The 72,089-nt window shown below is 44.5% G+C and overlaps 1 protein-coding gene and 1 long non-coding RNA gene across 16 annotated transcripts; both read right to left on the bottom strand.

The window, feature by feature from the left end:
• Positions 1–21,230: 21,230 nt before the first annotated feature.
• On the bottom strand, positions 21,231–29,393 carry LOC109771381 (uncharacterized). 15 transcript variants are annotated; one of them, XR_012182436.1, is made up of 15 exons: positions 28,985–29,393; positions 28,787–28,849; positions 27,932–28,105; positions 27,668–27,715; positions 27,248–27,389; positions 27,111–27,182; positions 26,262–26,333; positions 25,955–26,052; positions 25,560–25,816; positions 24,884–25,037; positions 24,763–24,790; positions 24,483–24,644; positions 23,377–23,442; positions 23,067–23,227; positions 21,231–21,712 (listed from the first exon to the last, which is right to left on the bottom strand). It is a non-coding gene; the product is annotated as an uncharacterized lncRNA (long non-coding RNA). The 15 variants fall into 15 exon arrangements; XR_012182437.1 differs by lacking the exon at positions 27,111–27,182 and adding an exon at positions 26,711–26,832; XR_012182442.1 differs by lacking the exon at positions 27,111–27,182 and adding an exon at positions 26,711–26,832 and having other exon boundaries at positions 21,569–21,712; positions 25,966–26,052.
• A 15,707-nt stretch (positions 29,394–45,100) lies between these two features.
• On the bottom strand, positions 45,101–48,141 carry LOC109771380 (serine/threonine-protein kinase SAPK3). Its single transcript, XM_020330074.4, has 9 exons — positions 47,753–48,141; positions 47,491–47,565; positions 46,961–47,062; positions 46,796–46,849; positions 46,625–46,717; positions 46,445–46,537; positions 45,944–46,048; positions 45,722–45,820; positions 45,101–45,571 (listed from the first exon to the last, which is right to left on the bottom strand). Exons 1-9 carry the CDS (start codon positions 47,873–47,875, stop codon positions 45,287–45,289), a joined length of 1,029 nt encoding a protein of 342 aa, XP_020185663.1. The 5' UTR covers positions 47,876–48,141; the 3' UTR covers positions 45,101–45,286.
• Positions 48,142–72,089: the final 23,948 nt, after the last annotated feature.

Below are 72,089 nucleotides of genomic sequence, written 5' to 3'. Positions count from 1 at the left end.
ACTGACGTCTCTCTGCAAAAACATAAAATAGGCAAACATGAGTACAAATGTACCCAGCAAGACTTACATCAGAACTAACTACATATGCATCGGTATCAACAAAGGGGGTAGTGGAGTTTAACTGCACCAAGCCAGCTTTGACTCAGTGGCTAACCTGAACTACGACTGCAAGCAACTCTTTTGAGGTGGCGCACACGAGTCCACATATTCACAAATCAATACACCACAATGGATCCACTCCCGTCTACCTACGAGAACGCCATCCTAGCACTCACGCTTATCTTGCGCATTTTAGAGTATCCACTTCAAGTTATCTATGAACTGTTATAGGCAACCCAGAAGTCCTTTACCGCGGACACGGCTATTCGAATAGATCATTTATAACCCTGCAGGGGTGTACTTTTTCACACATGTTTCCACCACTTGGCGTCTGCACACGACATGTGCTCGACAGACTTCAAGCGAAAGTCGACGTGGGTGTAGACCACGACCTAACTAACCACAGAAGTCTCTAGTCCAGGTTTATCGCTTATTCGGGTTCCATCCGCAAGGAAATCCGGACGGGTTGTCCTCAACGGCCCCAAACGATGTGTGCAGGGTTCCCAAGACACCAAACGGGCGCCCGGTACACCGTGCCACGTACCTACCGCATCACAACCCACCCCGCGGGTCAGCGTTGCGCACGGCCTCCAGTATGCTACAAACACCAGAAACTACTTGCAACTCCTGGACAGAGGACAAGGGGGGTTAATAAGTCAAGCGGGGTCATATTTCAGGGCCCAACGTGTGGTACTAGTTGTTCATGGATCACAAACACAGAACTCAGTTCCTGAGGACGGTTTCAATGAGACAAACCACCATGTACTCCTACATGGCCTCTCACCGCTACCTTTACCAAATCGTGTTCACACACTTAGCTCTCAACAGTAGGACATGTTCACACACCTCCGATTCATCTCTGATGAATCAGACCTGACTCAACTCTAAGCAGTAGCAGGCATGACAAACAAGCATGAATGAGTAGGCACATCAGGGCTCAAACAACTCCTACTCATGCTAGTGGGTTTCATCTATTTACTGTGGCAATGACAGGTCATGCAGAGGAAAGGGGTTCAACTACCGCAGCATGTAACAGTTGAATCGTTGTTGTCCTAATGCAGTAAAAGGGAGCATAAGCGAGAGAGTGGGATTGTATCTAAATGAACAAGGGGGTTTTTCTTGCCTGGCGGAGTGGTAGTAGGATACTGCCCTTTAGTCGGATATTCATGGGTATCCTCGGAGGCAGAACCTACCACGGAAAACACATCGGAACACAATCATCACATGGCAATATGCAACAATATGATGCATGTTATGACATGGCAATATGGGTGAGTTTTGGCTAATGCATTCTAAAACAGGTTGGTTTGAGTCCATTTGAATCAAAGATTCAAATGAAAGCCCATGATATGAAGTCATATTAATGCATTAGCTTATTTCACTTAAACATCAAGGTTATAGTGTTCTGACATGCATGAAACCATTATAGATGGAAAGATTGGATTTTTCTGATCAATTTTCATATATAAATCTTCGCATTTGGAGTTACAGATTAATTTCTATGAATTTTTGAAGTTTGTAGCATTTTCTGGAATTTCCTATATAAGAATAATCCAGTAAATTTGTTATTGAGTCAGCGTTGTGTCAGGGTGACGTCATCAGTCAACGGAGATGGTCTAGGTCAACTCTGACCTATGGGTCCCGTCTGTCAGTGGTTAATTAAACTAACTAAGTTTAGTTAGCGTTAAACTAACACTAACCTAGTTTAGTTAGTGGCCTGGGGCCCACACATCAGTGAGAGAGAGGGGTCAAACCCCTGGGTAGATGGGGTCAAACCCTGCCGGTCAAAGCGGTCAACCCGTCGGCGTTTAGCCGCTGGCAAGGCCAGATGCGGCGGCGGGCTTCGGATTTGGTCCTCCGTCGACCAAATCGACGGCGGAGATGCGCTACGTGCAGCTAGGCATGCGCCGCATCCAATGGTGCTAGTGGCTGGACGCGGGGAGGCCGGAAAGGATGCTGGCGACGACCTTGGCGGCTGCCGGAGCTCGGGTGAGCTCGGGGCCGTCGCTGTGACGGCCTTGGTGGCTCGTGCGGGGCACCTACGTGCACTACGCAGCGCGGGGAGGAAGTTGGGCACGACGGTCGGACCATTAGAGAGAGAACGGAGAGGGTGAGAAGGGTCAGTGGCTCACTGCGAGTGCAGGGGAGCGAACGGCGAGCTCGGGGAGGGGCTGTTGACGACGGGAGGTCGCCGGCGATCTCGGTTGTCCGCGGTTGAAAACGACAACGGCGAAGTCGAAGCAGGGCGTCCGCGGTCGCGTGGCTTGATGATGACGAACCAGGGGATGGGACGGAGCACTAGGACACATCAGCGAGGCGAGGGGAGCACGGTGGCTGCGGCTACGGTGAACGGCAGCGTCGGCTGTGCTCGGTGAGGTGGGGATCAGCGAGGGAGAGAGTAGGGGGAGAGTGAGAGAGGTCGGGTGGGTCGGGACGACACCGGAGTGTTCACCCACGCGTCCAGAGGCTCGGCGGCAAGCAGGAGGAGGCGTGGTGCCTCGCGCGCGCGTGCGCTGTCCCGCCTCTGCCTACTGGCACAGGTTAGGGATGATTGGCACCAGGCCAGTGGGCTGGGCTGGCCAGGTAAGTGGCCCAGGTAACTCTCTTCCTTTCTTTTCTAATTCTATTTTTCTAATTTCTTTCTGTTTTTTATTTAATTAAAATACCAAATCATTTCATAAAATCCTGGAATTAGTCATGGGTCCTATCTGAATTATTCCAGTGACTCTGAACAATTTCCACCATTTTTGAAGCATCTAAAGTATATATAGCATTTAAATAGCTCCAATTCAAATATGTATTGTGTTAATTCAAATACCAAAATGTCCTGGAAAAATATGCATCATCTCTGGATATGGTTTTCACCTTTTCCCATAAATCATGAACATTTTTGCAGACCAAATTGGGTTCTTTGAAAACATTTTTAATTTGATCCTAGTTGCATTTCATTCGGTGCTAGGGTTTGAACATCCCCATTTCAGGTTAACTGAAATTTAAACATGATGCAACACCAGATGCTAGCACTAAGCATTACCAGAACTAGGGATGTGACAGCCACGACCTGGGCGGCCCCCACCACACGAGGAGGCACCACCGCGGCCACGAGAGGCCGTGGCGGGGGTCGCGGTGTGCTTTCGGGGGCGGCCGCGCCCACGCTTGGGCAGCGGAGAGTCGGGCCCCTCTTTGTGAGCCTTCCCCTTCTCCATGGCCGAGAACCTCTTCGCAGGCGCCATGGGTGTCGCTACTGGCAAAGGAGCAGGGGAGAAGAAACGAGCAGAGCAGGAAGAGATGGGCGACGGGGGCTCCGCCCCCTCCTCATTTATAGCACAAGAAGGCCAACCGGTGACCCCCACAATCACAGGTAATGATGGTTTTTCCTTGCATGAAGCAGACACTCGTCAAGTCGGGCAGTTGCCGAGGCAGCATGGGGAAGCGGAGACGCCCACGTCCAATCAATCGCCACGCGTCGGCCAAGGCCGCAGGCTGTTGGGGGCCCGCGGCGCTCCGCACTTGCCCCTTGGCTTCGCCTCGAAGCCATGTCCGAGCGCGCCTTGGGCCCGGGGGCTACTGTCGGCGTTCTGGGAACGGGGGTCCCCAGACTTGCATGCCTGGGGCCCACGGCGTGGCTCCACTAGCGGCCCCGTACGGCCCATCTTCACCAACAAACACTCAAGACCCTCGCGAGGGGCCAAGCCTCACGAGGCGGACGACGCAAGACCTCCTCGAGGGCAGCCTCACCAGGCTGGCTCGCGAGGGGCGGAGAGATCAAGGCAAGAGGAGCCTCGCGAGGTTCCTATGATGTAAGCCATGACGACCAAGGCCAGGCAGGCGCCAGGCGGGCGCCTGCGCGCACAGTGTCCTCGTTTCCTCTTTGGTGCTAAAGAGGCAAGCGCAGGTGAGGAGTCCCGAGGCATCAGGCAAAGGTTTCCCTATCGGTGCAACAAGACTAAGACCAGCAGGATGGCAGGACGGAGGTCACCATGGAGCCCAAGACGGTGTCACCACCAGAGCCTTTAGCAGGCGAAGACTACTTTTGTCAGGATAACTTGTACTAGCTGTCCCCCTTCAAACCTGGCCGTTGTGGGATCCCTTCCCGCTCAATATTTGGGAAGAGGACCAAGGCCTCTATAAATAGGGCTAGCCACCACAGTAGGAGGCAACTCATCGGGGACAGAGCTAGACCAACTGGAGAAACACCGCACCAGCTCACCAAGCACAAGAACACCTCTCCTCGCGAGGCTGTTCTTCCCTTGTAACTGTTCATCCTCAGCCCAAGAGGCAATCCACCACACCAGACTGGAGTAGGGTATTACACCACAATGATGGCCCGAACCAGTATAAATCTTGTGTCCCTTTGTTCTTTGGGTTCGTCGAGCTAGGCCGTTAGATCGTGGTGCGCGTAAACTAGGGGGAGGAGAGATCTTCGTGCGCACCCCACTGTTCGAACCTCAAGGGTTTTGCCGGAACCCGGAATCCGACAGGGGTTTCATTTTATTTTCATTTAACCTTTTATATTTATGTTTTATATAGATTAGGGCATTAAACCACTTTGCACAAATGTTGGTTCACCACGAATATTAACAAATGAAAATTTGCCACATGATGAACATTTTATTTTAGACATTTGAAAACTTTTGAGTTTGGCTTGATTTTGAATTTTGAATTTGAATTTGAACCATGATTTGAATCAAGTGAGGATTAGCAACAGTAATTTGATGACATGGCACCATAAGCGGGGGATTACTGTAGCTTAATTATCCGGGAATCACAGTGCACGAGGGGGCCACAAGGGTGGGGGCGCGCCCTACCCCCTGGGCGCGCTCTCCGTCCTTGTGGACGCCTCATGGCTTCTCCGACTTCATCCCCAAGTCTCCTGGTTTCCTTCTGGTGTAAGAAAGGTCATCGCGAAAGTTTTATTCCATTTGGACTCCGTTTGGTATTCCTTTTCTGCGAAACTCTAAAACAAGGAAAAAACAGGAACTCGCACCGGGCTCTAGGTTTATAGGTTAGTCCAAAAAATAATATAAAATAGCATATCAATGCATATAAAAAAATCCAAAACATATAATATAATAGCATGGAACAATCAAAAATTATAGATACGTTGGAGACGTATCAGTATGTTACGTGCCCGAGATTCGATCGTCGGTATCCACATACCTAGTTCAATCTCGTTACCGGCAAGTCTCTTTACTCGTTCCATAATACATCATCATGTGTAACCAACTCATTAGTCACTTTGCTTGCAAGGCTTCTTATGATGTGCATTACCGAGAGGGCCCTGATACGTCCATTTTCCATCATGCTTTTATGTTGATATTTATTGCATTATGGGGTGTTATTACACATTATATCACAATACTTATGCTTATTCTCTCTTATTTTACAAGGTTTACACGAAGAGGGAAAATACCGGCAGCTGGAATTTTGGACTGGAAAGGAGCAAATATTAGAGAGCTATTCTACACAACTCTAAAAGTCCTGAAACTTCACGGAGCATGTTTTTGGAATATATAAAAAAATATTAGGCGAAGAAAGTACCAGAGGGGGGCCACCAGCCAGCCACAAGGGTGGAGGGCGCGCCCCTCGACCTTGTGGGCCCCATTGCAGTCCTCCGGTGCCCATCTTCTGCTATATGGTGTCTTTTACCCTGGAAAAAATCAGAAGGAAGCTTTCGGGACAAACCGCCGCCGTCTCGAGGCGGAACCTAGGCAGAACCAATCAAGGGCTCTGGCGGAACTGTTCTGCCGGGGAAACATCCCCCTCGGAGGGGGAAATCGAAGCCATCGTCATCACCATCGATCCTCTCATCGAGGGAGGGTCAATCTCCATCAACATCTTCACTAGCACCATCTCCTCTCAAACCCTAGTTCATCTCTTGTATTCGATCTTGGTTCCAAAACCTCAGATTGGTACCTGTGGGTTGCTAGTAGAGTTGATTACTCCTTGTAGTTGATGCTAGTTGGTTTATCCGGTGGAAGATTATATTTTCGGATCCTTAATGATAATTAATACTCATCTGATTATGATTATGAATATGCTTTGTGAGTAGTTACATTTGTTCCCGAGGACATGGGAGAAGTCTTGTTATAAGTAATCATGTGAATTTGGTATTCGTTCGATATTTTGATGAGATGTATGTTGTCTTTCCTCTAGTGGTGTTATGTGAACGTCGACTACATGACACTTCACCATTATTTCGGCCTAGGGGAAGGCATTGGGAAGTAATAAGTAGATGATGGGTTTCTAGAGTGACAGAAGCTTAAACCCTAGTTTATGCGTTGCTTCGTAAGGGGCTGATTTGGATCCATATGTTTCATGCTATGGTTAGGTTTACCTTAATTCTTCTTTCATAGTTGCGGATGCTTGCGAGAGGGGTTAATCATAAGTGGGAGGCTTGTCCAAGTAAGGGCAGCACCCAAGCACCGGTCCACCCACATATCAAATTATCAAAGTAACGAACGCGAACCATATGAGCATGATGAAAATTAACTTGACGACAATTCCCATGTGTCCTCGGGAGCGCTTTGCTTTATATAAGAGTTCGTCCAGGCTTGTCATTTGCTACAAAAAGGATTGGGCCACCTTGCTGCACCTTAGTTACTTTATTACTTGTTACCTGTTACGATTTATCTCATCACAAAACTATCTGTTACCGATAATTTCAGTGCTTGCAGAGAATACCTTGCTGAAAACCACTTGTCATTTCCTTATGCTCCTCGTTGGGTTCGACACTCTTACTTATCGAAAAGACTACGATAGATCCCCTATACTTGTGGGTCATCAAGACTATTTTCTGGCGCCGTTGCCGAGGAGTGAAGCGATGTAACGCCCATGATGCGGCTATATCTCTCACGTGTCGAGGCACGACTTGGAGGCATAACCGCATTGTAGGTTTTGTCGCAAGAAGGGTCATCTTCACACAATCCCATGTAATGAACAAGAATGGGATAAAGAGAGTTGGCTTACAATCGCCACTTCACACTATTCATAAATAAATTCATACATCATTCAAGATACACACATAGACCGACTACGGTTAAATCCAAATGAAAAGAAGATAACCCCAAATGCTAGATCCCCGATCGTCCCAACTGGGCTCCACTACTGATCATCAGGAAACGAAACATAGTAACTACCAAGTTCCTCGTCGAACTCCCACTTGAGCTCGGTTGCGTCGCCTGCACTGGTATCATCGGCACCTGCAACTGTTTTGGTAGAATCTGTGAGTCACGAGGACTCGGCAATCTCACGCCCGCGAGATCAAGACTATTTAAGCTTATGGGCAGGAAAGGGGTAATGAGGTGGAGCTGCAGCAAGCACTAAGCAAATATGGTGGCTAACATACGCAAATAAGAGCGAGAAGAGAAGCAATGCAATGGTCGAGAAGCTAGAAGTGATCAAGAAGTGATCCTGAAGCTACTTACGTTCATACATAACCCAAACCGTGTTCACTTCCCGGACTCCGCCGAAAAGAGACCATCACGGCTACACACGCAGTTCATGTATTTTAATTAAGTCAAGTGTCAAGTTCTCTACAACCTGACATTAACAAATTCCCATCTGCCACATAACCCCGGGCACGGCTCTCGAAAGTGTATACCCTGCAGGGGTGTCCCAACTTAGCCCATCACAAGCTCTCACGGTCAACGAAGGATATTCCTTCTCCCGGGAAGACCCGATCAGGCTCGGAATCCTGGTTACAAGACGTTTCGACAATGGTAAAACAAGACCAGCAAGACCACCCGACTGTGCCGACAAATCCCGATAGGAGCTGCACATATCTCGTTCTCAGGGCACACCGGATGAGCGAAGCGTACAGGTACCAACGTAACCCAAGTTGCCAAGGGACGGTCCCGCACGGTGCTCTAGGTAGGACCAACACTCAGAGGAGCACTGGCCCGGGGGGTAAAATAAAGATGACCCTCGGGAGCGCGACTCCCAAGGGAAAAAGGCTTAGGTGAGGCAAATGTAAAACCAAGGTTGGGCCTTGCTGGAGGAATTTTATTCAAAGCGAACTGTCAAGGGGTTCCCATAACACCCAACCGCGTAAGGAACGCAAAATCCGGGAACATAATACCGATATAGATGCATTAATTAAATATAAGAGATATTGTGATATCCCAACATATCCATGTTCCAGCATGGAACAAACTTCATCTTCACCTGCAACTAGCAACGCTATAAGAGGGGCTGAGCAAAGCAGTAACATAGCCAAACAACAGTTTGCTAGGAAGGTGGGTTAGAGGCTTGACATGGCAATATGGGAGGCATGATACAACAAGTGGTAGGTAGCGCGACATAGCGATAGAGCGAACAACTAGCAAGCAAAGATAGAAGTGATTTCGAGGGTATGGTCATCTTGCCTGAAATCCCGCAAGGAAGAAGAACGAGTCCATGAAGAAGACAAACGGACGAAGTCGAATGAATCCTCACAAACGCGACGTTATCGGAACTAACCCGAAGAAGCAACACCGGAAAGAGGCAAACAACATGGTAAACAACCATCACATAAACGTGGCATGGTGCACAATCAAGTATGATGCATGTCCGGTTTAAAGGGGCATGGCATGGCAAAGTGCACAAACAATACTACAAATTAAGTGGAGCTCAATATGCAACGAGTTGCATATTGACAAAACACCACATCAATTATTTAGTTCCCTCCCGTTTATGTACCCAACAATATTAAATGTTATTAAACATGGCAAGGGGTGAGGCATAAGTAAACTAACTATTTAGGCAAGTTTAAATGAGGCCGGAAATAACAAACAACAATTCCGGAAAATCCCCATATGCATAAATAGCAATTTAATGGAAACAACAATTTTAAACATTTTAAATGTTGTTATCATGATGCGGATGACATAAACAAGTTTTATGCAATTTTATGAAAATGTTCGTATAATATGATATGAGGCATGTTATGAAGCATTTGGTCACCATGGCGGAACGAAAGGGGTGCCACGGCAACGATAACGAAAATGATACCACGGCAACATCCCGATGATCCGACAACTCATCGAGATGTCAGTGCAAAAGAAAGTGTGGATGAACGGAATGCAAAAGATGGTGGGGTGATCCCGATTACCAGGTTCCCACGGGTCGACGGCATGGCAAACGAGGAGGAATGTGCAAGCGACAAATTCAAACACGATGCAAACACGGGCATCTCATACAACATGCATTCGTTCACGGGCGGCGTCTCGGGGTTATACCTTCGAAGCGTGCCTTTTCAGAGCGGATCGGGTTCGACGGTAGTGGAAGTAGTCGTTCTCGCGACGGTAGTGGAAGTAGTGGTTCACGTTTCGAAGAGGAACTCGATGAATTCAAATCCCTTCGGGGTTGTCGTGGTACTTGCGGTCTCGGCAATGGTAGTCGTTCACGTTCGGAGAGGAACTTGATGTACCCATGTGCTTCACGGGTCGTCGTTGAACTTGACGAAATCCATCCGCATCTAGCCGTCCGTGGTCGTACTCATGTTGACATGCAACACGATGGTCTTGATGGATCGTAGTCGAACTTGGCGGTCCATATGGTCACCGAAACGAAGCAACATGAGGGCCTCGAGTGGGCAGCAGCAAGGTGGCGATGGTGGTGGTCAGTGGCAGGAAGCAGGCACGGGGCTCGGCGAGGTGAAGCAGCAGGATGGGGGAAAAGTCGTGGCTTCCGGAGGTGAACAGCGGAGGGGTGCGGAGCAGAGGAACGAAGTGGACGGCGACTAAGGTAGGGGCTCCAGTCCGCTGCTGTAGTTGACGCCGATAGCGCAGGCGAGGCAGGGAGACGGTGCGGCGCTCGCCGGTGATGAGGAGGAAGCAGGGGCGTCGGACTGCAACAACGGCTGCCGGAGGCTGGGAGCTCCGCAGCGGCGGTCATGGCAAGCAGCAAGACGGCGAAGGAGGCCAAGGTGCGCAGGGAGGCTGCAGAGGGGCGAGAGGGAGGAGGTTGAGGTCGGGAGCTTCTCCTGACCGGGATGAGGATGGAGGGGCTCGTCCCTGTGAGTGGCGGCGCGAGGGAGAGAGTGGAGGGAGAGATCGAGAGGAGGGTTGCACGAGGGGATCGGCTAGGGTTAAGGGCGCCGGAGCTGGGCCTTGGGCCAACTGGTCCGGATGGATACAAGTGGCGGCTGGGCTTCTCTCTCTCACCCAATTTAAAGAAAATAAAAACAAAACAGAGATAAGAAAGAAAAGAAAGAGAGGTTAGGGGAAAAAGTTGGACACTCGGATAATTTTCCCGGACTCACAAAAATGTGCTTGTTCCGAGAAAAATAGAAAAGGCCATGATTGAAAGATTTAAATTCAAACTCATTTGATTTAAATTCAAATTATTTGAATAGGAAGTGAGGGTTGGGAAGGTCCAAAAATGTTCGGATTTTTGGTGGAGCTCCGGAATATGATGAAAGAATATATGGCAAGGTTGGAGACCAAGAATTAAGATAACAAAGGCATTGGGATAATTTGCAAGTGTGTTATGGTGATTTCCAAATTAAGGAAATATTTAATATAGCTCCCTAATATTGGGAGGATATGTTATAAAGAGAAGTCACCCTTCCCTCGATTTAAATAGATCAACCATCTATGCAATTTATTAGTTGAGTTGAGATGCAAAGATTAATGACATGATGGCATGATGACATGATGCAATGCAAAAATAAAATAGCAAGCACAAAAGAAACACACGGTGATCACGAAAATATGGAAGTCTTCTGAAGCGTCGGTCTCGGGGCGTCACAAGCGCCTTTGGTAAGTGGAATTTGGTAAGGATACATTTATATAGTGTGCTGAAATTTACTGTCACTTGTTACTATGGAAAATAATCCTTTGAGGGGCTTGTTCGGGGTATCTTCACCTCGACCAGAAGATCAAAGAGTTACTCCTCAAACTACTGCACCTACTGAAAATATTTATTATGAAATTCCTTCAGCTATGATAGAGAATCTGCTAGCTAATCCTTATGCAGGAGATGGACATTACATCCCGATATGCACCTAATCTATGTGGATGAAGTTTGTGGATTATTTAAGCTTGCAGGTATGCCCGAGGATGTTCTCAAGAAGAAGGTCTTCCCTTTATCTTTGAAGGGAAAGGCATTCACATGGTATGGGCTATTGGATGATATTGGATCATGGAACTTGATACGTCTCCAACGTATCTATAATTTTTGATTGTTCCATGCTATTATATTATTTGTTTTGGATGTTTAATGGGCTCTAATATGCTCTTTTATATTATTTTTGGGACTAACCTCTTAACCGAAGGCCCAGTGCAAATTGTTGTTTTTTTGCCTATTTCAGTGTTTCGCAGAAAAGGAATATCAAACGGAATCCAAACGGAATGAAACCTTCGCGAAGATCTTTCTTGGAACAAACGCAATCCAGGAGACTTGGAGTGGAAGTCAGAGACGCAATGAGGCGGCCACGAGGCCGGAGGGCGCGCCCAGGGGGATAGGCGCCCCCCTACCCTCGTGGGCCCCTCGTAGCTCCACCGACCTACTTCTTTCGCCTATATATACTCTTATACCTTGAAAACATCCAGGGGAGCCACAAGACCACTTTTCCACCGCCGCAACCTTCTGTACCCGTGAGATCCCATCTTGGGGCCTTTTCTGGCGATCTACCGGAGGGGGATTCGATCACGGAGGGCTTCTACATCAACACCATAGACTATCCGATGATGTGTGAGTAGTTTACCACAGACCTTCGGGTCCATAGTTATTAGCTAGATGGCTTCTTCTCTCTCTTTGGTTCTCAATACTAAGTTCTCCTTGATGTTCTTGGAGATCTATTCGATGTAATAATTTTTGCGGTGTGTTTGTCGAGATCTGATGAATTGTGGGTTTATGATCAAGATTATCTACGAACAATATTGATTCTTCTCTGAATTCTTATATGCATGATTTGATGTCTTTGCAAGTCTCTTCGAATTATCGATTTAGTTTGGCCTACTAGATTGATCTTTCTTGCAATGGGGGAAGTGCTTAGTTTTGGGTTCAATCTTGCGGTGTCCTTTCCCAGTGACAGCAGGGACAGCAAGGCACGTATTGTATTGTTGCCATCGAGGATAAAAAGATGGGGTTTATATCATATTGCTTGAGTTTATCCCTCTACATCATGTCATCTTGCTTAATGCGTTACTCTGTTCTTATGAACTTAATACTCTAGATGCATGCTAGATAGCGGTCGATGTGTGGAGTAATAGTAGTAGATGCAGAATCATTTCAGTCTACTTGACACAGACGTGATGCCTATGTTCATGATCATGCCTAGATATTCTCATAACTATGCGCTAATCTATCAATTGCTCAGCAGTAATTTGTTCACCCACCATAATACATGCTATCATGAGAGAAGCCACTAGTGAACCCTATGGCCCCGGGTCTATTTTACATCATATTAGTTTCTCGTCAACTAGCTATTTATGTCGCCGTTTATTTTGCAATCTTTACTTTCCAATCTATACAACAAAAATACCAAAAATATTTATCTTATTATCTTGATGAGATCTCACTTTTGCAAGTGGCCGTGAAGGGATTGACAACCCCTTTATCGCATTGGTTGGAAGGTTCTTGATTGTTTGTGCAGGTACTAGGCGACTTGCGTGTATTCTCCTACTGGATTGATACCTTGGTTCTCAAAAACTGAGGGAAATACTTACACTACTTTGCTACAACACCCTTTCCTCTTCAAGGGAAAACCAACACATGCTCAAGAGGTAGCAAGAAGGATTTCTGGCGCCGTTGCCGGGGAGATCTACCCACAAGTCAAGACATACCAAGTACCCATCACAAACTCTTATTCCTCACATTACATTATTTGCCATTTGCCTGTCGTTTTCCTCTCCTCCACTTCACCCTTGCCGTTTTATTCGCCCTTTTTCTGCCCGCTTCTTTTTGTTTGCTTCATGTGTTCTTGGGTGTTAGTGTGCCTGTTTGCTTCGATGGCTCTGCCAAAAAGCGTTGATCCTCACCTTAGAAGGTTGGGAGAAATTGAAAACAACGTTAGAAGCTTTATGTCTTTGCAATTTGAGCATAGCAGTTTCTTCAGAAGCGAGCTTAAAGAACATAAAGTTTTATGGAGTACATGAACAAAGAGCTTGATGATATGTCTAAGGAATTTTATAGTTTGAAATCTCAGTTTGCTCATCTTGAAAATTTAGTAGGTCAAATTTCGGATAAGCAGGCCACCTTAGTTAATAAGATGGCCACCAAACCGGAAGAGCTAGAGGGTAATAATGATGGAGATCTAAAAGTGATTAATGTGTATCCAATATGAATCTTGATAAAGATGGGACTGGAGATGAGTCAACTTTAGTTAAAAGGCGTCCCAATGATTCGGAGTTTTTAGATCTTGACCCAAAAATTAATAAAAGTGGGATTGAAGCGGTCAAAACTTTACATAGCAATGAACCCACTATTTTGGATTTCAAGGAATTTAATTAAGATAATTGCTCTTTGATAGATTGTAATTCCTTGTTGCAATCCATGTTAAATTCTCCTCATGCTTATAATCAAAATAAAGCTTTTACTAAACATATCGTTGATGCTTTAATGCAATATTATGAAGAAAAACTTGAATTAGAAGTTTCTATTCCTAGAAAACTTTATGGTGAGTGGGAACCTACTATTAAAATTAAGATTAAAGATCATGAATGCTATGCTTTATGTGATTTGGGTGCTAGTGTTTCCATGACTCCAAAAACTTTGTGTGATGTGTTAGGTTTCCGTGAATTTGATGATTGTTCTTTAAATTTGCACCTTGCGGATTCCACCATTAAGAAACCTATGGGAAGGATTAATGATGTTCTTATTGTTGCAAATAGGAATTATGTGCCCATAGATTTCATTGTTCTTGATATAGATTGCAATCCTACATGTCCTATTATTCTTGTTAGACCTTTCATCAGAACGATTGGTGCAATTATTGATATGAAAGAAGGAAATATTAGATTCCAATTTCCATTAAGGAAAGACATGGAACACTTTCCTAGGAAGAAAATTAAATTACCTTATGAATCTATTATGAGAGCCACTTATGGATTGCATACCAAAGATGACAATACCTAGATCTATTCTTATTTTTATGCCTAGCTAGGGGCGTTAAACGATAGCGCTTGTTGGGAGGCAACCCAATTTTATTTTTGGTTCCTTGCTTTTTGTTCCTGTTTAGTAATAAATAATTCATCTAGCCTCTGTCTGGATCTAGTTTTATGTTTTAATTAGTGTTTGTGCCAAGTAGAACCTTTGGCAAGACTTGGGTGAAGTCTTTGCGATCTTGCTGTAAAAAACTGAAACTTTAGCGCTCACGAGATTAGTTGCTATTTTTTACTGGAGAGTGATTTTAGGTTGATTCTTTTTGAAGATTATTAATAGATAAATTCCGCACGTCTACCAATTTATTGCAGAATTTTTGGAGTTCCAGAAGTATACGTTTGATATAGATTACTACAGACTGTTCTGTTTTTGACAGATTCTGTTTATCGTATGTTGTTTGCTTTTTTTGATGAATCTATGGCTAGTATCGGGGGGTATGAACCATAGAGAAGTTGGAATACAGTAGGTTTAACACCAATATAAATAAAGAATGAGTTCATTACAGTACCTTAAAGTGGTGGTTTGTTTTCTTACACTAACAGAGCTCATGAGGTTTTCTGTTTAAATTTTGGGTTGTGAGGTTTTCAAGTTTTGGGGTAAAGATTTGATGGATTTTGGAATAAGGAGTGGCAAGAGCCTTAGCTTGGGGATGCCCAAGGAACCCCAAGGTAAAATTCAAGGACAACTAAAAGCCTAGGCATCCCCTCTTTCGTCTTCGTCTATCGGTAACTTTACTTGAGGCTATATTTTTATTCACCACATGATATGTGTTTTGCTTGGAGCGTCTTGTATGATTTGAGTCTTTGCTTTTTAGTTTACCAAAATCATCCTTGCTGTACACACCTTTTTTGAGATACACACATGAATCGTAATTTATTAGAATACTCTGTGTGCTTCACTTATATCTTTTGAGCTAGATAATTTTTGCTCTAGTGCTTCACTTATATCTTTTAGAGCATGGTGGTGGTTTTATTTTATAGAAATTATTGATCTCTCATGCTTGACTTATATTATTTTGAGAGTCCTTTAGAACAGAATGGTAATTTTCTTTGGCTATAAAATTAGTCCTAATATGATAGGCATCCAAGATGGATATAATAAAAACTTCCATATAGAGTGCATTGAATACTATGAGAAGTTTGATACTTGATGATTGTTTTGAGATATGAAGATGGTAATATCAGAGTCATGATAGTTGAATAATTGTGAATTTGAGAAATACTTGTGTTGAGGTTTGGAAGTCCCGTAGCATGCACGTATGGTAAACGTTGTGTAACAAATTTGAAGCATGAGGTGTTCTTTGACTGTCCTCCTTATGAGTGGCAGTCGGGGACGAGCAAAGGTCTTTTCCTACCAATATATCCCTCTAGGAGCATGCGCGTAGTGCTTGGTTTTGATGACTTGTAGATTTTTGCTATAAGTATGTGAGTTCTTTATGACTAATGTTGAGTCCATGGATTATACGCACTCTCACCCTTCCATCATTGCTAGCCTCTTCGGTACCGTGCATTGCCCTTTCTCACCTTGAGACCTGGTGCAAACTTCGCTGGTGCATCCAAACCCCGTGATATGATATGCTCTATCACACATAAACCTCCTTATATCTTCCTCAAAACAACCACCATACCTACCTATTATGGCATTTCCATAGCCATTCCGAGATATATTGCCATGTAACTTTCCACCGTTCCGTTTATTATGACACGCTTCATCATTGTCATATTGCCTTGCATGATCATGTAGTTGACGTCGTATTTGTGGCAAGGCCACCATGCATAATTTTTCATACATGTCACTCATGATTCATATCCCGGTATACCGCCGGAGGCACTCATATAGAGTCATATTTTGTTCTAGTATCGAGTTGTAATCCTTGAGTTGTAAATAAATAGAAGTGTGATGATCATCATTATTAGAGCATTATCTCGTGTGAGGAAATAAAAAAAAGAAGAGAAAGTCCAAATAAAAAAGGAGAAGGCCCAAAAAATGAGAGAAGAAGAGAGGAGGGGCAATGCTACTATCCTTTTTCCACACTTGTGCTTCAAAGTAGCACCATGATCTTCATGATAGAGAGTTTCTTATTCTGTCACTTTCATATACTAGTGGGAATTTTTCATTATAGAACTTGGCTTGTATATTCCAACAATGGGCTTCCTCAAATGCCCTAGGTCTTCGTGAGCAAGCAAGTTGGATGCACACCCACTTAGTTTCTTTTGTTGAGCTTTCATACATTTATAGCTCTAGTGCATTCGTTGCATGGCAATCCCTACTCCTCGCATTGACATCAATTGATGGGCATCTCCATAGCCCGTTGATTAGCCGCGTCGATGTGAGACTTTCTCCTTTTTTGTCTTCTCCACACAACCTCCATCATCATATTCTATTCCACTCATAGTGTTATGTCCATGGCTCGCGCTCATTTATTGCGTGAAAGTTGAAAAACTTTGAGAATACTAAAGTATGAAACAATTGCTTGGCTTGTTATCGCGGTTGTGCATGATGAGAGCATTTTGTGTGACAAAAATGAAGCATGGCCAAACTATATGATTTTGTAGGGATGAGCTTTCTTTGGCTATGTTATTTTGAGAAGATATAACTGCTTAGTTAGTATGCTTGAAGTATTATTATTTTTATGTCAATATTAAACTTTTGTCTTGAATCTTTCGGATCTGAACATTCATGCCAAAATAAAGAAAATTACATTGAAAATTATGTTAGGTAGCATTCCACATCAAAAATTCTGTTTTTATCATTTACCTACTCGAGGACGAGCAGGAATTAAGCTTGGGGATGCTTGATACGTCTCCAAGTATCTATAATTTTTTATTGTTCCATGCTATTATATTATCTGTTTTGGATGTTTAATGGGCTTTAATATGCTCTTTTATATTATTTTTGGGACTAGCCTATTAACCGAAGGCCCAGTGCAAATTGCTATTTTTTGCCTATTTCAGTGTTTCGCAGAAAAGGAATATCAAACGGAATCCAAACAGAATGAAACCTTCGCGAGGATCTTTCTTGGAACAAACGCAATCAAGGAGACTTGGAGTGGAAGTCAGAGACGCAACAAGGCGGCCACGAGGCAGGAGGGCGCGCCCCCCACCCCACCCTTGTGGGCCCCTCGTAGCTCCACCGACCTACTTCTTTCGCCTATATATAATCTTATACCCTGAAAACATCCAGGGGAGCCACGAAACCACTTCTCCACCGCCGCAACCTTCTGTACCCGTGAGGTCCCATCTTGGGGCCTTTTCCGGCGATCTGATGGAGGGGGATTCGATCACGGAGGGCTTCTACATCAACACCATAGCCTCTCCGATGATGAATGAGTAGTTTACCACAGACCTTCGGGTCCATAGTTATTAGCTAGATGGCTTCTTCTCTCTCTTTGGTTCTCAATACAAAGTTCTCCTCGATGTTCTTGGAGATCTATTCGATGTAATACCTTTTGCGGTGTGTTTGTCGAGATCCAATGAATTGTGGGTTTATGATCAAGATTATCTATGAAAAATATTTGATTCTTCTCGGAATTCATATATGCATGATTTGATATCTTTGCAAGTCTCTTCGAATTATTGATTTAGTTTGGCCTACTAGATTGATCTTTCTTGCAATGGGAGAAGTGCTTAGCTTTGGGTTCAATCTTGCGGTGTCCTTTCCCAATGATAGCAGGGGCAGCAAGGCACGTATTCTATTGTTGCCATCGAGGATAAAAAGAGGGGGTTTATATCATATTGCTTGAGTTTATCCCTCTACATCATGTCATCTTGCTTAATGCGTTACTCTGTTCTTATGAACTTAATACTCTAGATGCATGCTGGATAGCGGTCGATGTGTGGAGTAATAGTAGTAGATGCAGAATCATTTCAGTCTACTTGACACGGACGTGATGCCTATGTTCATGATCATGCCTAGATATTGTCATAACTATGTGTTTTTCTATTAATTGCTCGGCAGTAATTTGTTCACCCACCGTAATATATGCTATCATGAGAGAAGCCACTAGTGAAACCTATGGCCCCCGGGTCTATTTTACATCATATTAGTTTCCCGTCAACTAGCTATTTCTGTCGCCGTTTATTTTGCAATCTTTACTTTCCAATCTATACAACAAAAATACCAAAAATATTTATCTTATTATCTTTATCAGATCTCACTTTTGCAAGTGGCCGTGAAGGGATTGGCAACCCCTTTATCGCGTTGGTTGCAAGGTTCTTGATTGTTTGTGCAGGTACTAGGCGACTTGCGTGTAGTCTCCTACTGGATGTATACCTCGGTTCTCAAAAACTGAGGGAAATACTTGCGCTACTTTGCTGCATCACCCTTTCCTCTTCAAGGGAAAACCAACGCATGCTCAAGAGGTAGTAGAACTACAACCGATTGAAATTGGAATTTCATCAGAAGTTTTATCCTATGCATTTGGTTCTCGTGATCGGAATTATATATATAATTTCTGGCCTCATGAAGGAGAAAGTATCGCTCAAGCTTGGGGAGGCTTAAGTCAATGTTATCTTCATGCCCCAATCATGAGCTCTCAAGAGAAATTATTATTCAAAAAATTTATGCTCGGCTTTCTCATAATGATAGATCCATGCTCGATACTTTTTGTACTGGTTCCTATATGAAGAAGGATATTGAATTCAAATGGGATTTATTGGAAAGAATTAAACGCAACTCTGAAGATTGGGAACTCGACAAAGGTAAAGAGCCAGGTATAAACCTTAAGTTTGATTGTGCTAAATCTTTTATGGATACCGATGCTTTTCGCGATTTTAGCACTAAATATGGACTTGACTCTGAGATAGTAGCTTCTTTCTCTGAATCATTTGCTACTCATGTTGATCTCCCTAAGGAGAAGTGGTTTAAATATCATCCTCCCATTGAAGTTAAAGTAGTTGAATCTACTAAATTTGAAGAAGAAACTATTACTTATAATGTTGATCCTATTGTTCCTACTGCTTATATTGGGAAGCCACCATTCCCTGTCAAAATAAAGGATCACGCTAAAGCTTCAATTGTGGTCAACAAAAGTAATATTAGAACACCCAAACCCTCTGAGCAAATTAAAGTTGAACCTAGTATTGCTATGGTTAAAGATCTCTTGGTTGATAATATTGATGGGCATGTTATTTATTTCTGTGATGAAGCTGCTAGAATTGCTAAACCTGATACTAAAGATAAACATAGACCTGTTGTTGGCATGCCTATTGTTTCTGTTAAAATAGGAGATCATTGTTATCATGGCTTATGTGATGTGGGTGCTAGTGTGAGTGTAATTCCTTATACCTTATATAAAGAAATTATGAATGACATTGCACCTTTTGAGATAGAAGATATTGATGTTACTATTAAGCTTGCCAATAGAGATACTATATCACCAATTGGGATTGTTAGAGATGTTGAAGTCTTGTGCGGGAAGATAGAATATCCTACTGATTTTCTTGTTCTCGCTTCCCCACAAGATAAATTTTGCCCCATTATATTTGGTAGACCTTTCTTGAATACCGTTAATGCTAAGATAGACCGGGAGAAAGATAGTGTTACTGTTGGTTTAGGAGATATGTCTCATGATTTTAATTTCTCTAAATTTCATAGACAACCTCATGATAAATAATTTCCTAGTAAAGATGAAATTATTGGTCTTGCTTCTATTGCCGTGCCTCCTAATGATCCTTTAGAACAATATTTGCTAGACCATTAAAATGATATGTTTATGAATGAAAGAAGGGAAATAGATGAAGTATTCTTTAATCAAGGGCCTATTTTGGAACACAATTTTCATGTTGACATCCTCGGGGATCCTCCTCCACCCAAGGGTGATCCCGTGTTTGAGCTTAAACAATTACCTGATACTTTGAAATATGCTTATCTAGATGAAAAGAAGATATATCCTGTTATTATTAGTGCTAACCTTTCAGAGCATGAAGAAAAGAAATATTAAAAACTCTGAAGAAGCACTGTGCCGCTATTGGATATACTCTTGATGATCTTAAGGGCATTAGTGATCCCACTCTATGTCAGCAAAAAATTAAATTGAGAAAGATGCTAAACCAGTTGTTGATCATCAACGACGGTTAAATCCTAAGATGAAAGAAGTGGTAAGGAATGAAATACTAAAGCTTCTGGAGGCAGGTATAATTTATCCTATTGCTGATAGTCAATGGGTAAGCCCTGTTCATTGTGTCCCTAAGAAAGTAGGTATTACTGTTGTTCCTAATGGTAAGAATGAATTAATTCCTCAAAGAATTGTTACAGCATATAGAATGGTAATTGACTTTCGCAAATTGAATAAAGCTACTAGAAAAGATCATTACCCTCTACCTTTTATTGATCAAATGCTAGAAATTAAAGATTATCCAAACATACTCATTTTTCTTTCTAGATGGTTATTCCAGTTTCTCTCAAATACCTGTGTCAAAAGAGGATCAAGAGAAAACCACCTTTACTTGCCCTTTCAGTACATTTGCTTATAGACGTATGCCTTTGGGTTTATGCAATGCACCTGCTACCTTTCAAAGATGTATGACTGCTATATTCTCTGACTTTTGTGAAAAGATTGTTCAGGTTTTCATGGATGATTTCTCCGTTTACGGAACTTCTTTTGATGATTTCTTAAGCAACCTTGACCGAGTTTTGCAGAGATGTGAATAAACTAATCTTGTCTTGAATTGGGAGAAGTGCCACTTTATGGTTAACTAGTAGGATGCCCGTGCGTTGCCACGGGCTAACAAAATATATGCTACTAAAAATGTATATACAAAGAGAAATGCCATGTGATATGGGAGTGATAGACAACATGCAATGATATTGCGTGCTTGTGATGCGGTAGATAAATACATCTCCTCGTCATCTTTCCCTTCCCCTCCCTATCTCACAATCTTTTGTTCTTCGTGTGTTTCTCATGGGGCAAGCATAATCATTGATATGAATAGTCATGAAAATATCAGATCACTACAACCAACAATCTATCATCTGCTCCAAAATTGACACCTATGCTTATTATACATACCAAAAAAAACTACAATGTTGCAGTCAAGACAAAATTTTGAAAGAGTATTAATGGACCAGCCATTGACAAAATGATTCTGTTAGTGTAATGCAGACCAAATGACATGGCACGCACACCAATCTATTCAGGAGTATTACATTAATCAGACAATTTGTTCAGCACATGGTAGCTATATAAACAGACCAAATATCGTTCATGTTGACAGAAATTAGCAATGCTCACGGCTACATACGAAATTGGCCAGAGACAATTTTCTAGCATCTTCTATTTTTACACAGCGTCACATGCCAAGTTTTCAAAGATTGAACTTAATAAAGACATGCCTTCACGTCCATGCAGGAGATTTAGTGTCGATCTGCCCAATAAATTGCTCCGATGCTGGCGACAAATCTTTCGTTCAAGCTTCTATAGCCCCTCCGCCGCATAGATCTGGCCGTCTCCACTCACTCGCCTCATAGGCAGCAGCTGCTCCACATGCACTCATTTCTGTCTCCACTCACTCCCCTCATAGGAATACTGAACCATAAAAATATTTTCAGAGTATTAGGATTGTATCATGAATTATGTTCACTTCTATCAACACCTCACAAAGCTTTTGTGTTTGGTAAGAAAATTCAGCAGATATGAAGGTAAAATGAAATCATCAATATAATTCCCACGTACACTACTGCATGGAACAGACATGAAATGTCGTGGAAACTGTTGAAACTTACTTCTCTGGAAATACAGAGCGTTCAATACTGACTTGCACATAATTCGCAATTAGCACGCAGGTTTCATCCAATATGTAGATGTGGCAAACAGGAGCACATACTTGGATAGAGCATACCGCATGGGGGCGAAGCTCCAGTCCAACACTTCCCCAGCCCTCCAATTTTATTGCAGTACTTTGTATGTCATAGGTGCCCTTTATTCACACGTGTAGTACTATTTTTCGTTGACACGGAAACTTCCTAGACTATTACCTCAAATACAAGCTCCTTTCGTTGATATTTGTGGAGCACTTCTAAAAAAAACCGAAATCTGAAAGTAACTAAATCACTGTATATAACCAATTTTATCTTCTTGGCAAATGAAAGTATAGCTAGCTATAGCTTTGTATCAAAAGTGACAGAAGAATTCAACAGCAGTACATTAACATTAACTGAGACCTCAGGTATGGGAGTGTTTTTGTCGCACGCATGCACATATGTGTGTATATGTATATGTGTACACACACACACACACACACATATATATAGTGTTACTATTCATCACCCAGGATGCAGAATAAGTTATTCTTCACCCGAGGTAATCTTACGATCGCTTCCTAAATAAATTACGTTTAGAATATAAATAGTTACATGCACATTAATTCAATATGTAAAATTTGGTCTAAAAAAAGTTATAAGATCAGAAAAATCACATTTTATGTATGTTTTACAATATGTTTTTACATTTGTAATTTTATGTAACATAAAATATTTTTTACGGCGAGTACATATTTTCTTACGTTCTTTTTTTATGTATGAAATAAGACAAAATTTACAAAATGTAAAAATACGGTGCATTGATGTCAAAATAGAGAGGGGGTGAAGAATAACTATTCCTCACCCAGGGTGACGAATAGCGCGACCCTATATATATATATATATATATATATATATATATATATATCTTGGGAGAATATTGCCTTGAGGCAAGCAAATAACAAATTATAAATTTGACAAGCATGTTGGTCGATATTTAAACAGGGTAATAAATAAACCAAGATGTGAGACTATTCTATGGTGTACCTAATCAAAAAAAATCCTTTGTGATTCAGTTGTATATATGTAACTGTAGAAAAATATTGACATACGCAAGAGTTAAAAAAAGCACCATGTCATACCTACACGTATTTGATTTGTTCCCATGTTCTATCCACCTTCCCATTCTCCACTAATTCCTCCTTCAAGTCTCCATCTTCTGACTAAATTCAATCAGATCTGAAGCTCATGCATCCTCCTTTTTGTATTGGTCTTCGTATGGTCTTCCTACCTTTTGTATTGCCTGCATTTATAGCACAGATCTAATTTTTGCAACCAAGATTTGAGTTCCCAATTAATATGATGTGTTACAAATTTTGTAGAGTACTAATAATTTCTAACGACCCTTGTTGGCTTTGCTTTCTTCTACTCAGAAATACCAGAGCATCGTACGAAAATGAAGCTTTCCAGTACTACTCTTTGCAAGTTTAATCCAAGAAGCTCCACGACCATTGTAACCTACAAAATGAGGAAACATATATCAGATTCAGTGACGTTGTAGTTGTGTTCTCTCCCATAATAAGCTAGTCAGATGCATCTTTCCAATACTACCCTTTAGTAGTTTCGCGCCCTAATGGTAAAGTATATAGATGCAAAAGGATTTTACATACTACTAAAATGCATAGCCATTCCAATACACCGATCCAACAAGCACATTATCGTTGTCGGTTAGTGGTTGTCGGTTGTCTATGCTGGTTGTCTCCCTTATCACTTAAGGGGCTTTGGCGAGACCAAGTTCTAATCTCTGCAATTTTACTTCAATCCTCTGCATTAGTGTCATTAATTCAGTGGCGCCATCCGAGCTAGCGGCACTACCCAATCCAATTTCCTATAAATCATTATTAACAACTCTCTTCTCTTTTTACATGTTTTAAAAATCTGCATATTTTCTTGGAATGATTTCAGTAACATAATTGAATGGCTCGGTATATGCTCACATATCCCCGCTCTTACAAGCTACCATAAAGCTTGTATCAGACTGGTAGTGTATACTATATTGCTAACTCTAAGATTGGATTTTGTGTTAACTATAGACAACAACAACAAAGCCTTTAGTCCCAAACAAGTTTGGGTTAACTATAGAATCTTGAAAAAAGAAATAGTGGGCTGATTAGATATAATAAGATTTAAATAGAAAATAAATGATGAATAGCAAATGACCATTTTAATCAAGCGCTAGAAGTCGCTGCACACTTAAAAAAACAAGCTAATTGCACATCAGCTCCGTCTCGATTTGGTGCCACATTAGAATTAGAGGAAATTTAGAGAGGCAGATCACATTCTTTGTTTGTCTAATGCCAACTTTAATCATACACTATGAATCTACAAAGTTGACTTGTCCAACAAATTTGTGAATTTAATTAGTGTGACTACTTGTTGGAAAGAAATCATCATCATATGACAAAACAAATACCCAAAATATGTTCCCATCACATGACACAACCAAGATGTGCAGTCAACCATGAGGTTTGCAATGAAATGTAAGAACAAAGAATTACAGTCGGTTGGGTGGGTTGTGGTCACGTGTGATGAGGATAGTGAGCCCGGCAGCGTAAATGTCGTCAGTTATCTGCTCCTCCGTGGACGCTGACCCAAACACACTGGAGCCCGACTTGCTGTAGATGAGCGACAAGATACCCATCTGGTCATTAGTGGACTCCCTAACAGAAGGGAGCCCATAAATAGGAGGTAAAAAAAGAAACAAAACAGAGTGCGAGTCCCCAAGAACCACATAACGACCAGTTCAAAAAAGAGAAAGAGCCACGAATCGATTCTCACCTGATAGGTTGTCCTCTATGTATAGCACCTGAAAGTATTGTCGGGAGATAGAAAAGGAGTAAGGGCACAACAGAATAAAATATCATGTCATGATGAGTAAAAGGTGTATGTTTGAACATACCATCCTATGGCTTTGTTTGGCGAATATCTTGGCATTCCCTGAAGAAAAGGTTGGCCAGCAGCACAAGTTTAGGTCCTAGTTTTCAGTACAATCAGTTCGGTTCGATAGTCTCATTTGCCGCCATAGTGTTTTGTTCTCTAGTTACACGCCCACCCTAAAATACACCAAATAACTTGATTTGAGATATGGTCGACAGTGTTTTTCTCATTGTTCAGTACCATGCACATATCCTTTTCTTAAATGCATAAACATGATTCTTTTAATTACAAAGGCCAATAACCAAATAACATGCACGCTTTTTAATTCATTGTTGGATTGGATGCAAATGTAGCAACAACCTTTTCTATTATGAACAAAAGTGTAACACCAGCCTGGTTGTCAGAAATTAACTATAGTTAAAACCCACTAAATATGGTTGGATATAAATTAGAAAAGAAAACTTGTTTGTTTAAGAAATTAAAGCATGATTAAGAAGTTCCCTTATCTCTAATTGATGTGATCTCTACCACAGCAAGGCTTCTATGTCTGAATATTGAATATACAGTGTTTTACAGAGAGTTTATGTCAGAAACTGGTTCCCTAATTTTCTGATACTCCACCCACGTAAATCTCGAGACTTGTAGCAAAGATATATATGTAGCACAACAAATAGCTCTCAAACTTGATAGATGCTTACCAGGGGACAAATGGGCAATGTCTTCACTTCTCTTGGCAGCATGAACATTCTTCGTATACAATATGTCTGTTTTGGATGCTTGCATCATGGCTCCACCAATGGACACCCTATGGTTTACACCACCCATCGAGTGTCTAGGCGCCTTCTTTATACTTTGAGGTTTGGATGGACTTGGTTTTGAACCGTAGAGAGTTGAACACCGACCGTCCTTCTGCCCACCCCTCTGCCTCGAGGTGGATGCTGACTGCCCTCCATCCCTAGCCGACGAGAGAGAGTGGAGATGAGGAGAAGCTAAGATGGGGCGAAGACGGTGGTGGATAGTATGTAAACAAACATTGCAAGTAATAGTATGAGAACCAATTGTAAAGAAAAAGGACAACCAAAAATCAATTTACCCGCACTTTACCAAATTTGGCAAAATACTCTTTGAAGTCCTCCCTTAAAACTATTTCTTTATAAAGCTTGTATGCAGCAGAATCTACATGATTCTATTCTGCAAGAGACACCACTCTTAAGAGAAATAAAATAAAATAGGAACTTAAGAGGTCATCAGGCAAGACATAAGAAAATAACGACTACCATGCAGCAAAAATAGCATCAAGACCAGGTGCGAGTTCACAAACCCTTATGATGATCTGGTATAGTTCCTAGGGCTGAAATTAGGGAGGAAATTGCAGTAACATTAAACCTGAGCGTGCTTACCAATGAGGCGTTGATACAAACTGGATTCTGTCCTGGGCATCTCACTCTTCCAATAAGAAACGTAAAACCAACCTAGAATAGCATCTCCGCATAGTCAGGGTAAGACTGGAATCCAAATGCAAGAGGATCAACACATAACTTTATGCCCAAAAACAAACATGTCATCATTCTGTTGTTAGTATCAACTATGTGCAGATTATCATACAAGATTTCCATTACCCTGAACATTAGTACAAGAGACGAAAAGGAAACCTATAAACTAAGATTTCTAAAATAAACAGAAGAAGCTACTGTTGTGCATCATATCCCACAATTAATTCATGATGCTAGCGAAGCTGTACAAGAGCCCAAAAAGAAACCTATAGTATTAAGTGCAGACTTCATCTGAATAGCCTTGCTTGTTCAGTGTTCCTAGTTATTGTGCGGACTTTAATCCTAATTTAACCGACCTCATCCGGGTCTCGAATCAAATGTACCACAGCTCAAAGAGCCGCAAATCTGAAGATATACTAAAGAGCCGCAGTTTCTTTGCTTCAGTCTTCCGCCCTAAAATATAAAGCGCCCATTCAACCTGCAGGTTGCAGTTTCAAGTAATCACAAGGCAAAACAAGCACAAGAAAGTAGCCTGAACCCTGCAAGCCAATTGTTTTCCTCACTTCTAAACCCACACTATGTTGGAAAATGTTCCGCATCACGAGTGCAGACGTATCAAACGGACCAGTCCAAACTCTAAGCATCAACAAATTCAGTTTTGAACAATAGAACTCAAACGAAACAAAGCCGCGAGAAACCCAACGGTGCAGCCAGGAGCGAATCAAGAATCTCTAGGTGGTCGTTTTGAACACATACATACAAATAATAATGGCAGATTGATGATAAGCTACAAGCACCACTACAATTTGTACGCACTGCTTGGGTATCCTGCAAATAAAACAGAGGTAATAAATTCCTTATAGCTAATCACGTGAATATAGCAAATTGATTACCTGTGGTTTGATTCCATGTACTCTATCCAAAATAGATCAAATCTGCAGGACATCCTAGGCTATGAGTGGTCAGCTGTAGATGCTGTTGCTTGTGCTTTTGCACCAAAGGGGCCAGAAGAGCCCCATCTCCCTTCAATAACCTCTGAATAGTAAAGAACATCATATAACAAGTAATTAGGAAAAAGATAGTCTAATCGAAATCAATTCGTTCAAATAACCATATGTGCATAGTGACAAAAGTATGTTTCACAGGGGGATTGCAAAGTATGTTGTAGCCTCAGAAGCAAGCTTCATGCGTTGCTGATGCTCAAAGTTGATGTATATATATTAACCCCAACGTCCCAATAAGGTGAATAAATCTGCGAAAGAAATAAACTTGGCTTAGACCCAAAAGTAAGCTAGCTTTAAATAAATCCTTACTGATGGCGCCAGTCATATAGGATTGCCCATAGCTTTTGCACTTTCTCTCTGCAATCAAATTCAATCACCATGACATAAATCAACAATATATACACTCCATTGCGAACATACAGAATGGGGAGAACCAAAACACCTTGATGTATTCATATTATCCATAAGTTGTAAGGATGGAGCTCCAAATGCAATAGCAAACATGAATCGTATTTCTTAACTGTGGTAAGACAAAAAAATTTGGGATGATTAAAACGAATTAGGAGGATGAACCTGGTGGGGGAGGGTGTCGTCCAGAGCGGTGCAGAGTGGTCACTGGAGGTCAGCCTCCCTCCTCAGCTTCTTGGCGGACAAGGGCGGCTATGGATGGCGATGTATATGGTGAGCAGCCTCTGGCCTCCCCTGCTCCCCCATGATCCTGCTCGACGCCCGGCTGCCCATTCACCGCTGCCATCGCTTGCCAAGTTGAGATTGAGTGAGAGAGAGAGAGAAATAGAGAGAGAGAGAGGAAAAAAATAGTGGAGGGAAAGCTCAGAAACTGGTGCTCATACAAAGAAAAGCAATCAGATTATTGGATACATGTGGTTTTAGAAAAAGCAAAAATGTAATACATACAGCATCCACTAAAAACTATAACAAAGTTTGCTCGATTGATGCCAAACCTACTGTGAACTTCACGCTAGGCACAACAATATCCCCTCTATTTTTTCAGTTCAGAGCAACACAAAATGAATTGTAAGGATGGAAACCTACTGTGAACTCGTTTTCTGATGGCTAGCAGCAACATAAAACAACAAACACTTATATAAACTGAACCAGAAAAGAAAATGATCCAGAACTGATCCAAAACGTCATGTTTCCGATTTCTGATATTTTTTCCTCCAATCTCCTGCAGACAGGAGAGCAGTATTGCACTAAAAATAAATAAACAAACTTGAGAATCTGAATACTACTGTAAGGCATAAGATGTCCTTGGCATAATTATAATAAAGAAGGGAAAAACTGAACCAAAATGTGGTGTGCACCTCACATCCTCAATGGATGCATGCACAAGATGCTGCTGTAGGTGATAGATATTGTGAGCCACCTGGTGGTGGGGGTAGATAAGATTGGATGGGGGAAGCTCACCTCACGTCCAGGCGATGGCTGCTCCACCTCCTCTCCTCTCCTCTCCTCTGGCCGCTGTACCACCTAGAGACAAGTGAAGAGAGAGAGACACGCAGGGGTCAGAGGAAGAAGAAGCCGCCTGCACATCACTCACTCACTCACGCATCACAGGAACAAGGAAGAAAACCAGAGGAAGAAGAAGAAGGAAGGGGATCTGACCTAGGGCGCCATGGGTGGGGCTCGATTGCTAGGGTTTTGGGCGGCGGCTATGGGGTGGAAGGAGGTTGCTTTGTGGTGGAGGAGCTGAGCCGGCGGCGGTCCTCTGCTGGTCGACGCAGCCAAATCCATGAGATCCAAATCCTTCGCTTTCGCTCGACGCGCTAGGGGCGGCTACGTTGGCCTCCCCGCCTTGAGATCCAAATCCATCCCGTCACCCGTATTCCTCCCTCATCTGGCCATGGAGATCAGCTCATCCTCTCCCGCGAGTGGGGCGCCTTTGATGTGAGACCGAGTGCGGCGGCGAAGGGATGAAGGGCGGCGGAGGCGAAGGGATGAAGGCGGCGACGAACGAGGGCAGGGAGTCTAGCGTGCGAGTCGTTCTCGCTCGAGGGCATGCGACTTCGCTCGTACGTCCGGGTTTTTTTTTCGCTGGTTATTTTTCGTAGGTTTTTTATCGCTGGTTAATCGTGGTAGATTTTTTCTTCGTCCTGAAGAGCGCGGAGGCTGGTGGAGGACTCGGTACGTGGTTTTTTCGGCTAGTGGCGGGTCAGCCTGAGGAGGGAGGAGGTACCAAAAAAAACCAGGTGAGGTGGGACGAAAATAAACCTGGAACGGAGACTACCAACTGAGACATTAGGAGTAGAGATGAAGGTATTTTCTTGGGCATAAAATTTCTAAAAGAGGTATTGAAGTTGATAAAGCTAAAGTAGATGCTATTGAAATATGTCGTGTCCTAAAGATATTAAAGGTATAAGAAGTTTCCTAGGCCATGCTGGTTTCTATAGGAGGTTTATTAAAGACTTCTCTAAAATTTCTAGGCCTCTCACTAATCTCTTACAAAAAGATGTTCCTTTTGTTTTTTATGATGATTGTGTAGAAGCATTTGAAATACTTAAGAAAGCCTTGATTTCTGCTCCTATTGTTCAGCCACCTGATTGGAACCTACCCTTTGAAATTATGTGTGATGCTAGTGGCTATGGTGTTGGTGCTACTATAAGACAAAGAGTTGATAAGAAATTAAATGTTATTCAGTATGCTGGTAAAACTCTAGACAGTGCCCAGAAAAATTATGCTACTACTGAAAAAGAGTTTTTAGCAGTTGTATTTGCTTGTGATAAGTTCAGACCTTATATTGTTGATTCTAAAGTAATTGTTCACACTGATCATGCTGCTATTAAATATCTTATGGAAAAGAAAGATGCTAAACCTAGACTTATTAGATGGGTTCTCCTGCTGCAAGAATTTGATTTGCATATTATTGATAGAAAGGGAGCTGAGAACCCCATTGCAGACAACTTGTCTAGGTTAGAAAATGTTCTTGATGACCCACCACCTATTGATGATAGCTTTCCTGATGAGCAATTAAATGTCATAAATGCTTCTCGTAATACTCCATGGTATGCTGATTATGCTAACTATGTTGTTGCTAAATTTGTACCACCTAGTTTCACATACCAGCAAAAGAAAAAGTTTTTCTATGATTTAAGACATTACTTTTGGGATGATCCACACCTTTATAAAGAAGGAGTAGATGGTGTTATTAGACGTTGTGTACCTGAGCATGAACAGGAACAGATCCTACGCAAGTGCCACTCCGAGTCCTACGGAGGGCACCACGCTGGAGATAGAACAGCACATAAGGTATTGCAATCCGGATTCTATTGGCCCACTCTCTTTAAGGATGCCTGTAAGTTTGTCTTATCTTGTGATGAGTGCCAGAGAATTGGCAATATTAGTAGACGTCAGGAAATTCCTATGAATTATTCACTTGTTATTGAACCATTTGATGTGTGGGGCTTTGATTATATGGGACCTTTTCCTTCCTCTAATGGGTATACACATATTTTAGTTGTTGTTGATTACCTTACTAAGTGGGTAGAAGCTATTCCAACTAGTAGTGCTGATCATAACACTTCTATTAAGATGCTTAAATAAATTATTTTTCCCGAGGTTTGGAGTCCCTAGATATTTAATGACTGATGGTGGTTCACATTTTATTCATGTTGCTTTCCGCAAAATGCTTGCTAAATATGATGTCAACCATAGAATTGCATCTCCTTATCATCCTCGGTCTAGTGGTCAAGTAGAATTGAGCAATAGAGAGGTTAAATTAATTTTACAAAAGACTGTTAATAGATCTAGGAATAATTGGTCTAAGAAACTTGATGATGCATTATGGGCTTATAGAACTGCTTATAAGAATCCTATGGGTATGTCTCCATATAAAAGGGTATATGGAAAAGCATGTCATTTACCTCTTGAACTAGAACATAAGGCATATTGGGCTATTAAAGAGCTCAACTATGATTTCAAACTTGCCGGTGAGAAGAGGTTATTTGACATAAGCTCACTTGATGAATGGAGAACCCAAGCCTATGAGAATGCCAAGTTGTTTAAAGAAAAAGTTAAAAGATGGCATGACAAAAGGATACAAAAGCGTGAGTTTAATGTAGGTGGTCATGTTTTGCTATACAACTCTCGTTTAAGATTTTTTGCAGGAAAACTTCTCTCTAAATGGGAAGGCCCTTACATCATTGAGGAGGTCTATCGTTCCAGTGCCATAAAAATCAACAACGCCGAAGGCACAAATCCGAAGGTGGTAAACAGTCAAAGAATCAAACATTACTCCCTCCGTTCCTTTATATAAGGTGTATTTGTTTTTTGATAAAATTCCAGAATGTAAGGTGCATTTCTTCTAATTCCTCATAATTCCCTTGTTAGCCCTCTAGAAAAAGGAAAGTATTTCTCTCATGATTGTCTATATCTCTCCTTGTAGCAAAAGAAGGAAACTATCTCTGTGTTGATTGCATGTATCTTTTACTTTCCTGGACTAAATGATTTACTTGCCACTAACCAATAAATTTGCTAAGGGTAATTTTGTCCTAACACGTCTATAATTGTGTGTCTTGGTCACCGTGTCAAAAATAATACACCTTAGATAAAGGAACAGAGGGAGTATATCGTAGGTACTCCCATAAATGTTGAGACCAATATAATTGACACCGTAACACCGGAGGAGTACATAAGGGACACTTTCCAGAACGCTTTAGACTCCGAAAAGGAATAGGTATGTGGCATGGTAAGTAAACCAACTCCAAAACGTTTCCAATGATAAATTCTCTCCTTTTTGGAATATTTAAAAAATCAGGATAATTAAAAGTAGTTCGAAAGAGACACGAGGCCACCACAAGGGTGGAGGGCGCGCCCCCGACCTTGTGGCCACCTCATGTGCCCTTCAGACTCTGTTTTCTTGCACGATACTTCTTATGGTCGGTAAAAATTCATTATATAATCTCCCGAAGGTTTTGACCACCGTACCACGACAATATCTCCTGTTTTTGTTTCGAGCTATTTTTTTGAAAGATCCAGGTCACCATGACATCTCCAAGTGCCCCCAAGGACAAGTTTTTCAAGAAGGTCATCAACCCCTACCTTCCGGAGGTGCTAAGACACCCTCAAGCCATTGAGATGCATGAGGGGGTGTTGTACATCCGCGATGTGGAGGGACCGAAGAAGACCGGAAGCGTGGAGGCAAGACTCGAAACAATGGAGCAGCAAGTTTTCAAGTGTCAAGGGATGGTGGAACGTGGACTCAACACCAACTACATGATGATTGCGGAGTTCACAAACAAGCACAAGCTGGACCCTAGGAGCATTGAGGAGGCCATCTTCAGGCTTCATGAGAAAATCAAGCACCTCCAAGCCCAGATCTATGACCTGCAAAACCAAAAATGTGAGTATGAATATAGATTCAAGAGGATGAGTTTGGCTGCAGATTCGAGGATCCCGGAGACCCGCTCATCTTTCTATGATCGTGAGCCTATGCCTTGGAAGATGGACGACAAACCTGCTTCATCAACAACTCCATCATCACCACCCCCGAAGAAAGAGACATAAACACATGGGTATGGGCACTCCCCTTGGCAACTGCCAAGCTTGGGGGAGGTGTCCCGGTATCATATCACCATCACACCTTTATCTTTATTGTTTTTCATAGTTCGATCCTTTTGGTTATATCTTGATCTAGTAGAATAAAGTTTTTAGTATGATCTAGCTTTGAGTTTTGTTTTGATCTCTATCTATCTAATCGAGTCTGTGAGATATATAACAAAGAGTAGTTTTTGAGTTGAGGGCTTTGCTTTCTTGCTATGATCTTGAGGGAATTAAATAAAAGAAAGAAATATAAAGATCATATATTGATCTTATGGAGAGTAATGACTTCACATATAAAGAGTATGATGAATAAAAGTTGTTGAGAGTTGAAAAACATAGTTTTGGTCATTGTTGCAATTAATAGGAAGTAATAAAGAAAGAGAGGCTTCACATATAAATATACTATCTTGGACATCTTTTGTAATTGTGAGCACTCATTAAAATATGACATGCTAAAAAGTTGATGTTGGACCAGGAAGACAACATAATAGGTTATGTTTTCTTATATCCGAATAGAAGTTATATTGTCATGGATTATCCAACATGTTGAGCTTGCCTTTCCCTCTCATGCTAGCCAAATTCTTTACACCAAGTAAAGATACTACTTGTGCTTCCAAACATCCCTAAACCCAGTTTTGCCATGAGAGTCCACCATACCTACCTATGGATTGAGTAAGATCCTTCAAGTAAGTTGTCATCGGTGCAAGCAGTAAAAATTGCTCTCTAAATATGCATGATCTATTAGTGTGGAGAAAATAAGCTTTATACGAACTTGTGATATATATGGAAGAAATAAAAGTGACAGACTGCATAATAAAGGTCTTTATCACAAGCGGCAATATAAAGTGACGTTCTTTTGCATTAAGATTTTGTGCATCCAACCATAAAATCGCATGACAACCTCTGGTTCCCTCTGCGAAGGGCCTATCTTTTACTTTTATCTTCTATGCAAGAGTCATGGTGATCATCACCTTTACTTTTTACACCTTTTCCTTTGGCAAGCTCTATATGTTGGAGAGATCCGGATATATATATCCACTCGGATGTAGGTTATCATAAAATATTATTGTTGACATTACCCTTGAGGTAAAAGGTTGGGAGGCGAAACTATAAGCCCATGTCTTTCTCTGTGTCCGATTGAAACTTTGTACCCATAAGTATCACGTGAGTGTAGCAATTATGAAAGATTAAATGATAGTTGAGTATGTGGACTTGCTAAAAAGCTCTAATTGACTCTTTCCGATGTTATGATAAATTGCAATTGCTTCAATGACTGAGATCATAGTTTGTTAGTTTTCAATGAAGTTTCTGATTTATACTTTACCTTGTGAACGAATTGTTACTTTAGCATAAGAAACTATATGGCATTATAGGTTGATGTTCTAAAGATGATCATGATGCCCTCATGTCCGTATTTAATTCTATCAACACCTCTATCTCTAAACATGTGGACATATTTATCGATATCGGCATTCGCTTGAGGACAAGCGAGGTCTAAGCTTGGGGGAGTTGATACGTCCATTTTGCATCATGCTTTTATGTTGATATTTATAGCATTATGGGCTATTATTACACATTATATCACAATACTTATGCCTATTTTGTCTAATTTTACAAGGTTTACACGAAGAGGGAGAATGCCGGCAGCTGGAATTCTGGATTGGAAAAGGAGCAAATATTATAGACCTATTCTGCACAACTCCAAAAGTCCTGAAACTTCACGGAGCAAGTTTTTGGAATATATAAAAAATATTGGGCGAAGAAAGTACCAGAGGGGGGCCACCAGCCAGCCACAAGGGTGGAGGGCGCGCCCTACCCACTGGGCGCGCCCCCGACCTTGTGGGCCCCCTGGCAGAACTCCGGTGCCCATCTTCTTCTATATGGTGTCTTTTACCCTGGAAAAAAATAGAAGGAAGCTTTCGGGACAAAGCGCCGCCGTCTCGAGGCGGAACTTGGGCAGAACCAATCTAGCGTCCGCCGGAACTGTTCTACCAGGGAAACATCCCTCCCGGAGGGGGAAATCGAAGCCATCGTCATCACCATCGATCCTCTCATCAAGGGAGGGTCAATCTCCATCAACATCTTCACCAGCACCATCTCCTCTCAAACCCTAGTTCATCTCTTGTATTCGATCTTGGTTCCAAAACCTTAAATTGGTACCTGTGGGTTGCTAGTAGTGTTGCTTACTCCTTGTAGTTGATGCTAGTTGGTTTATCCGGTGGAACATTATATTTTCATATCCTTAATGATAATTAATACTCCTCTGATTATTATTATGAATATGCTTTGTAAGTAGTTACGTTTGTTCCCGAGGACATGGGAGAAGTCTTGTTATAAGTAATCATGTGAATTTGGTATTCGTTCGATATTTTGATGAGATGTATGTTGTCTTTCCTCTAGTGGTGTTATGTGAACGTCAACTACATGACACTTCACCATTATTTCAGCCTATTGGAAGGCATTGGGAAGTAATAAGTAGATGATGGGTTGCTAGAGTGACAGAAGCTTAAACCCTAGTTTATGCGTTGCTTTGTAAGGGGCTGATTTGGATCCATATGTTTCATGCTATGGTTAGGTTTACCTTAATTCTTCTTTCATAGTTGCGGATGCTTGCGAGAGGGGTTAATCATAAGTGGGAGGCTTGTCCAAGTAAGGGCAGCACCCAAGCACCGGTCCACCCACATATCAAATTATCAAAGTAATGAATGCGAATCATATGAGCATGATGAAAATTAACTTGACGACAATTCCCATGTGTCCTCGGGAGCACTTTGCTTTATATAAGAGTTCGTCCAGGCTTGTCCTATGATACAAAAAGGATTGGGCCACCTTGCTGCACCTTAGTTACTTTTATTACTTGTTACCCGTTACGATATATCTCATCACAAAACTATCTGTTACCGATAATTTCAGTGCTTGCAGAGAATACCTTGCTGAAAACCACTTGTCATTTCCTTTTGCTCCTCGTTGGGTTCGACACTTCTACTTATCAAAAATAGTATACTTGCAGGTCATCAGGCCCAGAGATACCCCTCCGATACTCGAAGTGACAAATCCTAATCTCGATCTATGTCAACCCAACAAACACCTTCGGAGATAGCCGTAGAGCATTTTTATAATCACCCAGTTATGTTTGTGACGTTTGATAGCACACAAGGCATTCCTCCGGTATCCGGGAGTTGCATAATCTCATAGTCGAAGGAATATGTATTTGACATGAAGAAAGCAATAGCAATAAAACTGAACGATCAATATGCTAAGCTAACGGATGGGTCTTGTCCATCACACCATTCTCCTAATGATGTGATCCCGTTATCAAATGACAACTCATGTCCATGGTTAGGAAACCTTAACCATCTTTGATCAACGAGCTAGTCAAGTAGAGGCTCACTAGGGACACAGTGTTTGACTATGTATTCACACATGTATTTAGGTTTCCGGTCAATAAAATTCTAGCATGAATAATAAACATTTATCATGAATAAGGAAATATAAAATAACAACTTTATTATTGCCTCTAGCGCATATTTCCTTCACGCGGTTGGTCCTTATAAACTCGGTACTCACAAGCATGTGAATGTTCCTCCTTCTTTCTTTGTGGTACCGGTAGGGGTACAAAAAAGATTGGATTTTTATCAATCTCGATTTTTCTAGCAAGAAAAATCGGCGAAAACATAACTAAGTACAGGTTGGCCAACTAGAACATTATATGTAGACCGAAGGACCAAGGTGGCTTGGTTATTGAGAATCTAGAAGTGAAAAATAAGTGCTTGCTTAGCAAATGGCTTTACAGGTTGGCGGTAGAGAGGGATGATGTTTGGATTCAGCTATTGCATAATAAATACTTACATTCTAAAATGCTGACACAAGTGACGACACAACAGGCTGACTCTCCTTTTTGGAAGGGGATTATGCGGACACAAGTTGCCTTCTTCAATAGGAGCAAATCTATTGTAGGGAATGGACTGGGTACTAGTTTTAGGAGGACACCTAGTTGGGAGAGACTCCACTAGCCTTGCAGTATCCTTCCCTATATAACATTGTACAATGGAAAGAGGTTTTTGTGAGTATAGTGTTGGGGTATGTTCCGCTTAATATTCACTTCAGAAGATCGCTAGTGGGTTAATGATGGGATAGATGGCTACATCTTGTGCGCAGGTTAATGGGGTTGACCTTTCTAATGTAGCAGACTCCTTGCATTGGAACTTGTCCGTGTCAGGAGTTTTCTCGGTTAAGTCTATGTATACAGACTTGATAAACATCGGGCTTATCCCGAGGTCGATCCACATTTGGAAAATTAAGGTGTCGTTGAAAATCAAAGTGTTTATGTGGTTTGTGCATAAGGCAGTAATTTTGACAAAGCGTAGCTGGGAAGGGAGTAAACGATGTTGCTTTTGTGATCAGGACCACACAATAGAACAACTTTTTCTCTAGTGCCCACTTGCTAAGTTATTGTAGCGGACCATTCATATGTCTTTTAACGTTTATCCGCCCGTCATGGTCTCGCATTTATGTGAGACTTGGTTAACTTGGATAGAGTCTAAAACAACGGCACATATTCAAGTTGGAGTGTATGCATTACTTTGGGCCATACGAAATTGTCGGAAAGATGTTGCGTTTAACAAACAAACCATCACATTTTTTGCAGGTTATCTTCAGGGCGTCTGCTTGGATCCGTATGTGGTCATTACACAGCCATGCAGACCACATGGAGCTTATGGATATTGGGTGCAACCGATGGGAGATGGTTGCACGGGATACTTACAACCGGCTTGGATGGCGGTCCAACAATAGGATAGGTGTCCAGTCATCTAAACCTATTTTTGCCAGTTGTGACAATTTATTTATGAGTTTCATACTATTGTTTGAGAATTTGTTTTGTACCTAGATTTTTAATAATATGACTGTGCATCAAGAGATGCAGAGGCTGGGGGCATTCCTCCTTTTCAAGAAAAATGTTTGGGGCTGAGAACAACGAGTGATGCGACTACTACAATTGACGATGATTGTAGGAAATGGTGGGGATCGTTGAAAAGGTTGAGCTGGGGATGCGAATGTCACTCACATGAGATAGATAGATTTCCCTTTAATTGTAATATTTCTTGTATTTGGGTGGATGAACTCACTGTATTTATAACTCCATCGTCATTTAAATATTATTTTGACTAAATAAGTCTAAATGACCATACCTAGAACCCCAACATTGAAAAAAGGACACGAAATGACATATTTTAAATGGAAGGCTACTGACATTCAAAAAACAATTTCTAAATTAAACTAGCTATAATCAATTTAACCTTTGTTCACACATTGATGTATAGTTCGTCTAAGATACTAACTTATAATCATGTGCACTAAAAGTTTGTATCATACCCTATCATTATTTGCATGATACTAACTTATTTTTTTAGGGTACGCAAATTGTGTACCTTAGCTTTATAGAAGGAGAGAAATAAAACATACAACACCGTCTACCACTCGCTGTGAACAACGAAGGCGACCAACTCCACACCCGGTTCGTACAAGGACAACCAAACACAACAACACAGCTACGACACAAAATGCCTACCCAACACCGATCTCCTCGCCGCGTCTCAGCCGACACTGAAGACCTCCGAAGAACAGCAACTCTAGCTTCCTTGGAATAGCCAGCGACGACCATACATGGCGCCGGAGGAGAAAGATCCGGGCAGCGGTGAACACCGGAGGAGCGCATCATGGGACCTCGAGTCTCCCAGCACAATGCTCCCAACAGAGTAACAACCTCAAAGACGTTGCCATCATGCCGATCCTACGAATCAAGGCTTTCGCCCCGGAGACAGTTGCCGATACGAGGTTGCGAGGAAGATAGCGTTGCACTCGGCGAAGCCTCCAGGAAGGTGAATGACACCCACAGGTGCCATCAAGGCCGGTCCGGCCACAACCGAACAGGATTTTCATCCGTAGCGTTGCACATCTCCACGTCTCCAAGATCCCGGCCAGTTCCGATCAGATGCCTCGCACCGCCGCCACCGCAACAACTTGCCATCGAAGCCCCCCTCACTGCCGAGGAAGCATGCCTAAAGCCATCACCTTCAACATCGACTAGGAGCCGCAGCAACCACCGAGCGGTGCAAAGCCAGATCCGCCACGGTGGCCTTCACACGCGCCAGGGGACTGCCACCAGACTGGATCCGACCCGCACCTCCGACCACACTCCGGCACCCACACCACCGAGGCATCGCCGCCCGCCTCACACGACAGCAAACGAACGCCCGCTGCCCGCCAAGACCCTTCCTAGCAAGGCCTCGCAGCGCCGCCGCCGTCATGGCTGCGCTCGCACCGCCGCCACCGCCAGTGCCGGTGCACCACCTACACCCTCCATCCTGCTACGCTCCACGCAAGGATCCGGTGACAACCGCTGCACCCCCTGCCGTGAGCACCCCAAGGATGCCGGCCAACGCCGAAGACGCACCAGATCCGGGCCGAAATCTCCGGATCCGCGCTCCGGGCACCGCCAGCCAGCACCACCGACACGCCGCTAGCCAGCCACCAGCCCCAGCTCCGCCAGCTCCCGGAGGGTAGCGCCTCGCCGCCGACCCCACCGCACAACCACCACCAGCGCGACCTGGGCAGAGAGATCCGGCCGCGGGCGCACCAGCTCGGGCACAGCCACGACGAGGCCCGCAAGGTGCGCGACTGCGCCAGATCGGCGCAGGGTCCGCCCTGGCCTCCCGTAGCGCGCCGACGCTCCCGCAGACGCCGCGCCCGCTGTGCCCGCCATGGTCGCCGCCCTCCATGCCCGCCGTGCTCTGCGCCCGCCACGCCTGCCATGTCCGCCGGCACCTGCTCGCCGCGCCCACCGCGCCCGTCGGCGCCTGCTCGCTGCGCCACCTGCGCTCGCCGCGCCTGCTTGCCGCGCGCACCACGCCCCCGCTCCTCTCCTTGGCCGAGAGACCCCGCGCTACCCTGGCCTCGCGAGAGGGGAAAAGGGAGGCCCCGCCGCCGCCGATGCCGTGCGGGCTTTGCCCGGCGGCGCTTGCCGCCGGCGGCGAGGGGAGGGGAAGATCTGGGAGGGGGCTGGTGTGGCGGCTAGGGTTTCGCCCGGGCCACCCGCGGGGAGGGCGACACGAGCGACCGATTTTCCTCAGGGCCAAGGGGGCGTATGTTTTCAGAATCCTAGTGCAATCTAAAATCTTCAAAATATGATACTAACTTATAATATTATAGAGGTCTTATCGTTTGACTAAAGACGTCAAAGTTACAAAAGAAAGTATCTATAAATTACCAAATCGCAGCACGGATCTTGGGGGTGCCATGGCACCCACTCCAAAATTGCAAAATACAGTAGCTTTTATTATGTTCTTAACATTGAATACCTAACAAGTTAATGCAATTTTAAGACTATTTGCTCCGAGCAAATTATACAACTCTAAGGGCATTTCTAATTGACCCCCTATTACCGGTTAGTGGAGTAAAATTTTGATTTTACTCCACTAACCGGCACCTAGCCGATCCCCAATCCGCCGTTAGTGGAGAATATTTTTACTCCAGCCCTAAAAGTTTTCCTATTTTTACTCCAGCCGTTGGCGGCCGAGTAAAACGCTGCGCACTCTCTCTCGCGTCCGCCCTGCCGCTGCATCTTCGACGGCGCACCTCCCGCCGCTACCTCGTTCTATCCCTTGCCCTCCGTCGCCGTTCTGCCCGTCGGCCAGCCCGCTCAGGCCCCGTTGCCGGAATCAAGGTGAAACGACGTGGTCGTCATTGTTGATCTATCCGATTTCTTTTCATTTTGTTCTTTTTTCTAGCGGTTGACGCATCTCACCTTGCTTGCGCACCGCTGCAGGTCACCCGCCGCTCGCCAGTTCGGTCTAAACCACGCCGGCCATCTTATGCACCACCACCGCACCCCAAGTGTTTGAAGAATTGCCTAGGTGAGTTTTTTTGTTTGTTTCTCTTTGAACCAAGTCGTTTGAATTGAACCGAACTGTTTGGATTGTAGATGAAGAAGTTGAGGGAGATGGTGTTGGAGGACTCGTCGTCATGCAAAGAGGAAGAAGACGACGATGACTTTGACACCGTTTTAGGCATGATTTTTAATGATGATGTTCAGGGGCCGAGGAGAGGATCACAATTTTGCTGCATACATATCAACCGTGATAGAGCAGAGAGCCATGCCAAGATAATGAGAGATTACTTTGATCCAAACCCAACCTATCAGGAGAAGTACTTTTGCCGATGCTTTCAGATGCACACAAGTCTTTTTCTGGCCATTGCAAAAGCCATTGAGAGATATGATGTCTAGTTCAAGCTCCGAGGAAATGCATGTGGAGAGATCAGTGCGAGCCCTCTAATGAAATGCATTGCGGCTATTCGAGTTTTGGCATATGGGTGTTCTGCCGACGCAATTGATGACTATGTACGCATTGGTGAACACACGATCTTGGAGGTTGTTCGAAGATTCACCAAAGCAATGATCGTTGTCTTTTGGCTCGGAGTACTTGAGAGAACCAACCGAGGAAGACACCCAGAGGCTGATGACTGAGAGTTAAGCAAGGGGATGGTCAGGGATACTTGGATCACTTGACTGTATGCACTGGACATGGAAGAATTGTCCTGCGGGGTGGAAGGGTCGGTACAAAGGCCACTGCAACGATCCAACGATCATTCTTGAGGCAGTTGCATTGAAGGATCTTTGGATATGGCATTCATTCTTTGGTCTGCCTAGCTCTCACAATGACTTGAATGTGCTATCGAGATCACCTCTGTTTTCTAGGCTTATAAAAGGTGAATCTCCCGCTTGCGACTACTCGGTCAATGGGCACAACTACTCGATGTACCTTGCGCATGACATCTATCCATCATGGGCCACCTTGGTCAAAAAAACTCCGCATCCAAAAGGTAACAAAAACACTCACTTTGCTCAATGTCAAGAAGCCGCAAGGAAAGATGTGGAGAGAGCCTTCGGTGTGCTTCGAGTACTGGAACTCTAAGGTTCTATGGCGAATCATGACTTGTTGCATCATATTGCATAACATAATCATTGAAGACGAGAGAGATATGCCTAAGAACTTTCGATACATCACCAACGGGACTCCGGTTGAGTTAGAGTATGATACGAACAGGATACTGTCATTTCTTGAGCATCATCGGAAGATCGAGAACCATCAAGTTCATACTCGGCTCCAACAAGATCTTGTTGAGCATCATTGGCAATGTCTAAGCGAGTCTTAGTTGTTCTATGAAATGCTATTTGCTACATTTGAACTATTCGGCGTGTTTAAATTTGAATAATTTGGTTTCTAAACTTTGAATTCGGTTTGTAAACTATATTCATAATTTGGTTGAACATTTAAATTTATGTTTAGTTTTTATATGTGTGCTAATATGTAGTTGCAATTTATACCTGAATTGCAAAATTTAGAAAACAAAAATTTACTCTGTTATATTCAGGGATCAGGTAGGTCCGGCCAAAACTTAGTAGAGTATATATACTCTACTAATTTTTACACCACTAAATTTTAGAGGATCGGTTAGAGATGCATATACTCCGCTAAGCCTTTTACCCCAGTAAACCTAGGACAACGCTAACGCCCACTCGTGTGGCGTGGAAGAAAATCCTATGAGACCGGGTCTCATAGGCTCTATGGTGAGACCCATTTCGATGCACGACATGTGGCACTTACGATCTCAAAGCACCTAATCCCACTTTACCTAATAATTTTGAATCCCGACTACTAATCCCAATTCCAGTTCTACGTTTTTTTTCGACAAAGGGTGGATTTTATTGGCTCAAATGGAGCATCAAGATGATACATCACACTGAACACACACCCGGCCTCTGCATAACTAAGATGCACACAGCCAACCCAACACACACACAGAGAAACACACCGGCAAACTAGCGAAGTCATAAGACCAAAAGCTATGTGCAGGAGTGGAAAAAGGAAAAAGAAATAAGAAATAAGCCCCAAAGCGATCAGATGAATGATCGACAAACTATAACTAAGACCATATCCGCACAAATCATTGACACCATATGGATGACAAGGATCTTCAACAGCAACGCCTTCAGAAAGGAAGCGACACTCAAGCGACGCCGTCACCGGATCCAACCACAAAGGTCAGTATCAAAGTTTTCACCCTGAAGAATCAGTCCGAACATATCCGAGTAATGCCTCCAACAAGATAACGACGTAAAAAAACATCGCCATTACCAGGAATAACCACTCGGGTCTGTCCTACGTATGATGCAACGCTCGAACATGTACCTAATAAAAGTACAAAACGATTTAGGTTTGCTTGTTCTCAGTCACGATCATGGCGGCCACGCCGAACGACACCGTCACCACCTCGTCGGTGGCCACGCGCGACGACGCTGCGACGACTTCTCGTCCATGGCGGCAGCAGGCCACGTTGCCAACGAGCGAACTCCATGCTCGTCGCGGCCGCGCGCCAAGATGCCAAACTAGGCTGTCGGACCAACTCCTCGTATGGTTTGTCGTTGTAAATGACAGGCACGTCGAAGGACCTCTTCGCCGGAGACCAAGACGGTACCAAGACTTGTCGTCCGTGGCCACGCTGAACAACCTCGTTGCCATGAACGAGACCACGTCGAGTATCTTGGAGTTCGCCGACGCGGACGTGAGCGAGTTCAGCTTCAAGGAGCAGTTTGATGCATCTTCACGCATAGCCGCCGTGTTCGACCGCCTGCAACGACATCTTGACGCACGGCTGGTATGAACGTGGAGTCCGCTCCGTCGGCAAGCCGCCATGGATGAGCAGTCGGACTGCCCGGTGGCGACGAGGCCATGGAAGAGAAGTCGCCGCTGCCTCGTCCCATGCAGCCGCCGGCGTGGCCGCGGCTATGTCTTACGGCGTGCTCATGGACGAGAAGTCATCGCTGCGTCGTCGAGCGCGGCCGCCGGCGAGGTGGCGACGATGTGGTTCGGCGTGGCCGCCATGAACGAGACCGAGAACAAGCATGTACATGTTCGAGCGTAGCGTGTCGTATGTAGGAAGGGAATTGGGCAAAGTGGGATTAGGCGTTTTAAGATCGTAACTGTCACATGTCATGCATCGAAAATGGGTCTCACCATATAGCTTATGAGACCCGGTCTTAGGATTATTATTTTTCCGTACGATGGGAGTCAAATCCGCCCACACGTCCTATAACACACAGACTATGTCATATCACCGCATGCATTTATATGAAAATCTTTTTAGATTTTTTGTTTAATTTTTTTTTATCTTTTAAATGAAAAATCCGATTGAAGATTCGTTTTAACCATTAAATCTCTCGCGATGAGATCTTCGAAACTAGATCTCATATCAATATATTTCGATGATTTTTTTTTTTAAAGTTGTCGTGCCTATTGCACATGAATTGCCATAATATTTACACTGAAGTTGTCATGATATGTTTCAGCTATTTTCTTCTTCATTTAAAAGTAAATTTTGACATATTATAAAACGGAAAATTAAGAAATTAGACTTGCCATGCAACATAAATCAAAATTGCCAGGATACATGCACTTAAAATTGTTATGGTTCATAAAAAAAATATTTTCATGGTCAAAGTACTGGAATTGCCGTCATCGAAAAACTAAAATTGCCATGGTCTACAAACTAAAATTGCCACATGTCAACTTTAGTTTAAGCACTATGACAACTACGGTGTAAACATCATGGTAATTTTTGGGTAAAAGAATTTTTCATCGAAACATATCAACATGGGGTCTAGTTTTGAAGATCTCGTCGAGACGGATTTAATGGTGAAAACGGATTTTTAATTCACTTTTTTAATCAGGAGATAAAACATTTTTAAGTCGAAAACCAAAAAGATTTATGCTGATTTCATATGTTCATGCGTGGCAAAATGAGTGATGAAGGCATGTGGGTGATGTGCAAACGGCCACACGTGTGGACGTTAGTTTTTCATAACCTAAGCCTTTTACTCCACTTAAAATTTTAGAGGATCGATTAGAGATCCGTAAGAACAAGGGAAACACTTATAACAATGGTTAGACCAAATTATACTGTTCATCGTGAGATTCTAGATTCGCCACTGCAAATTATACTATTCATACGGTTTTCCAAATTTCGAACTGTGGCGCCCCCAAGAGTCAAGAGTGAGATTCTAGATTCACCACTGCAAAATCGTTCCTCGTTCGAACATGCTTAATAATTCAAACAAGACTGGAAGAACTGTATATCCCCACCATCTTTTATTCTTGGAAGTTAAAAAATCGGTGCAATGTTGTTCAGTAATAATGTACACAGCGATAGTAGAACAGGTGTCATAATCTGTATCATACGCTTCGTGGCCTTATTATTGTTTCAGCAAACCGTACTCCAGACAGACCGTATGAACTGCGATGCAGAGTCCAGTCAGTAGGTCTCCCCCTCGGCTCCCGGCCCCTCCTCCTCGTCGTCACTCTGCAGCTCGGCCAGCTCGGCGAGCAGCGCCGCGTCGGCCGACGACTTGGACATGTCGCCGGGGGCCTTGGCCTCCTGGATGATCCGCATGATCTCCTCCACGGGCTGCGCCGCCGCCGCCGCGGTCTCCGTCTCCGTCTCGGGCTCCTTGAAGTTGGCCCTGTCCCTCTCCGTGATCTCCTTGGGCAGGCTCTTCAGGTACCACGGCAGCTTCTTGATCTCAGCGATCGTGATCCTCTTCAGAGTTTCAGACACGATTCAAATCACTTTTGGTTAGGCACGATTCAAGGCATGATTCAAAGTTTTCTGCCTTTTGGAGCAATCTGAAGTTTCCTTGGAAGTTACTAATAAACAGGAAAAGAAAAGGAGGATAAGCAGCAGAAGTACCTTTGAAGGATCGGCAGTGAATATTTGGGACAGGAGGCGTCTGCAGTCGGAGGACACCCTGACGTAGTCCGGAATGGAGTATTGCACGCCAAGGATTCTCTGTCAAGTGTCACAAGACGTGCATTCGCGTTGAGATCGGAGTTTCAGGCATGCTTAGCACAAGCATTCAAGCAAGGTGCTGAACAAGGGAAGGGTGATAAGGAGGAGGGATCGATAAGTTACGCTGATAGTTTTCCGGAAGTTCCTTGGATCCTCAGGGTCCTCAAATGGGTATGACCCGATGAGCATCACGTACAATGTCACGCCGCAGGACCAAACGTCCGCTACCTAGACATGGGGAACCATTTCATCATAAGATGCAGAGTTGGAAGCCAATCATGTGACATCTCAGAACCATGATAACATCAAATACATGAACTTTGATAGCATCACTATGCATTACTGAAGATATACAAAATTAATTAGTGATGTTTGTCAGTGCTGAATGTGACCATTCTCAGTGGCAACGGATCATTGGTAAGCTATAATGCTACTGTACTCCAGTACTAATATACGATGCAGGAAAACATATCCTGATACTAATGCTATAGATGCAACACGAGTAGTTACTTTTCTAATTAGTAAGTACTATACTAATTGAGTATTAATAAACATGATTTACTTGTTCTCTCTTGGATGCAAAATGAGAAGAAATAACCATAGACTGTCAAAAGAGGTAATTACCTTGCCGTCGTATTCTTTTCTCGAAAGTACTTCTGGCGCTATGTATGCTGGAGTACCAACTGTTGATTTTGGTTTGGAGTGCAGCAAAGCAGACTGAAAGAACGATAGGTAACTTGATCAGTAAGGAAAGAGAAAGGTCAATTCTAGCTAGACTTGAAACATAGCAGTAACCATCAGTACCTTTGAGTAACCAAAGTCGCAAATTTTCACTCGAGGTGTTGGACTCCCATCCAGGAGAGTGTTTTCCAGTTTAAGATCACGGTGACAGATTTCCTGCATTTGCAGCATTAGTTCATGGGCACTTGGGTTTTGCATTTATTTTCTTTGACAGATTCAAAAGGCAAAGCATACCATAGAATGGCAGTAGCTGACCCCTGAAAGTAGTTGCTGGAAGAAGTATCTTGCCTATTGACACGCATATCAAACAAGTTACATGATTACTTATATTGTTAGCAGACATGGTTCAGAATAAAGATAGCCTGGTGATATAGGAAGATAAGTAGGTTCAAGAGCAACCTCATCTTCACTGAATCGCCCCGCGGTGCATATTCTTTCAAAGAGTTCTCCGCCAGCAGCATATTCCATGACGATGGCAAGGTGCGTCGGGGTTACACAAACCTGTCCTCGATTGATACGGAAAGACCATATTATAGCAAAGGCAGTTCAATTTTATCTAAAGATGACAATTTGCTAAGTTGAATATCAAGACAGAGACATTCTAGGACAAGCTTCAATGTTTCTGAACTCATTATCACCAACCATAGTCACCCTGAAATGTAGGGGTCCAGTGCCGCCCAGCCCAACAATACTAGTAAGTTTTGACCAAAATACCATTACTAATAACTGGCAGAGCAGTCATGACGCAAACAATCAAAAAGATAATCGTCCTTTATTTCCAAAATATTAGGGTGTCAATTCTGCTTTTTGGAGGACACACAGAGTAGTTCAGAGTTCATACTTCAGAACCTTCAAATTTAACCAATCTAATGTAACTGAGAATCACAACTTATCAAACGACTAACGAGTCAAGAAGAATGGGGAATTACCTCCTTGAATCGTATGATGTTTGGGTGCCGGAGCGAGCGGTGATTGATGATCTCCCTCTGCACATTCTCATCAATCTGCACGCACACAAGCAGACCCTAAAAATCACACATCCAGCAACACAAACCTCCAGCCATAGTCCCCTGCCACAGCTACCATCTATCGAGGATTAATTTGTCCAGAAGCACCCCCAAATTCACCAGTCTTCAGCGACCAAACCCCAGAAGTAAAGAACAAAGGAAAGGAACGGAGAACAACGAATACCTTCTTGCCCCTCTCGATGTACTTGACGGCGACGAGCTCCTTGGTGCGCTTGTCCCTGACCAGCCTCGCCACCCCGAAGTTGCCGGTCCCCAGCTCCTTCAACGCCTCGTACCTCTCCTCCATCGCCACCGCCCGCCCGCCGGCCTCAAGGCCTCCCTGAATTTCAAGGGGCGGCTCCAACTCGGAACGAATCCGGCCGCCGGAGAAGCACCAACTCAGAGCAAACCTCTTGCTGCTGCTGCTGCTGCTGCTGACCCAACAGCTGACCAAGAGGCGGAGAAAAATATAGAGAGTTGCGCGCGCCGTCACCGGAAAGCGAAGCACGGCCTCGGCTCGGAGCAGGGGCGGAAGCGACGGAACGAGGGCGGCGGGGCGACGCGCGATGGCCGACACGTGTGGGAGGCAGTGGCGGTTTTTTGAATTAGGGGTGGGCCAGGTGATACGTCGCGGCCGCGTGGGGCCCGCCGGGAGCTCACCTAATCGGGGGGCGGCAGGCGAGGCCCCCCTGGCCCCTGGGTTAGATGGCACGTCCGATGGGGTGACGTGGCCTGTCTGGATGCATGGGCTTGACGCGTTGCCCGGCCACGTGTCCTTTTTTCTTTTTGCGTAATTTGCGTTGATTTTTTGTTGGGATTTCCCACTATACGATGTTCTGACAGTGCATCCGCTGTATTATCGCTTTATAATCCCATTTTGTCAATGGAAGAACAGTTTTTAATTCGATCTTGGCTCATCTTTTTTTTTGGCGGAAACGATATTGGCCCATCCTTTCCTTTTTTTAAATCAGACTAGATGTTACAAATCACCTTGTAAAAAAGAAGATGCTACAAATCATCAAACTTGTGAACGAGAAGAAATTAGTTCAAGCATGATGTGTTTGATTCGAGACTTACACTTCCGGACAACCATTTTTTAATCAAGATCGATCAAGTGGGCTAGTATAATTTTATTGTGATGAAGTTAGGTAATAATTGATCTAAAATGTATGGAGTACATCACTTCTTGTATTCTTTTCATTTTCAATTTTGGGTGGGGTGGGGTGGGGGCGCCCATCTGAACATTTGTGCTAAAAAACTTTTTTCAGTTTTTGCACCAAAGTTTAGGAAACGTTTCAGGTACTGCATGGATTTTAAGGTATTTGCATACGTGGTTGAATTATGCCTAGTTGAGTAAATATATGCTAAAAACCATTTATGCACATATTTTGGTAGCTTGCATTGCCTCACCAAGCAGTTTAATGTTTGGCGGTTGGTTGGCGGCATTTATGGGTTATGCTTGTCAACATACAAAACATGATTTTGGTTGTGCGTGACCTAAGTTATGGTCATCTTTTCTTACTAGTGATGATCTTGCCATACAGTACACCATACAAGCAGTACCAAACATCGTTCAAGTCTTATATAGTAAACAAATAATAGTTCATCCTAACTGCCAGCAAATTACAATACAAATTAACAATCATATAGCTCAATGGGGAGAAATTCATCGATGTCGAACTAGGGGAAGTCCATCGTCATCTTCTTCTTGTTCTTCTTTTGCTATTGCTTTCTCTTCTACTCTGTTTTCTTCTGCTACTACTTCTTTCGTTGATGCTTCTCCTTCTTCAAATCCTTATGTTGCCTCTGTTTGCCACATTGTCTCAGTCCACTATTGAGCGGTATGATGAAAAAACATACTCATTGGACTATTCCTGAACCTTCACGTAAACCAACTCTGAAGAAAAGAGGTATTCTATTCCTCGGTCGAGAAGATATGCAAGAAACCAAGAAATATATGAAAGAAATAGGTATAAAAGCTAAAGATGTTAAAATTTTTACCCTATATTAAATAATTATATGTAAACCAACCACTACTAGCCACGTAGTTTTAGTTGTTTATGCAACACCTTATTATGCACTTCTTTTAACAAATTATCACAACAATGTGCAGAGTATCATCTAGTTTCTTGAGTAGCATGGCATGCTTGCCCACCATCCATGGAGACCACTCCATCACGCAATTTTGATCCGCTTCCATTCCAAATACAACAATGAATAAGTTATTCTTGGCCGAATTGAACACTAGACCTAGGGTTTCCCCACGCTGGCCTCATCGCCAACGAGATATTTTTGTATGTGCAATGTGTTAGGTGCCAGAACCTTGCCCATGAGAGTCCGGTCTTGATCCACCAGATCCAACATCATCAAGGATCACCACGTTCGCCTCAGCATCAGTCACTCCAGCCATGCCAGTCGTTGTAGCCCCAACCAGTGCTTGCATTGGTATGTCGTCGTTGGTTGCCGTTGCAGATGGTTCCCCACCGGGATCCATTGCCTGACATAGTTGATCCAGTGTTGGTCATCAGTACCTTGTCCAACCCACCGTCCCTCACTTCCTCCATTGACTAGTCGTCCCTAATTGTGGAGGAGTGGAACTCAACCAGAGAAGCAGCATGACAAACATACTAGGACCATGCAGGGGAAGAGGGAGAGGGGTTAATCTTGATCGCACCCTCAATGGTGGTTCTCGACCTCGGGGTCACCTGTTGCCATAGCGCCATCTAACCATAGGAGAGAGAACATTCTTGACCGGTTGGCTAGTGTAACGCCCACGATGCGGCTATATCTCCCACGTGTCGAGGCACGACTTAGAGGCATAACCGCATTGTGCTTTTGTCGCAAGAAGGGTCATCTTCACACAATCCCATGTAATGAACAAGAATGGGATAACGAGAGTTGGCTTACAATCGCCACTTCACACAATACATAAATATAATTCATACATCATCCAAAATCCACACATAGACCGACTATGGTCAAATCCAAATGAAAATAAGATAACCCCAAATGCTAGATCCCCGATCGTCCCAACTGGGCTCCACTACTGATCATCAGGAAAAGAAACATAGTAACGACCACGTTCCTCATCGAACTCCCACTTGAGCTCGGTTGCATCATCTGCACTGGCATCGTCGGCACCTGCAACTGTTTTGGTAGAATCTGTGAGTCACGAGGACTCAGCAATCTCACACCCGCGAGATCAAGACTATTTAAGCTTATAGGAAAGGATGGTGTAATGAGGTGGAGCTGCAGCAGGCACTAAGCATATATGGTGGCTAACATACGCAAGTGAGAGCGAGGAGAGAAGCAACGCAACGGTCGCGAAGCTAGAAATGATCAAGAAGTGATCCTGAAACTACTTACGTTCATGCATAACACGAACCGTGTTCACTTCCCGGACTCCGCCGAGAAGAGACCATCATGGCTACACACACAGTTGATGTATTTTACTTGGGTCAAGTGACAAGTTCTCTACAACCGGACATTAACAAATTCCTATCTGCCTCATAACCGCGGGCACGGCTTTCAAAAGATAATACCCTGCAGGGGTGTCCCAACTTAGCCCATCATAAGCTCTCACGGTCAACGAAGGATAAACCTTCTCCCGGAAAGACCCGATCAGTCTCGGAATTCCCGTTTACAAGACATTTTGACAATGGTAAAACAAGACCAGCAAAGCCACCCGAATGTGCCGACAAATCCCGATAGGAGCTGCACATATCTCGTTCTCAGGGCACACCGGATTGTCCAAGCTTCCGATAGGCGAGCCCAGAGTTGCCCCTGGTGGCCACCGGCGACTGACAGGTTGGACCAATACTCAGAGGAGCACTGGCCCGGAGGTTTAAATAAAGATGACCCTCGGGCTCGCGAAAACCCAAGGGAAAAGGCTTAGGTGGCAAATGGTAAAACCAAAGTTGGGCCTTTGTGACGCCCCCGTTTTGACCGTACACTAATCATGCACGCAAATGTGTACGATCAAGATCAGGGACTCACGGGAAGATATCACAACACAACTCTAAAACATAAATAAGTCATACAAGCATCATAATACAAGCCAGGGGCCTCGAGGGCTCGAATACAAGTGCTCGATCATAGACGAGTTAGCGGAAGCAACAATATCTGAGTACAGACATAAGTTAAACAAGTTTGCCTTAAGAAGGCTAGCACAAACTGGGATACAGATCGAAAGAGGCGTAGGCCTCCTGCCTGGGATCCTCCTAACTACTCCTGGTCGTTGTCAGCGGGCTGCACGTAGTAGTAGGCACCTCCAGTGTCGTAGGAGTCGTCGTCGACGGTGGCGTCTGGCTCCTGGACTCCAGCCTCTGGTTGCGACAATCAGGTAGAAAGGAAAGGGGGAAAAGAGGAAGGAAAGCAACCGTGAGTACTCATCCAAAGTACTCGCAAGCAAGGAGCTACACTACATATGCATGGATATATGTGTAAAGGGCCATATCAGTGGACTGAACTGCAGAATGCCAGAATAAGAGGGGGATAGCTAGTCCTGTCGAAGACTACGCTTCTGGCAGCCTCCATCTTGCAGCATGTAGAAGAGAGTAGATTGAAGCCCTCCAAGTAGCATCGCATAGCATAATCCTACCCGGCGATCCCCTCCTCGTCGCCCTGTTAGAGAGCGATCATCGGGTTGTATCTGGCACTTGGAAGGGTGTGTTTTATTAAGTATCTGGTTCTAGTTGTCATAAGGTCAAGGTACAACTCCGGGTCGTCCTTTTACCGAGGGACACGGCTATTCAAATAGATAAACTTCCCTGCAGGGGTGCACCACATAACCCAACACGCTCGATCCCATTTGGCCGGACACACTTTTCTGGGTCATGCCCGGCCTCGTAAGATCAACACGTCGCAGCCCCACCTAGGCACAACAGAGAGGTCAGCACGCCGGTCTAAATCCTATGGCGCAGGGGTCTGGGCCCATCGCCCATTGCACACCTGCACGTTGCGAACGCGGCCGCAAGCAGACCTAGCCTAGTGGCGTTCCAGTCCAATCCGGCGCGCGCCACTCAGTCGCTGACGTCACGAAGGCTTCGGCTGATACCACGACGTCGAGTGCCCATAACTGTTCCCGCATAGCTGGTTAGTGCGTATAGACCAAATGGCCAGACTCAGATCAAATACCAAGAACTCGTTAAGCGTGTTATGTTGAAGTAACCGCGGACGCCGTCCAGGGCCAGGCCCACCTCTCGCCTAGGTGGTCTCAACCTGCCCTGTCGCTCCGCCACAAAGATCCACTTGCGGGTACTCCTACGAGCCAACCCGACTTTAGTCACCACAGGTGTCATGTATATAGTATATAAGTATATACCCGTGATCACCGCCCAAGTGATCACGGCCCGATAGTATAGCACAGCAGACGGACAAGAATGTAGGGCCACTGATGGAAAACTAGCATCCTATACTAAGCATGTAGGATTGCAGGTAAAGGTAACAACAGTAGTAGCAAGGACAGGCTACGCATCAGGATAGGATTAACGGAAAGCAGTAACATGCTACACTACTCTAATGCAAGCAGTATAGATAAAAATAGGCGATATCTGGTGATCAAGGGGGGGCTTGCCTGGAAGCTCTGTTCTACAGGGAGAAGAGTCATCGGTGACGTAGTCGTACTCGGTGGCCTCAGCGCCGGTCTCGGGGTCTACCGGAGAAGAAGAGGGGGGGAAGAAACAGTAAATACGGAGCAAACAAAGCATCACAAAACATAACGAGGCAATACGCGGTGCTAGGTAAGCCCTAACGCCGTAGTAAGTGATACCGGCGAAGGGGGAAAACATCCGGGAAATCCCCGGTGTTCCGCGTTTTCGGACAGATAACCGGAGGGGGAAAGTTGCGTGTCTGCTATGCTAGAGATGTGTGGCGGACGAACGGGCTGCGTATCCGGATTCGTCTTGTCGTCCGGAGCAACTTTCATGTAGAAAGTATATTCATCTGAGCTACGGTTTATTTTATATGATTTTCTAAAGTTTTAATTATGTTTAGAATTTATTTAATCATTTTAAATCAACATTATCCAGAATAGTAAAAGATGACATCAGCATGACATCATGCTGACGTCAGCAGTCAACTGTGCAGTTGACTGGGTCAACTACGTGTGGGTCCCGCATGTCATACACTGCTTAGTTTAATTAGGGTTTAGCTAATTAATTACTGTTTAATTAAATTAACTAATTAATTAGATTAATTTAAATAGGATTAATTAACTTAATTAATTTACTAATTAATTAATTAACTAATTAATAATTTTATTAATTACATTTTCATTTCTTTTTTTATTTTCGTTTCAGGGGTGTGGGGCCCCTACGTCAGTGGCCCAGGGGCATCGGGCCCCACCCGGCAGTGGCCCAGGAGGCCGACTGGGGCGGGCACGTGGTAACGGGCGTGGGCGCCCGTCGGGGCTGACCCTAGCGCGGCGGGCAGAGCCCCGGGGCGCCGGATCGGGGCGCCGACCGGCCGGGGCCGCGGTTGGCGGCGACGGCGAGCGAACGGCGGGCGTGCAGTGTTGTCGGTGCGCGGGGCACGACGAGCAGCAGCACTAGCGGGCAGGAGTGGCAGCGGCGAAACGGCGCGGGCGTGCCGGGACGAGCAGGACGCAGGCGTGGCGCGATGAGCGCGTCCATGGGCGCGACGACGGTGGCACGGAGCAGAGCGGCCGGAGCGCGAGGAACCGCGAGCAGGGGACAGAAGGGGGAGGCCGCGGCCTCACCTTCCGATGGAGGGGGATGGTAGTGGGCGTGAGGAGGAGGCGGATGACGGCGAGCGACGGGCAGGGCGGCGCTGGCGATGCGTCATGGTGACGGCGAGCGGCGACAGCGCATCGTCGGGGCTCGGGGCACCGCGGGGTCGAGCCCCCGATCCAGTACGGGTCGAGGGGGGGGCGCCGTGCGGGAGGAGACGGGAGGCGAGCGCCAACGAGGGGCGACGGCGTCGAGAACGCCCAGATCCAGGGGGCGCGAGGGAGAGAGAAGTGGGGGGGGAGCGAGTGGGGAGTGGTTGGGCTAGGGTTTCTGTGGGGGTGAGGGGATAAGGGAGCGCCGGCTGGGCCGGTTCGGTGGGTCGTGGCCCAGGAGCGGCAGGGGGCCTCGCTCACTTTTCTTCCTTTTTTTAAAGACTTTTCTGTTTTCTTATTTTTATTATTTTATTTCTTTACTGTTTCCATCTAAACGTCCTTTTATTTTAGTTTTATAAGATGCCAAATGAGCACCTAAATTAGTATTACTAATTAGTCCACTGCCACAATTATTTTGGCACATTATTAAATTAGTTATATTATTATAACTTTATAGAAGGCATTAATTTAATTGTTTTTGCTGCTGTTTTAATTACTTTAGAGCCCTAAAATATTTTATCAAAGTTTGGTCTCTCCACCAATATATCCTATGAATTATTTGCCACAATAAGAACATTTTAGTTTTTTATGTTTGAAAACATTTACTATTTGCCTATATTTTAAATTTAAATTTGAATCATTTTGAACTAACGCGAGTTTATCAACAGTAACCGTGGTGACGTGGCATCTTTAACAGAGGTTTACTGTAGCCTAATTATCCGGGCGTTACAATTCTCCTCCACTCCAAGAAATCTCGTCCCGAGATTTAAGGGGTAGAGCAAGGGGGAAAGATTTGGTTACGACATCCTAATGGATCTTCTCATTCATTTTTGCTCTCCCTGAAGTAGTTGACCCGCTTCGTTGATGTCCTTATTTCTCTGCTTCAAGTCACCATGATCAAGTCGTCATCCTTTCTTCGGGATCTCCATCGTACTTACGATAGAGTAAGGGGGGTATTCTGGAAGAACGGACCTCTGCAAGGTTGACTATCTGGTCAATATCATCGGGGAAGGTGGCGGAAAGTAACTCTCGAACTAAAACTTAAGAAAATATCGAGAGCAAAGTAAGGAGGTATCATGGGAAGTTTCGAGCGGGCATGCAATCGTTCGTTGCCTGAAATGAAATGTGATAGGGGTTCAGAGCAAATGGGAAAGTATTAAGTCTGGTACCAGAATAGATCACTAGGCAGGTGGCCCGTGAATCACATACGAAGTCAAGCTCGAGGAATAACTTCGACAACAGGGTGTATAGGAGAGTCAGGTTTTGATCCTGTGGAACTGTGGGTTATGGGCCCACCATGTGGGTTAAAAGTAGGAAGGGCGGTGACATCTTGCACGATCATGATAGCAAGGCATGTCAGAGGGTAGCCTGTCAGTTATATGTCAGCAACATCGTCGGTACCAAGGGCGAGGGACGAAGAGAACCATTTTCCTGCTCGTTGAAATGAGGCAGACCAATAGGCAAAGTTCTTGTCCATCGGTGGTTACCGGAATGTCACCAACAATAGTAACAGGGTCTTACTGACAGAGTTGTACACCGAGGTGTTTGCACAAGCATGGAATTAATACTGCTTAGATCATAATGATCACCAGAACGTTAAACCAACCAATGGAAAGGAAAATATGATTATCAGATTAAACAGAACAATGGAAAGGAAAATGTGTTTAAACACATATTTCAAGGGTATATCCTTCCCAAGGACAATGGTTAGAAGAGAACCATTTAGGTTAGGGAAGAGGAAGTTCATGACATTACCCAAACAACGGTGTTTGAATAATTGATAACGAAAATTTAGCATTGTGCTTCAAATGTTTTTATTGAAGATCGGAGTACCACAGACATGCTTCGAGATAGCATTGACATGGTCACTAGGTAAGATCAGGCTATGGATACACAAAGGATCCATCAGGAACAACTTATAGAGTAAGTCTTACAATTTCCTCATGGAAGAATAGCTAACCTTGCTAAAAAGGAATCTATAACAATAGGGCCTCTAGGCATGATATCACCCTACTGGGTTATATAAAGACCAATGCTATGACTCTTGGAAAAATGCTCCAACCATCATATCTGACCGAGATTCAGATCTGATTGGTGTCAGGATACCTCAGACTCAGGATGCCTGAGAATAAAAGGTGCAAAACAAATTGACGAGACGACATTGCAAGATTCTCGGGAAAATTACTACGAAAGCGGGTTTCGAAACAAAAGCTCATCATTAAACCAATGAAGGGAAAAGGTGGTAGCTGACGAACTCAGCGACAATTCATCGAGACTTCCAAAAGATGGGTTTCCACAATTATGTGAACAAGGAGATAACATTAGTCAGTTCAAATGATATAATGATGTATGCTCGAGGAAAACATACACAGTTAAACATTGGTTGAAAGGTGCACCCGAAATATGGGCTTAAGTAGCATGATCAATGTTAGAATGGTGGTTCGATAACCAATGGTCTAAGAATGAAATATCGACCATTAACTTCGAAGCAATAGGGTTGCTAGAAGTTTTGAAGTCGCACATCATAGTTCGATTGTCGGTTTTCCGGTTAGAAATAACACGGAGACCAAGGAATGTATGGATCTGGCAAAAGGTATCACCTGCATCAAGAATTCTTAAGAGGTGGTGAAATTCTCACGACATTCTTGACATAAAAGATGGTATTACCCCAAGGTAAAGACGAACAAATGCTGGATAGCAAGGATCTCAAGGTATAACACAAAACACGAACAAGTTTGTGTTAAACGGAAGGCAATAAAGTGGTCAAAGATAACACAAATCATCGGGGAAAGGATGGTATTTCTCATCATGAACTCAATTGATATCCTGGAAGAGCTCATAAGGTTGATGATGATCACGACACATTTGTCGAGAGATTTCATGAAGATGTAATCAATCAGCGACGACATCCAGTCAAAGGAATGATGAAGCGGAAGGTTATTGGAACCATAGGTAGGACAAAAACTTGAAATCAAGCTTGTTGTTCAAGGAGAACTGATATGACGAGGAAGATCGACGTAAGCTTAGCTCATCATCGAAAGTTGTGTTCCGGGAAGGACCGGGTAGCACAGTTAAAAAGTTTGCATGATAATGGTATAGCCAATAAGGCTAGGAATGACTTGAAGGATTATTAAACTCGTAAGCAACAAGAATTACTTAGAGTTATTGAATCGGAGTGCGGAATCGATTCACTTATCGGTGTTCTCGAGTGACTAATAACTCAGAGCCCGTAGAAAATTGGAATCAGTGAGAATGTAGCACTTGATGAAGAACTCATAAGAAGTTATGCAGTTCCATGATAATCTCGAGATACCAGGGGGTAATACCGGACGACAGTTCAAGGTAAAGGTTGGACTAGGGTATTGCCCTACAGAAGACAAGTGCTCAAACTTGCACGAGAAACGGAATCAAGGAGAAAAATGGTCGGAACCACGTCCACGGATACCAGATGAACTTATTACAAGGGGATAATTATTTTAAGAGAAGCTTCCATGATAAGGTATACATCGTGTCCATGGGCATGAACACAGGGTTCAAGGTCGACTCCCACTTGTTCAACGCATAACCTTTCATTCACCTCTCGTATTTCGAAAATGACATTAGTTGTTGAAAGTTTTTACCTGATGCAATACCAGATAAGTATGACCCGTGAAATCTTTCGGGTTCACACGGATTAGGGAAGGCGTAGGTTCAACCCATCAGGGCATCTTAGGAACATATACCACAAACTTCGGAGTAAATAATACAAGCTCGAAAGTAGAGGATGGTTCACAAAGCAGAGGATACAATTTACCAAAGGCATTATGTATACGAGGAAAAGCTCACAAGCTTATTTAATATGAAGGACATTGTCGGATAAAATCCGACAAAAGGGTCTGGTGGTCCACAAGGGATCTGATGTGAGCATCAGTACTCAACCAGAGGAAGAGAGAATGCAAGGAGATCAGATTATAGAAACAACTGACTAACTCAAAGCTCAATGCAAAGGAATTATAATTTCAAATTCAAGGGATCAGAAGCAAACGCTCTAATTGAGGATGGATAAGTTGAGTAAACTTACGGTTACAATCGATGGCAAATTTGATTGGTCGAGATCCAGCTCACGTTTAAAATGACGTCTGAGCCGGAAGGATGAATACTAGGATCTGATTGAGGATTGTGAGCATTCGCAACAAATTGAATCAACGGACTCAAAATGATAATGACAAGAGATGCCAATAAGATTATAGACTTATGGGATTAACCATAATGCAAGCAAGTAAGAATTTCAAGAGCAATAGGCTACTCAGGATTTCGGAAGTTCAAATAGTATTTTGAAGACTTTTGTGAAATACATGAATCAACTGGGGATGAGCAAATATCCGGTGAGTGCTAGAAATTATCCATAGTGGTATTCATGTGGCAAAGAACAGCAAGGCAGTAAGCTCAAAGGATTCTCGGAGCAGCAAAGAGAATTTCGGGGTATCTTGTAATAACAAGATCAACTGGGAAGCATTGTATGAATGGCGAGTATACGTGGTTATCCACAAGGGTTTATCGATGGAAGGGAATTGCAAAAGCGACACCATGAAGTCTCAAGAGAACATCGGAGAGTATCTTCGGATCCTTCTGGTGCAGCAGACGATCATCTGTAATAAGGAGCTCTCCGGATGAAAGTGATAACAAGATCCTAATGTTAGATTTAGCAAAATTCATTTAACCCGAATAGAAGAGATGTCAGAGTCCCAGAGTATAGGTTGAGGAATAAAAGATCCTACTACCACCCAATGGCTACGGTGGCCCGTAAGCCACACAGCCATGTTGGTAAAACAGTTTTCACTGGCTAGACTCAACTTCGGCCAAGGAGTTGGAAAGCGGGATTCCTACAGGCAGTCGGCTCTGATACCAACTTGTGACGCCCCCGTTTTGACCGTACACTAATCATGCACGCAAATGTGTACGATCAAGATCAGGGACTCACGGGAAGATATCACAACACAACTCTAAAACATAAATAAGTCATACAAGCATCATAATACAAGCCAGGGGCCTCGAGGGCTCGAATACAAGTGCTCGAACATATACGAGTCAGCGGAAGCAACAATATCTGAGTACAGACATAAGTTAAACAAGTTTGCCTTAAGAAGGCTAGCACAAACTGGGATACAGATGGAAAGAGGCGTAGGCCTCCTGCCTGGGATCCTCCTAACTACTCCTGGTCATCGTCAGCGGGCTGCACGTAGTAGTAGGCACCTCCAGTGTCATAGGAGTCGTCGTCGACGGTGGCGTCTGGCTCCTGGACTCCAACCTCTGGTTACGACAATCAGGTAGAAAGGAAAGGGGGAAAAGAGGAAGGAAAGCAACCGTGAGTACTCATCCAAAGTACTCGCAAGCAAGGAGCTACACTACATATGCATGGATATATGTGTAAAGGGCCATATCAATGGACTGAACTGCAGAATGCCAGAATAAGAGGGGGATAGCTAGTCCTGTCGAAGACTACGCTTCTGGCAGCCTCCATCTTGCAGCATGTAGAAGAGAGTAGATTAAAGCCCTCCAAGTAGCATCGCATAGCATAATCCTACCCGGCGATCCCCTCCTCGTCGCCTTGTTAGAGAGCGATCACCGGGTTGTATCTGGCACTTGGAAGGGTGTGTTTTATTAAGTATCCGGTTCTAGTTGTCATAAGGTCAAGGTACAACTCCGGGTCGTCCTTTTACCAAGGGACACGGCTATTCAAATAGATAAACTTCCCTGCAGGGGTGCACCACATAACCCAACACGCTCGATCCCATTTGGCCGGACACACTTTTCTGGGTCATGCCCGGCCTCGTAAGATCAATACGTCGCAGCCCCACCTAGGCACAACAGAGAGGTCAGCACGCCGGTCTAAATCCTATGGCGCAGGGGTCTGGGCCCATTGCCCATTGCACACCTGCACGTTGCGAACGCAGCCGCAAGCAGACCTAGCCTAGTGGCGTTCCAGTCCAATCCGGCGCGCGCCACTCAGTCGCTGACGTCACGAAGGCTTCGGCTGATACCACGACGTCGAGTGCCCATAACTGTTCCCGCGTAGCTGGTTAGTGCGTATAGACCAAATGGCCAGACTCAGATCAAATACCAAGAACTCGTTAAGCGTGTTATGTTGAAGTAACCGCGGACGCCGTCCAGGGCCAGGCCCACCTCTCACCTAGGTGATCTCAACCTGCCCTGTCGCTCCGCCACAAAGATCCACTTGCGGGTACTCCTACGAGCCGACCCGACTTTAGTCACCACAGGTGTCATGTATATAGTATATAAGTATATACCCGTGATCACCGCCCAAGTGATCACGGCCCGATAGTATAGCACAGCAGACGGACAAGAATGTAGGGCCACTGATGGAAAACTAGCATCCTATACTAAGCATGTAGGATTGCAGGTAAAGGTAACAACAGTAGTAGCAAGGACAGGCTATGCATCAGGATAGGATTAACGGAAAGCAGTAACATGCTACACTACTCTAATGCAAGCAGTAGAGATAAGAATAGGCGATATCTGGTGATCGGGGGGGGGGGGGCTTGCCTGGAAGCTCTGTTCTACAGGGAGAAGAGTCGTCGGTGACGTAGTCGTACTCGGTGGCCTCAGCGCCGGTCTCGGGGTCTACCGGAGAAGAAGAGGGGGGAAGAAACAGTAAATACGGAGCAAACAAAGCATCACAAAACATAACGAGGCAATACGCGGTGCTAGGTAAGCCCTAACGCGGTAGTAAGTGATACTGGCGAAGGGGGAAAACATCCGGGAAAGTATCCCCGGTATTCCGCGTTTTCGGACAGATGAACTGGAGGGGGAAAGTTGCGTGTCTGCTATGCTAGGGATGTGTGGCGGATGAACGGGCCGCGTATCCGGATTCGTCTCGTCGTCCGGAGCAACTTTCATGTAGAAAGTATATTCATCTGAGCTACGGTTTATTTTATATGATTTTCTAAAGTTTTAATTATGTTTAGAATTTATTTAATCATTTAACATTATCCAGAATAGTAAAAGATGACATCAGCATGACATCATGCTGACGTCAGCAGTCAACTGTGCAGTTGACTAGGTCAACTACGTGTGGGTCCCGCATGTCATACACTGGTTAGTTTAATTAGGGTTTAGCTAATTAATTACTGTTTAATTAAATTAACTAATTAATTAGATTAATTTAAACAGGATTAATTAACTTAATTAATTTACTAATTAATTAATTAACTAATTAATAATTTTATTAATTACATTTTCATTTCTTTTTTATTTTCGTTTCAGGGGTGTGGGGCCCCTACGTCAGTGGCCCAGGGGCATCGGGCCCCACCCGGCAGTGGCCCAGGAGGCCGACTGGGGCGGGCACGTGGTAACGGGCGTGGGCGCCCGTCGGGGCTGACCCTAGCGCGGCGGGCAGAGCCCCGGGGCGCCGGATCGGGGCGCCGACCGGCCGGGGCCGCGGTTGGCGGCGACGGCGAGCGAACGGCGGGCGTGCAGTGTTGTCGGTGCGCGGGGCACGACGAGCAGCAGCACTAGCGGGCAGGAGTGGCAGCGGCGAAACGGCGCGGGCGTGCCGGGACGAGCAGGACGCAGGCGTGGCGCGATGAGCGCGTCCATGGGCGCGACGACGGTGGCACGGAGCAGAGCGGCCGGAGCGCGAGGAACCGCGAGCAGGGGACAGAAGGGGGAGGCCGCGGCCTCACCTTCCGATGGAGGGGGATGGTAGTGGGCGTGAGGAGGAGGCGGATGACGGCGAGCGACGGGCAGGGCGGCGCTGGCGATGCGTCATGGTGACGGCGAGCGGCGACAGCGCGTCGTCGGGGCTCGGGGCACCGCGGGGTCGAGCCCCCGATCCAGTACGGGTCGAGGGGGGGGCGGGTGCCGTGCAGGAGGAGACGGGAGGCGTGCGCCAACGAGGGGCGACGGCGTCGAGGACGCCCAGATCCAGGGGGCGCGAGGGAGAGAGAAGTGGGGGGGGGGAGCGAGTGGGGAGTGGTTGGGCTAGGTTTTCTGTCGGGGTGAGGGGATAAGGGAGCGCCGGCTGGGCCGGTTTGGTGGGCCGTGGCCCAGGAGCGGTAGGGGGCCTCTCTCACTTTTCTTCCTTTTTTTAAAGACTTTTCTGTTTTCTTATTTTTATTATTTTATTTCTTTACTGTTTCCATCTAAACTTCCTTTTATTTTAGTTTTATAAGATGCCAAATGAGCACCTAAATTAGTATTACTAATTAGTCCACTACCACAATTATTTTGGCACATTATTAAATTAGTTATATTATTATAACTATATAAAAGGCATTAATTTAATTGTTTTTGCTGCTGTTTTAATTAGTTTAGAGCCCTAAAACATTTTATCAAAGTTTGGTCTCTCCACCAATATATCCTATGAATTATTTGCCACAATAAGAACATTTTAGTTTTTTATGTTTGAAAACATTTACTATTTGCCTATATTTTAAATTTAAATTTGAATCGTTTTGAACTAACGCGAGTTTATCCACAGTAACCGTGGTGATGTGGCATCTTTAACAGAGATTTACTGTAGCCTAATTATCCGGGCGTTACAGCCTTGCTGGAGGAGTTTTATTCAAGGCGAACTATCAAGGGGGTCCCATAAATCACCCAACCGTGTAAGGAACGCAAACTCAAGGAACATAATACCGGTATGACGGAAACTAGGGCGGCATGAGTGGAACAAAACACCAGGCATAAGGCCGAGCCTTCCACCCTTTACCAAATATATATAGGTGCATTAATTAAATAACAGATATTGTGATATTCCAAAATATCCATGTTCCAACATGGAACCAACTTCAACTTCACCTGCAACTAACAACGCTATAAGAAGGGCTGAGCAAAAGCGGTAACTTAGCCAAACAACGGTTTAATAGGAAAGGATGGTTAGAGGCTTGAAATGGCAAATATGGGAGGCATGATATAGCAAGTGGTAGGTAGTGCAGCATGGCAATAGAACGAACAACTAGCAAAGCAAAGATAGAAGTGATTTCGAGGGTATGGTCATCTTGCCTGCAAGGTTCTCAGAGTTGTCGAAAGCTTGATCCTCGTAAGCGTACTCAACAGGTTCCTCGTTCACGAACTCATCTCCCGGCTCTACCCAAAACAAGAACACAAGCAACGGAACCACAATCAATCACGGGAAATGCAGAAACAACATGATGCAAAACACGAATGATATGCAAGATATGATATGCGATGCACATGCGTGCTCTGGAGGAAAAAGGATGAACAAGGCAGTAACTTGGCAAACCAAGTATGCCACTGGAAAGATGAGATGATTTCGGTCGAAATCGATATGAAGATCACCGGAAACGGATGCACGGTTTGCAAATGGCAAGCAAAACAAGAATGACACGAATCTGTGATTAACAGCATGATAGCACTTAGAATACATCAAGTAACTATGCTACATCACTCCAACGTAGCAACAAAGAATAGGGAAGTAATCTACAGGAGATGCTTGACAAAAGATGAACACTGAGCTACGGCTAGATCACAACATAACAGGTTCAAACAAGCATGGCAAAAGTGCAAAAGATAACAGGTTCACAGACTTGGTGAAATTACTGGACATGGCAGAAACAGCATCAGGTAGCACTGTTCAGAGCAAGAAAAACACATGCTACATGAACCTAAAATAGCAAAACAAGGCATGGCATGAATCTACTAAATGTATAGAACAAAAGTCCCTTACTAACCATAAGCCAAAAAGGATCAGAAGATATGATGGCAACCATGTAAACATAGCAAGTTTCGTAACAGGTTTCAGACTTGGCAGAAAACAGAGCATGGCAGAAACAGACATTATGAGGGCATCTTGGTGAGCTTCATGCACTCACCACAAAGCGATGCATGACAAAACAAGCATACCTACAGAAAGATGGCATATTTATGAAGCTATCCATGGCAAGAACAAATACATAGAACGAAAGGATTAACTACAACAAGCTTGGCAAAATTGAATAACACGTAAACAGTCTGCCAGAAATATTTTATACCAAAAGTAGAGCACAACTATATCTACAAAACATCCTTACTGAACATCACCAAAATAATCATGGATCTCTCTGTAGCCACATGGATACATGGCAACAAAATAACAGTAGTCACAGACTGCAAAATTACGGTCCCTGAAAACAGAAACATCACGAAGCCTAGTTTGCATGCTTGTGCTAGTCATCACAGAGATCACAAAAATACATGGCATACACCTCTGTAAATATGGCATGGCATACATCAAAACACATGTAGAGCTCATGCCCAAAAGATGCACACATTAAATGCAACAAAAATAACAATCCTCATGTTCTGATAAGTAACAGCAGGTAACAGCATATAGCACTCTTGCATCAGAGATTTAGGCATCAAGATGGACTCAAATGAACATAGCATAATGGAACAAAATGAAGAACATCTCGAGACGAACATTTTGATATATTACACGCACGAAACGGAGCTATATGCAGAGAGTTATGATGCAATGAACAGGAGCATGTAATGTAAAAGATCTGGGACTTGGAGAATTTTCGGGGGGGGGGGGGGGGAAGAAAAGTCAACCTGCAGAGATCTGGATCGGGCTGAGCTCGAGCTCGCCGGGGCGGCTCGCCGGAGCAGAGGTTGTGGCCGGCGTTCGGGCGGAGAGGAGGGAGAGGGCGAGGAGGAGCGGCCGGAGGGAGGCGCGGTCGGGGAGGCGGCGACGGGCGCGGTGCCGGCGGGCGGCGCGCGGGCTCCGGGCGGCGGCTGGCGACGACGGCGGCGGAGAGCGGCGAGGCGGGGCGGCGCCGGCGGAGGGGACGGGCGGTGGCGCGCGGGCGCGGGCGCGGAGGAGACGGGCCGGCGGGGGCCGAACGCGGGCTCGCGGGCTTTGGCGGCGGCGCGGCTTACGGCCGCCACGTGTCGGGCGGTGGTTGGCTGCGGGCGGCGGCGGCTCCGTCCGGCGCGGGACGGACACGTCCGGCGCGCGGAGGCGATTTGTTAGGGTTTGGTCTGCGAAGATATTCGGAGGGGGGAGGTGTTTTCATAGGTAGAGGGAGCTAGGAGACTCCAAATGGAGCACGATTTTCGCCCACACGATCGTGATCGAATGACCTAGAGCATGGAAGTGATTTAGAGAGGTTTTGGGCTGTTTGAAGGGGGGTCATGCTGCAACACACAAAAGGACTTTGCGGTTACCCGGTTAACCGTTGGAGTATCAAACGACCTCCAAATGGCACGAAACTTGACAGGTGGTCTACCGGTGGTATACCAAGGCCACTTGGCAAGCCTCGGTCCATTCCGAGAACGTTCAACACCTGCTCACGAAAAGGAAAACAAGAGGGGTGCGCCGGAGGAGGTGGGAGTGTCGGATTGCAAAACGGACAACGGGGAAAATGCTCGGATGCAAGAGACGAACACGTATGCAAATGAGATGCGCATGATGACATGATATGATATGCATGACATGAACAAAATGCAAAACAAGAGACAAAACCCAACCACGGAAGGAATATCATAGCACATAGCCGAAAATGGCAAGAGTTGGAGTTACAAATATGGAAAGTTACATCCGGGGTGTTACAACACTCCACCACTACGAGAGGATCTCGTCCCGAGATCTAGGATTGAAAGAACTCCGGATATTCGGAACGTAGGTGGTCCTCACGTTCCCAGGTGGCTTCTCGGTCGGAATGGTGCGACCACTTTACTTTCAGGAATTTGATAGACTTGTTGCGAGTCTTGCGCTCAGTTTCTTCAAGAATAGCAACGGGGTGCTCATGATAAGACAGATCTTCTTGGAGGTCAATCTCTTCGAAGTTGATGGTGCGCTCAGGAGTCTTGAAGCACTTGTGAAGATGTGACACGTGGAACACATCGTGCACGTTCGCGAAGTTGGAAGGAAGCCCAAGTTGATAGGCGAGGTCGCCTCTTTGCCAATGATCTTGAAAGGACCCACGTATCTAGGGGCAAGCTTCCCTTTGATACCGAAGCGACGAGTGCCTTTCATTGGAGAGACGCGGAGGTAGACATGGTCTCCGATCTCGAAAGCCACATCACGGTGCTTACTATCATAGTAACTCTTCTGGCGTGATTGCGCGACTTTGAGATTTTCACGGATGACTTTACACATTTCTTCAGCTTCTGTGATTAAGTCATTGCCAAGAAGTTGGCGTTCACGAGTCTCTGACCAATTGAGAGGAGTACGGCACTTTCTGCCATAGAGAATCTCGAATGGGGCCTTGCCCGAACTTGCTTGGAAGCTGTTGTTGTAGGAGAATTCGTCATATGGAAGACAATCTTCCCATTTCATGCCAAAGGAAATGACACAAGCCCTGAGCATATCTTCAAGAATTTGATTGACTCGCTCGACTTGGCCACTAGTTTGAGGATGGAAAGCTGTGCTGAAGCGAATGTTGGTGCCCATGGCCTTCTGGAAGGAGTCCCAGAACTTAGAAGTGAAGATGCTTCCACGATCTGAAGAAATCAATTGTGGAATGCCATGCAAGGAGACAATCCTGGAGGTGTAAAGCTCTGCCAACTGAGCTGCTGTGATAGATTCTTTGATTGGAAGGAAATGAGCCACTTTAGAAAGCTTGTCGATGACAACGAAGATAGCATCATTTCCGCGCTTGGACTTAGGAAATCCAGTCATGAAGTCCATTTCGATATGATCAAACTTCCATTCTGGGATAGCAAGAGGTTGGAGGAGACCAGCTGGTCGTTGGTGTTCTGCTTTCACCCTTCGACACACATCACATTCATTCACGAATTGAGCGATTTCTCGCTTCATTCGAGTCCACCAATACGACTGCTTGAGGTCATGGTACATCTTCGTACTTCCAGGATGAATGGAAAGAAGAGAATTGTGCGCCTCGTTCATAATGACTTTCCTTAGATCACCTTTAGGAACCACAATCCGGTCCTCGAAGAATAAAGTGTCTCTATCATCAATGCGACAGCACTTGTATTTGGAAAGACCATTGTCGATACCATGTTTCACCTTCTTCACCATGGTATCCAGGAGTTGTGCCTCACGAATCTGATCTTCCAAAGTAGGAGAGACTATGAGGTTGGCAAGAAAGCCTTGAGGAACAACTTGGAGATTCAGCTTGCGGAAAGCTTCACAAAGATCCGGTTGGAATGGCTTGAGAATTAAGCTGTTGCAATAAGCCTTCCTGCTCAAAGCATCTGCAATGACATTGGCTTTGCCTGGAGTATATTCAATACTCGGATTGTACTCTTGAATCATTTCGACCCATCGAGTCTGCCTGAGGTTGAGGTTGGGCTGAGTGAAGATGTACTTGAGACTCTTGTGACCGGTGAAAATGTCCACTTTTCATCCCAACAAGAGAAGTCTCCATGTTATTAATGCATGGACAACTGCCGCCAACTCAAGACCGTGAGTGGGGTAGTTCTTTTCGTTGGGCTTCAACTGACGAGAGGTATAGGCCACAACTTTCTTCTCTTGCATTAACACAGCACCGAGACCTTGAAGAGAAGCATCACAGAAAACTTCAAATGGCTTGGATTCGTCAGGAGGAGTTAAGACATGAGCTGTGACGAGTTTCTCTTTGAGAGTGTTGAAAGCAACGTCACACTCAGGAGACCAGACATACTTCACATGCTTCTGGAGGAGGTTGGAAAGAGGCTTTGCAATCTTAGGGAAATTCTCAACGAATCTTCGGCAATAGCTTGCAAGACCAAGAAAACTGCGAAGCTTCTTGACATTCTGAGGAGGTCCCAATTCACAATTGCAAACACCTTCTCGGGATTAACAGCAATGCCCTTGGCAGAGATGATATGACCCAGGTAAAGAACTTCATCGAGCCAAAACTCACATTTTGAAAACTTCGCATAGAATTGATACTCTCTGAGCTTGTCGAGCACCAATCGCAAATGTTTGGCATGATCCTTCTTATTCTTGGAGAAGACCAAGATATCATCGAGATACACCAGGACGAATTCATTGGTATAGGGGTTGAAGATGAAATTCATCATCCGAGAGAATGTTGGAGGAGCATTGACAAGGCCGAAAGACATGACAGTATATTCATAAGAACCAAAGCTTGTTCTGAATGCTATCTTGGGAATATCTTCTTCATGAATGCGAATCTGATGATAACCCATACGAAGGTCAAGCTTAGAGAATACTTTAGCACCTTTGAGTTGCTCAAATAGCTCATTGATGTTGGGAAGTGGATACTTGTTCTTGATTGTCTTCTTGTTCAATGGACGGTAGTCGACACAAAGTCGTTCCGTGCCATCCTTCTTCTGGACAAAAAGAACACCACAACCCCATGGAGATGAACTCGGTGTGATCAAACCCAGACGCTCTTGTTCATCGAGCTGTTTCTTCAATTCCTTCAGCTCCTTGGGTCCAATCTTGTAAGGACGCTTGCAAACGGGTTCAGTGGCAGGCTCAAGATCGATAACGAACTCAACTGGCCGGTGAGGAGGCATACCCGGAAGCTCTTCTAGAAAGACATCTTGATACTCACAAACGACTGGAATCTGAGAGATGGCATTCAACTCTCCCTTCTCATTGAGAGAAAACAACCGAATGGTTTCATCACGAGCGGCATAGATAATCACATCCTCAGAAGAGTGTGTCAATTGAATTTCCTTGGCAGCACAATCAAGTTGAGCCTTGTGCTTAGAAAGCCAGTCCATCCCGAGAATTAGATCAATATCCGAGTCACCAAGAACAATTGGTTTAGACAGAAATTTATAGTTCCCCATCTTGATGGAAACATCCGGAACCATGTAGCTTGCGTTCATGCATTTGCCCGGAGAGACAACTGCTAACGTTCTAGGCAATTCTTGGAAATGCAATTCATGCTTGGATGCAAATGGTCTTGAGATGAAACTAAGTGATGCACCAGTGTCAAAAAGAACTTTTGCAGGAATATCATTAACTGAGAGATTACCCATTATCACATCAGTAGAATCCTCCGCTTGAGCTGCATTCATCATGTTGACCTTTGCAAACTTTGGATTATGCTTGACCACTGCATTGCTGGAAGATCTCACAGGAGGAGGAGGCGGAAGGCGCCTTTGGTTGAAGCACTTGTTAGCATAGTGACCTTTCTGCTGACACTTGTTGCAAGTCACCTCCAACAGTGGACGATGATAAGGAGCATTCGACTTTGGAGCTTGATTCTGAGACTTGTTCTGATAGCCAGAGTTGGAAGAGTGGGAAGATCCATGGCCACCTTTGTTCTTCTGCTGGTAAGGCTGACGAATTGGAGGAGGAGGAGGCAACCAGAACTTCTGTTGCTTAGCAGCCACTAGTGAGGAAGAAGAAGACTGAACTGCGTCCCTGACTCTCTTCTTAGAAGCCTCAAACTTGAGCTGAGCAGCCTCTTGCTTCAGTGCCATGTTATAGAATTGATCAAACTGAGTAGGCTCAACAAGAACGAGAGCTAACTGCAGATCCTCTCTAAGGCCACCTCTGAAGTGATAGATCATGCTCTTTTCATTAGGAACGTCTTGTTTAGCTAAGCGAGCAAGTTTCTGAAACTGGATGTTGAATTGATACACAGACATGTTGCCTTGCTTGAGATTGCGGAACTCCTCACGCTTGCTCTCAACAACACTTCATGGAATGTGGTGCGCTTTGAAGTCCCGACAGAAGTCAGTCCAAGTGATCACACGACCTCCTCTGGAATCTTTGTATTGTTGAAACCAATCAGCAGCTTGGTCCTTGAGCTGAAAAGAAGCGAACTTGACAAAGTCCTCAGGCCTGACATTGCTACATTCAAAATGCTTGTTGATGTCCACGAGCCAATCATCGGCATCTGTGGCCTCGGCACAGTAGCTGAAAGACTTGGGCTGATTTGCGAGAAACTGGTTGAGGGTAGCGAAATGAGGCTGATTTTTGCCTTGGCCTTGATTTCCTTGATTGCCTTGCCCTTGGGTGCGTTCTTGCAAGAGTTGCAGAATCATCTGAGCATTGGCATTGGTGGCTGCCATGATAGCTTGCCATGCCTCCGGAGGCGGAGGTGGTGGCGGAGGGTTCGCCTGACTCCCTTCATTGCGTTCCAGATTCTGACGCGTTGGCGGAGCCATCCTAAAGAGGGTGACATCCGTTAGCATCTTGATAGACAAAAAGACAAGTAGAATCAACGGATAGAAATTGCAACATATAGTCTTCACAATAAACATTCGAACGAGGATGAACGAATGAATTCCATAGTAAATCATCACACTTCCATTAAGTTGAGAAGCCACTTAGAAAAAGGTATGGAATCAACATTTGACTTCGAAGCAACTCGAATACCACAATTCAAAACAAAACAAAGTATTGGCTTGCAGAATAAGCCGGAACAAACATATGATAGAGATTTTGTCCGAAGTTTTTGTGGTGGGGCCCACACGGGCTCGATCGTACAACACCATCATGTACAAGGCAGTGCACATGACATACGAAGCGTCCCCGAGTCCGCATAGCCAAGGACTCTTTAAGACACTACGAGACCACTGTAAAACCAACCGTGGAAAGGCGGACCACTAGACGTCGAACCCCAATCTCAGATCATGCGTCTGTCGGAAAGATATCCTAGGAGCTACTTGAATTCCCACTTATAAACTCCCGAAACTTTCTGGTTATGCAATCTGGTGTTGGGGATACAGGGGACACAAAATATATCACCCAAACTAGCAATCCCTAGATCCAGCTGTATCCATCCGTCAACACATAACCAAGAAACCTTCGGAAATCGTGTACCTCAACCTTCGAAAAGCATCCGTTATACGAGTTATGGCAATACTCCCGAACTCCCGCCCCAGTACTGGGTGGCGTCGAGGTGATCTCACCAACAACTGCATAAAAGAGATTTCGATGTCGGCGAAACTCAGGTATTACAGAACTGCAACGATAAAATTGTGACGACAACACCTCGGAGCTCAACTCTTTTTTCCCCGGGACACTGCCACAACCCCTAAATGTCAGGAGGCACCAAGAACAATGTTCTCGTCACAAAACCATCGGAACGATTCTAAGATACCCGCGTGATCCTAATTTTTTTTAGTGAAATTTGAGGAGAGAAGATTCAAAACTTCTACGTCAGGAGGCCTCACCAGAGCGACGAAGGGACTGAGGAGTAAAAAGAATCCTACTCTCCGATATATATAATCCTAAGACTCAAAATTTTTTGTTCTAGACTCAACAATGCCAGCGATTCGATCAAGCAGGGGGCTCCTAAGTCGGGGATGGCTCTGATTACCAACTTGTAACGCCCACGATGCGGCTATATCTCCCACGTGTCGAGGCATGACTTAGAGGCATAACCGCATTGTGCTTTTGTCGCAAGAAGGGTCATCTTCACACAATCCCATGTAATGAACAAGAATGGGATAACGAGAGTTGGCTTACAATCGCCACTTCACACAATACATAAATATAATTCATACATCATCCAAAATCCACACATAGACCGACTACGGTCAAATCCAAATGAAAATAAGATTACCCCAAATGCTAGATCCCCGATCGTCCCAACTGGGCTCCACTACTGATCATCAGGAAAAGAAACATAGTAACGACCACGTTCCTCATCGAACCCCCACTTGAGCTCGGTTGCATCATCTGCACTGGCATCGTCGGCACTTGCAACTGTTTTGGTAGAATCTGTGAGTCACGAGGACTCAGCAATCTCACACCCGCGAGATCAAGACTATTTAAGCTTATAGGAAAGGATGGTGTAATGAG

The sequence above is a fragment of the Aegilops tauschii genome, chromosome 1 (genome assembly GCF_002575655.3).
Source record: "Aegilops tauschii subsp. strangulata cultivar AL8/78 chromosome 1, Aet v6.0, whole genome shotgun sequence".
In the NCBI taxonomy this organism is placed as follows: domain Eukaryota; kingdom Viridiplantae; phylum Streptophyta; class Magnoliopsida; order Poales; family Poaceae; genus Aegilops; species Aegilops tauschii.
The sequence above is the reverse complement of the archived record's forward strand: the minus strand, read 5'-3'. Positions and strand labels throughout refer to the sequence as shown.

Excerpts from the sequence above, each read along its gene's own strand:
- LOC109771380 (XM_020330074.4), bottom strand. The coding sequence starts at position 47,875 with ATGGAGGAGAGGTACGAGGCGTTGAAGGAGCTGGGGACCGGCAACTTC. Across the intron at positions 47,063-47,490 it reads ACATCATACGATTCAAGGAG|GTTTGTGTAACCCCGACGCA; the intron begins GTAATTCCCCAT and ends AATCGAGGACAG. Across the intron at positions 45,572-45,721 it reads TCACTGCCGATCCTTCAAAG|AGGATCACGATCGCTGAGAT; the intron begins GTACTTCTGCTG and ends GAAACTCTGAAG.